The following is a 71,309-nucleotide window of genomic DNA, read 5'->3' as shown; positions in this document are numbered from 1 at the left end:
AGCTAAAGACAACTGGCTAAGTCATTTTTGTTGTTGTTGGTGGTAGTGTTTAGTGTATCATCCATGGTGATTGATTTTTGGTGGGGGTTAACATGGAATACAAAATCATTAAATATCCCTTCCTATTTTCAATACCTCTGTATTTATTCAATTCACTAATTTTCACTTCCATCTCTCACCTATGTCACTACAAAAATGACCTACTTTCTTTCTAGGTTTCTAGCCTTGCTCTACCACAATGTATTCCCTCGGAGCAGTGAAATTGTTTGTGCTGAAATAAAAGTCTCTTTATGGCATGCTCCATTTTGAACCATAAGAGTGACTTACCCTTAACCCCAAACTTCCATTGTAATTACTGTAAGGTTTGATCTGTTTATACAACTTACAACTCTTGAGTAATTACCCCAACTTTTGATTTAATGCCCTTTAATATTGGCCATTTTGATTCAATTTACGTATGATAGCATATTCCATTATATCAATGAACTACAGTGTGCCAAACAAGTCTGCAATTTATATCTTAGTAGGGGCTTTCCAAACTTATGCTATTACAAATAAAGCTGTTAACAACATTGTTGTTTTTATTTCCTGGGTATATGGCTTCCTATGGGCTTAGAATATCTTAGCATTAGAATGTATAATTCTTCCATTTTGTTATATATCATGTGTTCACTTATTTGTATTTATTCCCTTTGTTGATTATTAAATCACATCTATCTACTGATCAATCAACCAGAAAATATTCACTTATAGAAAATGGAGATTAATGGAGATGAACTAAGGTGTAGTCACCATATTATTCTCAACACAAAGTTGAGTACTCCAATCACTTGTCTTAGAATCCATTCCAAAATACTATTGATAAAAGTAGTAAACTTTACATATAGCTTATATTTCACTTGATAGTGTAAAACAATCAAATATTTAATGAATGATTACTATGTGCTAATACTGTAGCAGGCATTGATATGTAACAAGAAATATGTAACAAGAAATGAAAACATGACAGAGTATCAAAATAAGGAGCAGTTAACAAACACAATAAAAACAATAATGCATTGTTTATATGTTCCTCAGTGGTGCATATAATACTAATTTGGATTCATTGTTTTAAGTTCTTCATTCTTACCTTCTTTTAGATATCCTATAAAGACACATAAATAATATTTGTTTATATAAAAGTGCTTTCACAGTGCCTAAATATGATTAATTAATAAAAAATCTATTACATCCTCAGAGTAGTGTTACATTTAGTTAGTAATGGGGATTATTGCTGGAGAGTAAGAATATAAATGATAGAGAATAACTCTCTTAGGAGTGCACACTAAATCCCTGCTCAACAAGATGCCATCTGGAAGCAAGGAATGATTATTCTAGATACACTGGAAAAGTATGAGGTTGGGTGATGAAAATAACGTTAGGTAAATTCCCAGAGCTGCTGAGTTGCTCTGAGCATCAACTCCAAAACAAGAAGGAACAAGAACTGACTTTTTAGTTTACCCCTGTGATCAGTCTTTGTTTCTCCTCTAACACAGATAACTCTAGAGACTGCTCCATTCTGTGAATTATTATGAAACTTTTTAATAGTTGTATACATGATGAGAAAGCATGTTAATAGATCATACACTTCTAAACGCTGGTTCCCTGTAGATATGGAGAAAACAAGATTGCCACTATCAGTAACTCCATTGTGGTAATCATCATAATGAGATCTCTAGGGTCTTGTCTTTCCAACTTCTATAAAGAGCTGCTGAAGTTGCAAATTGCTCTCCTGCCTACTCTAGTTTGACAAATTCCCCATTGACCCTATCATCCAAAATCTCTTAAGGTTTTGCAGTTACCCAGAAAAAGTCACCTGATTAAATGTATCCTTATTTCAGTTTTCCTAGCAACCAGAGATAGTCTAAGAAAAGCTACTTTAATCAGTAAATCCAAACATGTCTTGTTCATTGTTTTTCACCTTACAATTTGATTTTTTCTTTCTCAATCCCTCAAAATATAGCTGTCAGGGTAAATAGGTCTAGCATTCAGTCATTAATAAACTGACTATCTTTTCTTTTCAGTTAGAAGACAGGAAGAGACAAATAACTCAAACCCCTGCACTTCCTTCTCAATTCTTAAGATTTATTACTTACAAAAAAGGCAAAACATTTAAAGGAAACAATACGTAGAAAATATTAACTGTGTTTAGGAAACTGCTATAATTGTTTTCCAAACTTATTCATACCTTTACTGTAATAAAATGGCAAGAAAAACTTGTCATTTATTAACACTTTAGTGGTTTGTGTAGTATTTTATTTATAGTGCTGTTTTATTCTTTCTTTTTTTTGGTCGGCTGTGGGGCTTGAACTCTGGGCCTAAGCACTGTCCCTCAGCTCTTCAGCTCAAACCGAGCGCTCTACCACTTGAGCTACAGCACCACTTCCGATTTTCTGGTGGTTTATTGGAGATAGGAGTCTCACAGTCTTTCCTGCCTGGGCTGGCTTTGAACTGCGATCCTCAGATCTCAGCCTCCTGAGTAGCTAGGATTACAGGCGTGAGCCACCAGCGCCCGGCTGCTGGTTTATTCTTGAACACAGAATCAAAGTGAAGCTTAATTTAGAGGAAACCTGCAAACATCTAATGGCAACTGTGTCAGAATTTATCAATAGAATTGCCATTGGGCTTCAGTTTTATGGATAGTTACCTTTGTCATTTTCAATAACATTTGTTTTCTTTGTCACTCTCAATCTTTGCCAAACTCCCAAATACTCTGAGAAAATAATGGGATAATTCATTTAATAATGTTGCTGCATTAATTGGGTCAAAAACTGGGTAACTAGAGAACAATAGATTAATATGATTTGTTTTGCAAGCTAAGCAGAATCATGGAGTCTATTAATCATGCATATATAATTTATTCTTTTGGAATAAAATAAAAGATAAAGACATTTTGTGAAATTAAGATGATTCAGTGCCAAAACTAAATATGAGATCCAAGGCACATTATTTGATTTACTTCAAACTTTAACTTCTAAATATGAAAATGACAGTTATTTATTAACTACAGATATAGTTATGTTATTATTTTTAATTTGAAAGGAATTAAAAATATAGATGTTTATATCCTTGTGTTAAATTCTTGATATATTTGCATATTTATAAATTATAGTATTTTAGAAATAAGACCATAGCATAACTAAAATTATGAAATACTGTTTGTCAAGGTTTAGCATACTTAATGTATAATACTTGGAAGAATTTTTTGTAAGTATAGTACCATTTAGCATAATTTCATTATAATCAGTCTTTATCAAATATACTTAATAAATATACTTTGAACACTGTAATAAACTTGAATCATATTTAATATTTTTGGAATTTGTTTCATATAAACATCACATTCTTTTTCACTTTATTATTCATGAGTGCAAATACACTTCTTTTTCCATTATTCAATCTGGATGTTTAGTCTGTTTTTTCAACTACAGTATAACTATGTATACATCTTTCTGTACTCATGCAAATATTCTTAATAATAAATTCTGAGTAAGTCAACAATTTGTGCACTTCCCAAATGTCCAAAAATCTGATTGAAACTATTCTTTAAAAAATTTAAGATTGATTTACATTTTCATACACACTGTGGACCTTACAGAGTGACTATTACCAGAGAGAAAAACTACTTGTAATATGATAAGCAAAATTAATTGCAAAATATGCTATTTTTTCTTGTTTTTATTAATACATATTAATTGTAGCAAACAATTTCATTGTGGAAGTGGCGCTGTGGCTCAAGTGGTAGAGCGCTAGCCTTGAGCCGAAGAGCTGAGGGACAGCGCCCAGGCCCAGAGCTCAAGCCCTATAACCAACCACAAAAAAAAAAAAGTTTTATTGTGATAGTTCTTGTTTTGTTGATAGTATTTATTTAAATATACATGAGGTTAAAAATTATGTTTGGAGACATTATGCATTACTGTTTTACTTAATTGTATCTCATAATCCTTTACATTTGATTTAGCCACATAACTGTAATCTTTATTTATTTGAAAAGGCTTATTTGCTGGAAAAACTCCTTGAACACTCAGTAGTTTACATAGGTTCCAAATGATTTGTAATATTTTTCACTGTTCCATAAAAAATATTAGGATGATTTATCTGGAATTTATTGAGACATTTAAATTTTTCTACTGACATAATACTTACTTTTTTACTTCATATTTTTCTAAAAGCTGCATTTTTAAACTCAGATCACACACATATGTATATGCATATTCAGTCTCTGAAATGAGCTTTTTGAGTCACTCATGAGTTTCAAAGACGATCAGTATTAAGGACATTTGCGAGTTTCGATGTCTCACACCTATGAGTGTGTTTAATGTTTATTCTTAGACTATGAACCTCCCCTTAAAGAAGCCTCTCTCACCCTTAGTTTTACTGATTTAGACAATGTTATCATTCTTCAAGTTTGGGGGACCAATATTACCTCTTCCAGAGGGAAATCAGTGTGGTTTTAGTGCTTTGTTTGACTATAATTTAAAGGATATTAATTAAATTCCAAGGAATATTCATTTCATATTTACTATAGTCAGATAATCTTATCAGGCCAAACCTAACATAAAACTTAGATTTCAACTGACAAGAAAAATACCAGAGTCCTTTAGTTATCCTTTTGAAAATTAAATTAGATATAGAGACATTAGAATTTAAAATACTTTCCTCAGAAAAACACTTTAAATTTCAATATTTCAATTCAAGGAAAAAGAGGTGTGCTAAAGATAATCATATGTCCCTGTGCTGCCAACAAACTTACACCACACCACAGCTCAGAAATATTTCAGCATAAGAATAAGTGGTACAAAGATATAGCAGTTTTGATTCCCAGTTGTTTGATGTTATTCCAGTATTTCCCCTCAGAAAATACTCTTCTATTCTCATCTGCAGCAGATAATTACCCAAAGGAGTGTACAATCTTTGTGATGTCAACAAGAAAACATGTATTGCCAACATCTTGACACCATCTTTAATTCCAGGAAATTAGTCTTCTGTTCTTTCCATCTGAGTTTATAAGAGTCCCATACTCCACACTATTTGGGGAGGTTGATAGGAAGTCTTTGCATTTGGGACTTGGGGCAGTCACTGCAGAAAACCTGTTAACTACCAGGCATTTAGTCCAAATGGCAGAAGATACCAGAGAAGGATGCTAATGCTGTGTTGCTTTTTTTCCTTAATTACTATTGTATCTTTTCTCTGGAGATACACTATACCATTATTCTTATTGAGGTACAATTTATTAAGAAAAACAAAACAAATGGCTTTTACCGTTTTATTGTCACAAAGAAGGGACCTGGAATATAATTATAAAATAGACTTTGGGGCCTGAGTGCCCGCCTGGTTTCTTATTTGTTTTGCTTTGTTCCCCCACCCCCACCCCGCCCATGCTCTCCTCTTGACAGGTAGAATTTTTATACCCACTTTTATGTAGTTTCTTTGGTTTCATAATCTTATTACTTTCTACTATATCAACTGCATCATCTTCCTCAAAATCAGATTACACAACAAACCACAGAGAAAAAAAGCCATATATATATATATATATATATATATATATATATATATATATATTCTTTTTGTATTACTCATGAAAGTTGAAAGAGCTAAGCCTAAATGACTGAACAAAACAATGTGTTTTTTTTCTCTTTTACTCTAGTATGGCTGTGGAAAATAAATTTACTCTAAGAACTTCAGGTCAAGAAGTTATCTCCATTGGGGGATAATAGTACCCACCTGAAATTATACCCTATGAAATGTAGAGAGAGAGGATTAGGAAGTCTACACTACATCTTAAGATTATGTCTCTAAAAATAAAGTTTTCATTGAAAAAAGTTTTTATTTGAAACTCAAAATATCTGATAAAAATTGTGAACCTGCCTTTATTTTTTTTCCAGTTGTCTAAGTGAGTATACTAGCATCAAAAACAGTCTGTGACTCTCTGGATTACATAGTAAACTAGATTTGCTATAATAGCCATTTGCTGCCTTTAGTCTTTTTATTCATGACTATTATGGAAGAATCAGCATAAAATATTTCACTTCTGGAAAGAATATACTCCTTGACTTGTGCAATTTAGGTTTCAGGATTCTGTTCTAAATAAATTAATGCCAATATAATTTCATCAGAATAAAGAACTGGGATACTGACCTCTCTAATAACCTCCTTATAAACCTCTTTCTCCTGTACAAGACTGTCTTGAGTGGTCCTCTGGGATGGCTGCCTACAGGAAGGCTACAGGTCACCTGGTACCCCAAACCTCAATTCCATGGTCTGGTCTCCCTTACTGCCTTGTCGCTGGCCACGGTGGGTTGTAGCATCTGTAGTGAGTTGCAACAATTTCCTGGCAAATCAATAAAACATGAGATTAGATTTTTTTAAAAAAAGAAAGTACCATTGATATTATTAAGTTAATGACTCTTTACCACATATGCATGATACAGTGTAACTTTAAAAAAAATTTTATTGTAAAAATACTGTACAGAGAGGTTACAATTACATGGGCAAGGTAAACAGTGTAACATATATGGCATACGATATGGCATACGAGCTGGGCGCCGGTGACCTGTAATCCTAGCTACTCAGGAGGCTGAGATCTGAGGATCGCGGTTCAAAGCCAGCCCAGGCAGGAAAGACCGTGAGACTCCCATCTCCAATAAACCACTAGAAAACCGGAAGTGGCACTGTGGCTCAAGTGGTAGAGCACTCGCCTTGAGCTGAAGAGCTGAGGGACAATGCCCAGACCCAGAGTTCAAGCCCCATGACCGACCAAAAACAAAAAAAAAAAGATATGGCATACGTTTCTATAGCTTGTGTTTTCCAAAACTTCAGGTACTGAATTCAGTTCTGGTTGTCACAGTTTTAGAAAGGTATTGTCAATACTTAGGCCATACGTAAGGCAAGTATTAGAGCGATTACACAGCTTCATATCTTGTTATACAAAGAAGAGTTGGAGAGAAGTAAATAGCTTGGCCTAAAGAACACGTACTTGAGTTGAGATGACTGCTAATAAATATGTTAGAATATGTTAAATATGTTAGAAAGAATACATGTGATGTATCCTTTGTAAAGTTAAAACACTTTGTCTTATGAATCCTAGAATATTTCTATTTCATAAAAATGTTAGTTGTAAGTCATCATTTTCCAACATGAAAATGATCTGTGTTTGACTAGCTGATGAACAACACATTATATCATTGAGCAGGAGATATTCTATTACTGAATGCAGTATTAGATTTGATGGCTATATGTCCCACCAGAGCTCTTAATCCATGTTTTATTTTGCAGAAAATGTCATCTGTTCTTCATTTTGTTCTTACCCAGGTATACAGACTTGATGATGTGAAAGGAAGGATATGGAAAAATCCATTGACAGCTCAGAGTATGGCTTTATCCTGGTGGGTTTCTCTGATCGCCCCAAACTTGAGATGGTGCTCTTCATAGTAAATTTTACTCTATATTCAGTGGCTGTTGGGAAATTCAACCATAATACTCGTATGCATTTTAGACCCTCGACTTCATATCCCTATGTACTTCTTTCTGGCAAATTTTTCTTTTCTAGATCTCTCCTTCAGTAGTTGTTGCATCCCACAGATGTTGGTAAACCTCAGGGGCCCAGAGAAGACTATCAGCTATGCTGGCTGTGTTGTCCAACTTTTCTCTTTCCTTTTTGTTGGGGGAATTGAGTGCATTCTTTAGGCTATTACAGCATATGATTGCTATGCATTAGTCTGCAAACCTTTACACTATATGGTCATTATGCATCCCCAGCTGTGTTTAAGACTCATGGCTGTCGCTTTGGGAAGTGGATTTGTCAATGCTATTGTCATGTCACCACTGACAATGACTCTGTCCAGATGTGGTTGTCATGTAGTTAACCATTTCCTTTGTGAAATGCTAGCACTGATCAAGATGGCTTGTGTGGATACTCAAGCCATGGAAATGTTGGCCTTTGCCTTTGCTGTTCTCATTATATTACTGCCCCTCACCCTCATTCTTGTTTCCTATGGTTACATTGCTGCAGCAGTGCTGAGGATCAAGTCTGCTGCTGGGAGATGGAAGGCCTTCAACACCTGTAGCTCCCACCTCACTGTGGTCTCTCTGTTTTATGGAAGCATCATCTACATGTACATGCAACCAGGAAACAGCTCTTCCCAAGCTCAAGGCAAAATTCTCTCTCTCTTCTACAACCTGGTGACTCCCATGCTGAATCCACTCATATACAGTTTAAGAAATAAGGAGATTAAGGGAGCACTGAAGAAAGTTTTGAGGCTACAAAAATGAGCAAGAGATGTGAGATATACTAAATTATAAAATCTTAGGTAAAATAAATTTTCCAAATATATATATATATATATATATACTGCTAATAAGTTCAATTAATTGGATATTTTAACTGTGGATACATACAGTTAATTTTTTCTAAAGTTAATATGAATCAATCATAAGTACACAATCTGGATAAATATTTTTAATATATATTTTTATTGTAAAGATACTGTACAAAGGGGCTACATTTACATGAGTCAGGTAATGAGTACATTTCCTCCCTACCTTTGTTACCCCATCCTTTGTTTTTCCCCTACCATCCCTTATCTCTCTACCTCCCCAACTTCTCCCCCCTCTCCCCAAGCTGTAAAGTTCATTTTCAACATAGTATCTTGTACATCTCATTGTTACAATAGATCAACCTGTATCCTTATTTCAGCATTTTAATTTTTCTTCCCCTCCCCAAATTAGAAAAATGTATATCAGGATGTGGGGCACCTGAATCAAATACAGTGAAAATAAGGGTTATACCATGGGGGAAGAACATACAAAAGAAACAAAAAATTACACAGTACATTATAAGTACATTAAAAATAACAGCAACAAAGATAAAACCTCTTGTGTCCATATCTTGGGATTCATTTTACTTAGAACATCATCGTATATGGCCAGATGTACCTTTCCTTCTGGTCTTAGACATATACTAGTTATTGCAAATAAGGGAAAGATCTGGGTAAATATTAAAGTGTCTGGTACAGATAAGAAATAAAAATATGGTATCCATTTTTTAAAACAATGTACTTAAACTTTACGGTAGTCAACGAAGGAATAAGACAGATGTAATAAAAATTGGCTCTAAAAATGAAAAAAATATATAAGAAGAAGAAAAATATTGAAATAACTGCAAATAGAGACAAAATTTGCTTCTTCTCTTGTAGGAGAGAGAAGGCAATTTAATTTCTTTTGGAGAGGAATGATTTGTAGTAATTGACAATTATTTTATAAGGCTATCAGTTATTAAAAATATATACAAAGTTGCAAAATACTTGCCTTAGAATCACAATCAGATAAGTGAGAGAGTGTCCTCTAGAGTTTAGACAATACACACAAGCTAAACCATGTTTGAACACTAATGAAAGGAAATGATTATTTTCACAGGTGATAGAATGTAGTTTAGGACATTTGTCCAAGGCCCTGTGTTCAGTCCCCAGTATAACAAAAAATCACTTTGGGATTCCAAAGTGCTGTGTATTATCCACAAATTTTAATTAATATTGTCTTTGCTAAAGTGTTTGGATCATACACAACTCACTCAATTATCAGCCCTAGTTTCATTTTCTTCACTTATTTGTACAATTCTTAAGTAGGCTGGATATGCTACAACCCATATGAGAGAATTCTCAAAAACTTAATATCTATTAATTTACTTTAACTGTTCATACTATAATATCACCCATTCCCATCACCCATTGTCTCTGGTGATCAGCCCAAATACAACATATTAGCAAAATTGTCTATGTGTATTATTTGATTTATAATTATTTTATTTCCTTTTAACTTATGCATGTAAATGCCACCTTTTCTACTTGATGCTTTATGTTTATGTATTTTACATGTTGCCAATTAGATTCCAAGTTGCTCAGTGGGAAGAACCATTCACTTCTTTAAACATTATGCTAGGTATTAAATTATTATTGAAGTGTCCTATAGCTACTAAGTGATCAGTAATAGCTGGTGTGGTTATCACTGTTAAATTACTAATTATACCCAGAAGTTATTGTTTCATGTTTAATTAGTGTCATAATCTTTAATCTTCAAAATTACAAGTTAATCTACCAAAATATCCTCTCAGTATAAGTCTGTGGCCAAACTATTTTTTATTGTTATTATAAAGGCGATGTCCAGAGGGGTTAAAGTTACATAAATCAGGTGAGCGCATTTCTTTTTTGGACAATGTCACCCTTTCCCTCATCTCCCCAGTTTTGCCCTCTTATTTGCACCCACAAGTTGTATAGTTCATTTTTAACATAGTGTCTAGTGAGTACCGCTGCTGCATTCTGCTGCAAAATTTTATACAGTTCTTTTTCATTTAATGTAAACTTTTTGAAAAATAAAGAAAAAAAATCATTGAGGAATCTTCATGGGTATGAAAAACCATCCCCAGATTTTTTTTAGAGTACTAATAAAATATTTTATTAACAAAATCTGAAATATGTGTACACCAAAATAAAAGTGATGACAAATGTCTAAAGATCTGCAAAGAATGTACACCACATGATTTTGTTTCTAACACTTTATATAAAAACTGTATTATAAATTCAAAAGTAAACCTATTTGAATACTAACACTAACACTATTCGTATAAAGAAACTCAACAGTAGTAAAATACAAAGACAGAAATGTTTAGTTTCATCCCCAGATTTTTGAAATCATTTTTCCCTAACTGTACATTACAAACTCAGTAGAAATGGCCATGAATTCTATCACAGATTATTGGAGGAGGTTGGAGGCTCTTTAGTTTGAGAAAAGGATATTTTGCTCTTCCCATTATATAGCTTGCTTGTAAGCAATGCCTTCCTAACCCTCATTTCAACATTTCTTGTTATACATTTTCCATGACCAACTGATTTCTGAAGCTGGTGTAAACAATTTCAAACAAAACTTATATGAGTGGTGTAATAGATGTATTAAATCATAAGTATGTTGGAAAATTAGAGGAAGGCTGTGATAAATGCCAGTTGGGATTATATTGATATAATACCAATTTATAGGCAAAATGGAAATTAGTTTAAATCAATGTATTGTGATATGCTGGTGGAAATGCTTTAAATAAGTATTACTTTTTTCTGATACACAACTACAAATATTTTTCAAGGCAACAGAGATTTAAGTTAGCTGGCATCTAATGTTACTCTTATAATTATGTATATCCTTCTCACATAAACCTGGTGCTGTCCAAACGGTTTCACTTCTTTTCTTTTATATTTTTAAAGCAAATATCAATTGTAATTTAATATCTTTAAAAAGGTATCATTCATTTTGCATATTCTTTATTGTACTGAATATTTATCTCAAAATAGTATACTGGAAGTATTTTTTGACTTAAAAATGTTCTATTAGTCTTAAAATCTGACTAAAACAATTAATAAAGATAAAACAGAAAAAGAATATGAAGGTCATATCTGCTCTAAAGTAAATTATTACTTTTGTATATATTTTTATTGTAAAGATACTGTACTCTAAATTATTATCCTGTAGCATATTCCTTTTTTATTGTCAGCTGTGGAGCTTGAACTCAGGGACTAGAAACTTGTTCTTGAGTTCTCTTGCTCAAGATTAGCACTCTACCACAAATCTACTTCCAGTTTTCTGGTGGTTAATTGGAGATAAGAGTCTCATGGACTTTCCTGCCCGGGGTGACTTTAAACCTCTATCCTCAGATCTCAGCCTCCTGACTAGATAGGATTATAGGCATGAGCCACCAGCACCAGACTTCATCTTCTTTAATCTTAGTATAGTACTCTCTATAAATAAGTGCAGGGCTTTTCATAATACAATATTGCATTCTACTGCAATACCAAAAAAATCATTTTATTGGACTTCATAATTTTTTAATATCTTAAATAATTTTTAAAAAAGGATAAACTAATTCAAACCTCCTACTGCAATGTTTTATAGTATTAAAGGATTCTTACTATAAAGTTGTCACTAAAATGAATGACCAATGTGAAAAATACCAGTCACAAGGCTTACTAAAATAAGTCAGAAAAAAGTGGATAGTTCACAAAACTCCACAAAGACATAGTTATTCACAGCCAGTCTGTATGAAATTAATTTATAGGAAAGTTTACATAAGAAGGATATTTACTTTTTGAGGACAAAAATTAACTTCTATTTTCTTGTTGGAAGTGACAATATTTACCATGTGCTAGTAGCTTACACTTGTAATTTTAGCTACTCAGGAAGCTGAGATTTGAGGGTCATGGTTCAAAGTCAGATTGGGCAGGAAAGTCTGTGAGACTCTTATCTCTAATTAACCACCAAAAACCTAGAAGCAGAGTTGTAGCTCAAGTGGGAAAGTGCCAGTCTTGAGCAAAAAGAAAAAAAAAGAGAAAAAGAAAAAAATGTCAACATTTCTTTTTAAATCTTCTGATGTATATAATTAGTAGTTTCTTTTATCAGTATGTTTTTATTGTAAAAGGGGTTAAAGTTACATGAGTAAGGTAATGAATACATTTCCTATCCATCATTATTGCTTCCTCTTTTGTTTTTCCCCTATCATCCCTTCCTTTCCACCTCCCCAACTACTCCCTCCCATTAATAGTTTCTGAAATTTAAAATTTTGATTTGGTCTCTGAAAAAAAAGGGCCTTTATCTCTTTACCTTAAACTTCCTTCCATAAATTCTAATGTCATCAAATAGTGTTATTGTCATATACAACTTTATATTAAAGGATTATAGCAGCCTTCGTTGAAAATGTTTTCTGAAGATCCTCTAAAAGGGTAATTATAGAACTGTAAAATAAAGAATTTATTCTGTGACATCAGACACAGGCTTACATAATAAAATTAAATGTTGAATTGTTGGGATTCTTCTGAATGAGAAGTCTTGCTACTTTCCTTATGGGATTTTTTTCTACTTTCAAATAAACTTCCTCTGTTTATCATTTAGAAATGTTTGATTAGAATGTTTTAGTAAAGTAATATAATTTTATTAAGAAATATACATGAGAACATTAAGAATATAAACTTCTAAAATGTGTACCTGTAGCAAATTTATTAACTGGGAAGTTAAGTATTTAAAGATATATGTTCTTGCTGGGTATCATGGTTCATACCTAGAATTATAGTTACTCAGGAGCCTGAGATAAGGATTGTGAAAGAAGGACATCTTATTGGTTTCTAACCAATAAGAAGCTGGGTGGAGTGATTTATGTATGTCATTGTAGCTATATACTAAGCATAAATAGGAGGATCATGACTCCAGCCAGACTGGGCATAAATGTAAGACCCTATTTGTAAACTAACAAAAGCAAAAGAACTAGAGAAATATCTCCAGTAGTAGAGACATTATTACTGGCTCAAGTAGTAGAGCTTCTTTCTGACAAAGGCTAGGCCCTGAGTTCAAATACCAGTACCACCCAAAAAAGATAGTACATTCTTTCCAAAATTATGTATTGATACTCAGTCAAAATGAAATAGGAATTTTTGTAGATGTTCACTACATGTTCTTAACATTTACATGAAAATGCAATAAGCCAGTAAATCAGAAATAATGGAGAGGGGGACTAAATGGGGTGGAGGGGGGAGGTGGGTCAGGCCTGTAACCCTAGCTATGCAGGAGACTGAGATCTGAGGATTGCCATTTGAAGCCAGCCCAGGCAGGAAAGTCTTTGAGACTGGAACTGGAGTTGTGGCTCAAAGTGGTAGGACTCTAACCTTGAGCATAAAAGCTCCAGGAGAGAACCCAGGCCCTGAGTTCAAGCCCCATGACCAACAACAACAACAACAAATTCTATTGGAAAGATAAATAAACTGGACAGAACAGAGAATCCAGAAATGGATGTTGTATTCATTTAATTTATTTTTAATGTCACTAAAGCAATTCAATGATTTTGTAGAGTTGGTTACTGAAACAATATCCTTGGCCTTATCTTGTACTATGAACATAAATTAAATTGAGATGAGTCAGAATTAAATGTGAATGCTAAACTTGGGAAGTTTCATTCTTGTTATTTATCAATGCATAACAACTCCACATTGTAGAGTGGTAAAAATAATTATTTCCTAAGTTATGAGTATGTGTGCTATGGATTTATGGATTTGGCACTGTGAAGATTTCTCATTTCTGTTCCATAACGTTTGGAACCTCAGCTCGGATGGCTTGATAAGGCTGAAAATGTCTGTGACCGCTTATCTGTGGCTACCCATCTGCATCTCCCCATAGCATTTAGGGACTAAAATATCTGAGATGATACTTTGCTCATGTCACGGATGCATGTCCTGACATAGTTAAAATGTGAGTACTAGTACCGTTAAGGTGGTCTCAGGGTACCTAAACTCAATGTCAATTTACAAATAATGGGAGCAGAGGTTTTGGATAAAAGAAAGCTAAAGATTAATTGATTTTGCCAGACAGAATTTGGATAACATGAGCGTTATGTCAAAGAAAAGTATAGTCTTACAGGGGGTAGTGGTGGTGGCGTTTAGGTTTTAAAGAAGAGCCCAGAAGCCTGGAGTTTCCATTTCTTGCACCACAGACCAAATGGCATGTTATCAATATAGGAAATAACACAACGTTTATGAGGACACTCTTCCTGCCCATGATCACTTGGATATTTATCATGCAAGGATATAATATCATTCAAGGGCCATACAAAATTATCAATACAGGCCTATGGCCATGGGCAGCACTAAAAGCAAAGAGCAGCATACGCGTCTTGTCTTGTCATGTACCAAATGATTTTGAGGGTTTTATATGGCCTATTAGAGGGCACTCCCCACCCCTGAATGGTCAAGGTCCTTTTTTGCTCTAAAATCACTGAAGAAAACATGTTAATATAGCTCTAAAACAAACTGTAAATGATGTGTGATGTTATTTACACCAAGTGAAGGCAAACTGCCTCTGTCATTATGAATGAGCATTGTTGATAAGAATGAATTCTTAGTAAGCATTAAGAACCAGCGTTTGAAATCTTTAGAGAGCCTAAAAAGTGAAACAAAACTTCCAGCATCTAAAAGAATCCCAATTTTTTTTTTGAATGATCGCCAGGTTGGCAAAGCCTCCTTGGCCTTCATGATGAGCCAAAAGATAGATGAATCTCACCCCAAGCAATCTTTCCCTTCCCCAACCTTCATCTAGTATACTCAAAGTCTAAAAGAAGCACAGATATTAGAAGTTTGCTTTATGTCCCACTGGTCTTCCGTTCTGGACAGAACTGCAAACTTGCCTAATTGCTTCAATGTTTCATGTATTCCCAAAGGCTTCCGTGAAGAGACGCTTCCATTCTGAGACGCTTAGTAAAAAAAAAAAAAAAAATTAAAGTATAAATTGTCTTTACTACTTCAGAATAGTTCTTTAGATGTCTGAGGATCTTCTCTCAGACTCTGGTGTGCCATACCTCAAGATGAATTCACTGGTGGAAAATGTGCCAGTTTAACAGAGATCCTGCTATACTGTGTTTCACCTCCATACAAGTTTGGGAAGAAAGTGACTTCCAGTCAACTTATAGATGAAATCATATATTTCTTTGGTGAGCAGTTCTTCTCTTACACTGGTCACTTTGTTTTTTTTTTTTTTTACACTGGTCACTTTGTAAGATTAAGTTATATAAATTCAGAAGTAACTTACCAAATGACATTACACTGACCAACTTTCTAGAATTAAAACTAGCAATCAGAAGAGAGAAATGGAAGAAAAAAATAGTAAGAAAAGAAGAACTAGGACAAAAGTAAATTCCAATATGTTCTTACAGATAGTTTAAGTGGAAGTAATATGCTAATTATTTGTTATTTTTAAAAAATATTATTCTTACTCTCATTTATCTCTTAAGCAAAATATTTGACTAGTAACAGCTAGTGTTAGAAAATGAGTTTGTTTTCCTGTAAAGTACCTAAGAAACATAGAGTACTAGAAATAATTATATATAAAAAAGGAATACTACAATGGAAACTATTTTCAATATAGTTGATAATAGAAACAAGCTAGAAAATTATTTGTTAAAACATGTAGACAAATGAAGGACAAAAACAAAATTTATGCTTATGAAATTTCAGGCCATCAGCTTTCAAGCTCCTGGATACTCATACAGAAGTTCTATCAAACTTAAAGAATTCCACATATGTACCAGCTATGAAATATGACATCAGAAACATAGTTATAATAAAATTCTTCAGCTTTCATTCTTTGTGATGTTCAGATATTTACAGAAGCCTTGTGTTTACATGTAAATTGTATGAATGAAATATAGTTTTAAATATTTCCTTTGGTTTAGAATACTGTAAAAATTATTTTGAAAAAGGAAAGCTTTCAGACATTTGAAACAGTCCATCAACAATAACTCAGATTCATCACACTGGATAAAATTCCTATCAAGTAAGAGTTTTGTTTTTGTTTTTTTTTGGGGGGGGTCCAGTCGTGGGGCCTGAACTCTGGGCCTGGGTGCTGTCCTTCAGCTCTTCAGCTCAAGGCTAGCGCTCTACCACTTGAGCCACAGCTCCACTTCCGGCTTTTTTTTTCTTTTTTGCTTAGGTGGTGCTGAGGAATCGAACCCAGGGCCTCAGGCATGCAAGGCAAGCGCTCTACCACTGAGCCAACTTCCCAGCCCCTCAAGTAAGAGTTTTACCAACTCAAGCCAAACTAAAATTACGTTCTTACATTGATATTGGGGAAATTCTCTGGTTTTATTTTATCATTTTTCTCTAAGCATGGATTGATATAACCATTTCTTCATAATAGTCTCCATTTGGAGAATATATTATCTACCTTCAACAGATTTAACTTTTAACAGAACTTTCTGTGTACTTCATTTTATCTGGTGACTCTATCTTAAAACATAAAATACTAAACCCGTTAGTAAGATAAATTGTTTCCTAAATATTTCTATCCATCTATAGATTGTACTGTTGTGATTCATGACTAATTGGATTTTTTAAAAAATTTCTTAAAGATTGAAAATTTTCCTGAAGATCAACCAATAACACGTGTGTGCATGCCCATACACACAGTGACAATTAATGATACAGATGTTCTTTTACCTAACTGATTTGTTCCTTATAAGGTCCTGCAGAAACAATATACTTACTTAGCCCCCAAATTAAGTTCATTATTACCCTTAAGTTAAATGTTTTCATTTTCTTTCCTTGTGCTCACGTTTGACAATGCCCCATAAACTTGAAGACCTTGTATCGTCACTCTCCTGCCTTTTGCCTAATAAATCTCCCAGGGCTGGGAATTCTCTTTCCAGCATGGCTTGCCAATAAGTACACCCTGTTTATGACAGTTATCAATCTATAGAAAATTGTTATCATTTCTTTTCTTTTCTTCTTTCTGTCTTTTTTGGCCAGTTCTGGGACTTGAACTCTGGACCTGGCTCTGTCTCTGAGCTTCTTTGTCTCTACCACTTGAGCCATAGAGCTGTTTCTGACTTTTTCTGAATTGTTTATTGGAGATAAGCGTCTCACAGACTTTTCCTGCTGGGCTATCTTCGAATCATGATCCTCAGATCTCAGCCTCCAGAGTAACTAGGATTACAGGTCTGAGCCACCAGCATCCAGCTCATTTCTTGATTAGATTACTGCTGTGGTTTTAGGTTTATCATTGTAACCAGAATAAGTTCTAAATTCCAAATCCAATAATGCAGCTACTCTACATCACTCAGTATGACTCATTACTTTGTATGGAAAGACCAAACTCCTTAACATGAGCTACAAGGCTGTGTATATACTAATCTTTACTACGTGGTCAGGTTGAGTGAATACCATTCCTTCATCACATTCCATAACACTAAGTTTTTTCAACTTTTCCCTGAACCATACCTTTTCTCAGCTGGGTTTCTCATTATAAAACATGTGTCTTTGCTGGGTGCTAGTGGCTCACACGTGTAACCTTAGCTTTTGAAGCCAGATCCAGCAAAAAAAAGTCTATGAGACTCTTATCTCCAATAAACCACTCAGAAAAAGTCAGAAATGATGCTGTGGCTCAAGTGGTAGAGCACTAGCCTTGAGCCAAAGAAGATTTCACTTCTTGTAAGAACACATCCCTTATCTCCTGTATGTCAAGTAAGTAACTCATATATCTCTATATTCCTCCCAATCATATGGTATATTTTCTACCATAGTTGTCTCCTACTCCTTCCTCCCCCCTTCCTCCTCCTCCTCCTCCTTCTCTTTTTCCTCCTCTTCCTTTTTCTGTTTGTGTTTGTTGGTCCTGGGGCTCGAAATTAGGTCCTGGGTACTGTCCCTAAACTTTATGCCCAAGGCTAGTACTCTACTACTTGAAGCACAGCTCCACTTCCAGTTTTTGAGGGGTTTGTTTTATTTTGTTAGTGCTTAATTGGAGTGGAATCTCATGGACTTTCCTGCCTGGCTGGCTTTGACCCACAGTCCTTAGATGTCAGTCTCTTGAGTAGCTAGGATTACAGACCTGAGACACTGCATCCTGTGTCTATTCTTCCTTTAATCATACACTATACTATATATAATCTCTGCAAAGGTAAGGATAATCTATACCTTGTTTGACATATAGTTCACACAGTGTCAACTATATACAATGAACACATGTTTTATTTTTCCCAAAATTTTCTCTGATTAATATTCCTACAACTGACTAAACTGTTAGACTAGAGTGGAAAAGTGAATTATTTTTTTAATTATTTCTAATTTAAAAATTAAGCAGGGTGCTTATGGTTCCCATCTATAATCCTAGTTACCCAGGAGGGTAAAATCTGAGGATCAGGGTTCTAAGCCAGCCCATTCAGGATTCTTACCTTTAATAAACCACCAAAAATCCAAAAGTGGAGCTGTAGTTCAGGTGGTAGTGTGCTAGCCTTAAGACAAAAAATCTCAGGGACAACACTCAGGGAACCTGAGTTCAAGCCTCACAACTGACACACAAAAGAAGAAAAAAAATAAAAAGAGGTTTCTGTGGAAAAAAATAATTTAAAAAACAGAAAGATAAGCAATGTTATTTGTTGCTGAGGGATGAGCTATAGCAGAGAGAAGAGAAATAAGATGATAAAAGTGCAAATATGGTCAGTACTGGAATCAGCACTAAGTGTCAATCAAACTTATTTGGGAAACTTATAGTCTTTTAAAGTTCAACATATGAAGACCTAGATGTTTGCCTCACAGCAAAATCCAATTCAAAAGCATAATTATCAACAGCTCTCAAAAAAACAAAAAATAAATAAAATACCTAACTGTGATATTTCATAATGTTTGAATTTTACAATGTGATGAGTATACATTTTTCAGAAGGTAAGATAATTTTTGACAAAAGATAAGGCAGAATATATTATTTTAGTAGACTTATATACTGTTATGGATTCAACTATTGAATAAAAATGGGAAGGTTGTACCTTTTAATCCAATTAAATAAGCTATAGTCTTGCTTTCATTATATATAAAAGTCACTTTGGGGATTTACGGATGGACTTTTCTATGGTCCATGATATGCTAGCTCAATAACAAACAAGCAAACAAATCTCTAAATGCAGAGAGAGCTTATAAGCATCAAAAATTAGTCGGGCATGACAGTGTATGACTGTAATCCTACCTACTCAGGAGGCAGAGTTAGAAGAATTGTGATGAAAAGCCAGCTTAGGCAAAATGTGAGAGCCTATTTTTTTTTAATATACTAAAAAAGCAAAAAAAATGCTCGTGTCAGGCTCTGAGTTCAGTTCCTAGTATCACCACAAGAAAAACAATTCCTCTACCCTCCCTACCAATAGCTTCAAATTTAACCAATATAAGAGCTAGCCCTTCAGGTCAATCAGTTGCCATAAATTTCACAGAAAAGAGTTCAGTTCAGCAGACATATCCATAACCTTTAAAATGTAAGAAATATCTTAATGACCAGGGCCAGAAACTATTTAAATATATGATGACACAGCTATCGTATTGTCAGACAGACATTAGTAGTTTTTGTTACAGAACTTTACAAATCAGACTATTAAATTTTAGACATACTATATGTTTAGGGTATGTTAAATTACATTTCCAGTAGTAGTTGTTTTTGTAGTGTATATGCTTTTTCTGTTCTTTGTATGCATCTGTGTTATTTTTAATGTTTTATATCTAGAAAAGAAGTAAGTCAATAACAAGAGATATTCTACTCAAAATATGTAGGCTGTGTCTTCACAGAATACTAAAATATGCACAAGTATTTAATATTCTCCTTGTCCCTGTGTTCATCCTTAGTCTACTTCATTAAGAACACAGGTTCCTTTGGCTTTCTAAAGTCATCTGCTGATTATCTGCTGTCATGATCAACCAGAGCTGCCAGGATCAGTTCATCTTATTGGGTTTTTCAGATAGACCCAGGCTGGAACAGATCCTCTTCATATTTGTCCTCATCTTCTACCTAGTGACCTTAGTTGGCAACATCATCATTATTCTGGTCTCCCTCCTGGATCCTTGTCTCCGCACACCCATGTACTTCTTCCTCACTAATTTGTCCTTCCTTGATCTCTGCTTTACCACCAGTTCCATCCCACAGCTGCTTTTCAACTTAGGCAGTCAGAACAAAACCATCAGTTACATAGGCTGTGCGATCCAACTCTTCATGTTCCTGGGGCTGGGTGGCACAGAATGTGTTCTCTTGGCAGTCATGGCTTATGACCGTTTCACTGCGATCTGCAAGCCCCTTCACTATTCAGTCATTATGCACTCTCAGCTCTGCTGGAAATTGGTGTCTGTGGCTTGGGGGGTCGGACTTCTCAACTCCCTGGTTATGTCTCCTGTGACTATGAAGCTGCCGCGATGTGGGAGATGCCGGGTGAAGCATTTCCTGTGTGAGATGCCAGTTCTGATCAAAATTGCTTGTGTGGACACAGTCGCCGTGGAGAGCACTGTTTTCATCTTGTCAGTGATAATTGTGCTGGTGCCACTGTCTCTCATTCTCATCTCTTACAGCTACATTGCCCTAGCAGTATTGAGAATCAAGTCAGCCTCAGGAAGAAGGAAGGCTTTTAACACCTGTGGGTCCCACCTCACTGTAGTCTCCTTGTTTTATGGGAATATTATCTACATGTATATGCAACCAGGAAATACTTCTTCTCAGGACCAAGGGAAATTCCTTACCCTCTTCTACAACTTGGTGACCCCCATGTTAAACCCTGTCATCTACACACTGAGAAACAAGGATGTAAAGGGTGCATTGAAGAGGCTTATGTCTAAAAAATAAGGTCAAGTGACATTTCCTAAGGTTGATTCTTTCACTTCTTCAATAACAGGAAATAATTCTTAAAGTGGTGATTTAACATTTATTTAACTATATCTACCATCAGGAATGGGTCTTTGGACTATGTATTATAAAGTCTCAAATATGAATGCTGATAATTAGTTATATTATAGTTAAAATTTCATTCATATGATTCTTGGGCCTTACATACTAAATCCATTCTTGTTCCTTTCCAGTTAACCATAACTAAAATCCAACAAAACCATGAACTAGTGTTTCAGTACTATGGGTAAACTAACAGGAATTAGGCCTTGCTGGTAGTTCATGCAGTTGTCATTTTTAATCATGAAATGTTCAAATGGAATGCAAAAACATTTTTGCTTTTGAAATCTATAAACTGATGTAAAAGATAAATTGTTTGTGGGCCTAGACATCATTTATAATATAATTTTTTAGTTGAACTCTGCTTCACTGATCTACTACATATAAATTATCTGAAGACATTTTTTTTCAAATTCAAAACCCAGAAGTTCTACGTTTTAGTAAGTTGGAAATATGTAGCTTACAAAGCTCCTCATGTAATTCTAATATGGACTTATATTTTTAAAAAAAAGAAAAAGATAAATGAATTATTTTAAAATTTTTCATTTGAGACTAGAAAACACCATAAAATGGACTATAAATTCTAGACAAGAATTTAACATGTGTGTCTAAATATTTTAGGATGAGAATAAATCCTCCCACTTTATAAATATCAGCTTTACTTAAAGGATTATTAAAAGTGATGATCAGGCCAGGCACTGGTAGCTCACACCTCTAATCCAAGCTACTCAGGACTCTGGAATCTGCAGATGGTAGTTCAAAGCCAACCCAGGAGCCGGGCGCTGGTGGCTCACGCCTGTAATCCTAGCTACTCAGGAGGCTGAGATCTGAGAATCGCGGTTCAAAGCCAGCCGGGGCAGGAGAGACCGTGAGACTCCTATCTCCAATTATCCACCAGAAAACCGGAAGTAGCACTGTAGCTCAAGTGGTAGAGCGCTCGCCTCGAGCTGAAGAGCTGAGGGACAGCGCCCAAGCCCAGAGTTCAAGCCCCACGACCGACAAAAAAAAAAAAAAAAAGCCAACCCAGGCAGGAAAAATCTGTGATATTCATCTCCAATTAGTCACCAAAAAACTGAAAGTGGAGTTGTGGTTCGAGTGATAGTATGCTAGCTTTGAGCACAAAAGTTCAAAGTTAGCACTCAGGCCCTGACTTCAAGCCCCAGAAATGTCACACACACACACCCCACCCACCCCCACACACATATACTTGCAGTGACAATCATAAAAGCAAATATAAAAGATGTATGTCTGTGAATAGTTCTTCTAAGACTAATGAATATGCTTACTTTTAAATTGATTTTATAATATAAGGAAAGTCTCTTTATGTGGCAGCACTAAGTACTTATTTATCAGATTTGCACATGAATATTGGTTCTGTAAAACAAGCAAAATTAATGAGCTAATTAGACAACTAACCCCAAAATACATAAACTGTAAGTTCTGATCTACAGTCTCCACTGGAACACAAATAGAAAGGGGTCAACAGCTGATTTGCTTACGTTGTCAGCTGACCAAATGCTTTTTACAGTCCCATTATGCTGAATTAAGCAAATTGTCCAAAAGAGAACCTTACTCTCTTAGTTTAGATTTCTCATTCCTTGAGAAAAGAATCCCATGTGTACCTACTAACTATAGAGGTACATTAATTTATTGTATGTAGAATATATAGCAACACATCATATGTTGACCAAGTAAGTAAAATTAAACAATTCAGAGAAGAGCTCTAGCTTTCAACAGTTGACAATTGTTTTTGCAGTCATGGGGCTTGAACTTGAGGCCTCAACTCTATCCCTGAGCTGTGGTGGAGTTTTTGTTTTGTGTTTTAGGTTGTGTGTGTGTGTGTGTGTGTGTGTGTGTGTGTTTTCCTTAAGGTTGGCTCTCTACCACTCTGAGCCACAGTTCCACTTCTGTGGGGTTTTTTGTTGTTTTTTGTTTTGTTGTTGTTGTTGTTTTGTTTTGTTTGGCAGTTGTGGGGCTTAAATTCAGGGGCTAGGCACTGTCCCTGAGCTCTTTTGCTCAGGGCTAGTGCTCTACCACTTTGAGCTACAAATCTATTTTCAGTTCTTGAGTAATTAGTTGGAAGTGAGAGTCTCACTGGGACTTTTCAACCAGGTGTTGGCTTTGTTGCTTAAAGCTAGCATTCTACCACTTGAGCCACAACTCCACTTCTGGCTTTTTGGGTGTTTAATTGAAGCTAAGAGACTTAAGGGCTTTTCTGCCTGGGCTTTGAACTACAATCCTCAGATCACAGCTGCTGAGTAGGTAGGATTGCAGGCAATAACTATTAGCTCTTAACACCCTTCTGTTTTAATTAAAGATAAAAGTCTCATGGACTTTCCTGGCTGGGCTGGCTTTAAACTACAATTTTCAGATCTCAGCCTTCTGAGTAGCTAGGATTATAGGTGTAGGCCACCGTTCCCAGCAACAACAGATAATTTAGGTGAAATAAATAGACTGAAAGTTTTATTTATGTAATACGTAAATGTAACTCTAGAAAGCACTTATCAATTACTTGGTTTTGAGAGATATACCAGAATGATATCATAAACAAGAATCAATCTCAAACTCTTTTTCACTAATTCATTGTGACATTTCTATTTATTTATGTATGTATTTGTCAGCTGTGGGTCTTGAACTCTGGACCTGAGTGCTGTCCCTGAGCTGCTTAGCTCAAGGCTAAGATTCTACTACTTGAGCTACATACTACTTCCAATTTTCTGGTGGTTAACTGGATATTCGAGTCTCCTGGGGACTTTCCTGCCCAGGCTGGCTTTGAACTGCAATCCTCAGATCTCAGCCTTCTCAGTGGCTAATATTACAGGCATAAGCCACTGGCACCCGGCTCATTTCTCTTTATTAATACTTCTTTTTTCCTTGAGGTGTCTTTTTAATGATACCTTGAGTTTACATGACTTACATTAATTATTGCTTAGTCACAAAAGTGACGACTTTACCAAGATAGAAAAAAGGTTGATGTCAGCTCTGCTTGGAAGAGGAGATGCTTATATATAATGTAGAAAAACACATTAACTGAACTATAAAGACTAAAAGGGAACTCACTAATAAGACCACTGAAAGCAAAAGGAGTATTACAGGGAAAAATTGAATTATAAAACTAAGGAAATCAAGACACCACCATAATTATGTCTTTCATCTAGGATAGTAGTGAGTCCCCAAAGAGATTTAAACAGGAAAGGAAATAGTTAGTTTTACATAGTAAAAAGATTCCTCAACCTAAAGGTCTACCAATGCATACTTGGATAAAGAAAATATACATGATATACAATGGAATAGTCTTTCACCATAAATAGGATGCAATCTTGTCATCTGGAACAACATGGATGGAATTGCAGAATAATTATGCTAAGAGGAATAAGCAAGGGTCAACAAGACAAACATTGCATGATCTCAGTTAAATGTGGAAGGTAAAAAATACTATTTTCATGGTAGTAGAAAATAAAGCAATGGTTACCAGAGACTAGGTAAAGGGAAAAGGAAATAAGGAAAAAATTAGTCAATGGCTGCAAAGTTAAAATTGGGAGGAATAAGTTTTTATGCTTGATTACACAGTAGGATGGCCATAGTTATTAAAATAGCTACAGGAATAAATTTCAAATGGTCTCACCATTTGAATGTTTGAGGTGAAGAATAAGTGAACTATCCTGTGTGATCATTGCATAATTTATATCTGCATAGAAGGACCACATTGTACCCCATATATCCATATGATTATTGTCAATTAAAAATAAAATTAGGGGTCTGGAAGGTGGCTCAGTGATAAAGTGCTTGTCTTTTAGGCATGAGGCCCTAGGTTCAATTCCTTAGCATCACATAAGCAGAAAAAGCTGGAAGTGGTGCTGTGGCTCTAGTGGTAGAGCGTTAGCCTTGAGCTGAAGAGCTGAGAGACAGCACCCAGACCCAGAGTTCAGGCCCCATGACCGACAAAATAATTAGAACAAACATTACTAACATTAGCTTTTATGGTTTTACCTCCTAAGTCAATATATACTTGTGCAGGATTCTAAAATTTTGGATATAGTGGCAAAATAAACATTAATTATGGTGAATTAAGAGAAAACAATTCAAAAGTACTTTATTTTATTCTCTCTATATACTGATATTTAAGTGTACTTCCTCTAAAACTGCACAGTAACTTTAGAGGTAAAATAATGAACACAGGGCCTTTCCCATGCTAAGCATATACTCTGTCAATTAGCTATGCCTTCAACCCCCTATTTATAGTTTTCTGAGATAAAGGCTAGAAACACTGAATAGTAATTGAATCAATAGTACCATTAAAAAACTTAATTTTAGTGGTATATAATTGCATAAAGATAAACCACTATAGGAACTAAAGCAGACATTCATGCCTAATAATAGCTGTCTGTCTTTAAGTAAAAGAAATGATATTTCTAAAAGTAAAGATAAAGAATTTAAAGATTGGCCTAAAAATGAAATCAACACTAATAGGTGTATGAAGTAGAGACAATAGGCTCAAGCCACATCAATTGGACAGGAAAAGATCGATTATCTGTTGATACCACTCTCCAGAGCCTTCCTCTTGGGTTGCTCTCCAGAGGCAGTCAAACTCAGTATACCTCAACTGAGGCTAATGAGTTACTCGGCACAGGACACTCTTGGGGCTACTAAAAGTAAACACTTCTTCCAACACCTCAGTCCCTAAAGCATGTTCCTTGATTTTTGTAGTTTATAAAAATACTCAACCAATACAGCAATAGCCCTTTCATTTATGGGAAGATTCCATGGAATTTAGATTCCAACTTTTTTTTAGTTACAGGCTCAGTTGTCTATCCTAATTTATACCCCTTTTTATCTACTGGAACACTATAAAAATGAGTGGGAAATCTTCCTGGAAAACTTTATGCTAATTAGTTCTAAAGGCACTGGCTTGACTTGAACAATTCCATTTCCCTTGTCTTCAGTGATTATTCATTTTGAATATTATTTTAAGGGTGGCAATATTTAAGCATACTTTCATTATACAGGATTTGTATTTATCCTAAGGATTCTATCCTATCTACCTCATTCTATAACCAACCCAAAGTGCAGTTCTTCAACCAAATATAGGAACTTGGGACCATAATTGGGGAACAGTATTTAAATGAGGTTTATTTGCTTGATAGTAACTGTCCTTTCAGGATACAATCCTCTAGTATCATTGACCCAGAAAACTTTTTCAAAGACCATCTTGCTTCTTCAAGAAGGTAGATGAATGCCAATAATTTTTGTTACTCTTATATGGAAAATGTTATGTTGTTGGTCCAATTCAATTGTTCCCTAGGCCAGGTAACATTGTTCTTTCAACCTCTGATTCCTTTATTCAGAAAAAGATGGTACTTTCAGGAGAACTGATGTCTGCACATGAGTTTGCTACTAGGGTAAGTCTTCAAATAGAAGAGGAACCTAAACCCACATTAGACAAATCCTCTTGCATTACAGTAGTGAATATATATATATATATATATATATACATACATATATATATGTCAAATTTAGGTAATAGATCTTTTAAGTGTGCAATCTGTATTTGTGATTTAGATCTTTACTATGGAACAAAGATGCATGCATAAGAAAATTCTTATGTGAATATTCCTGCCAAGTTTGAATCCCTATTACTACAAGACTTCCACTATCCATCCACATTTTTAGACTGTGCATGCATATTTAGAAATCAAAAGGCAGCTTTACCAGTAATAATATTAACAATTATACATGAGAAGAATTCATTCTAGTTATGAACTTAGAATAGGATGGAACTAACACTGTCATCTTAGGCTATTCAACAGGAATTTATTACAATGGATCACTACAACTTGGCAAGTATGATTACAGTATTTTTATAGGTTGAATCCCACTCAAAGTAGATAGGTTGAAATACTAAGCAACAGTACTTGTCAATGTCACTTTACTTGGAAATAGGGACTTTTCATAGATAATCAAGATAAGGTTAAAAAATCAGTTTGGATAGTCCTTAATCTAATGTGAATGTTATCCTTTTAAGTAGAAGAGCTGACACACAAAGGAAGAGAGCCACTGAACTGTGGACATAGGGATTAAAATGTTGCAGGTGCGAGCAAGCCAGGCAATGCCAGAAAACTACCCAAACACTAGAAGATGGAGGCAAGGACTCTCCTCTACAGGTGTCAGAGGCAACATGGGCCTGCTCTTACTTTAATTTGGGATATTGAGCTTCTAAAACTGTGAGACAATAATTTCTTCTAAATCCTTTTAATTCCTCTAATTGTTGTGGGAAGTGTTAGGGAGCTAACATAACCATATAGACATTTATGTTAAACTCTTATGCTAGGTTAATTCTACTTTTGTAAATATAATGAATTAAGCATATCTTACCAGAGTTTTTGCTTTTCTTGGTGCAGATTACATTCTGTATATCACTGAGAACAAAATCATGTCCTTAGACTAAGTTAATAAGATATTTAAATGATCTCAAGGAAATAAGAGACTCTGCACTTAAACATTGTAAGAAACTTCAACTGGGCACCATGATGAAGTATATTTTTAGTAAGTCCTAAGGCACAAACATAGAGAAAATCATCAAAGGTAAGTATGAACAACATTTGATTTTTTAAAAAGTGCTAGCTGTTAAGGGTCTTTTTCTAACACTGGATATCTCAGAACAAGGCCTGATAATCTGAAACAGAAATTTTAAGCTGTATTTTTGCTGAAGAATGTGCTCAAACTGAAGAGTACTTATTCAGGATAGGACATTAGATGTTAGAACATAAACCTATCCACTTTTTAGAAAGAGTTGAAGAGCTTTGTCTGATTTTATTAACTTTTATTTTGAAGGAAAAATAGGAACTAGGAGTAAGATGCAGACATTAGAATCTCAAAGCTTACTAATAGGAAACTTAGAAAACTTAGAAAATAAAGCATTTTAACTCCAATTAATTGCATTTTAGGAGTTATTTCAAGTTTGGCCTGGCAATTTGTGCCATCAAAACAACCACTGAAAAGACAGGAGCAGAAGAGATTACAAGTACCAAGAATCCAACTGGAAAGACACAACAGACTGAAAGGAAAGTATCTTCTTGATTGGTCATGAATTTTGCTTCTAGAAAATAATGTTTAGAAAAGGCTAAGAGACTCTATAAGAGTCCATACAATACAACTTCAAAAAACAAATTAATGTTTGAATGTGTATGACTGCTTATTATTTGAATGTATGAGCAACTTGAATATCTTGACTGCATATGAGCAAATTCAAATTAAAGTACACTTTTCCAAGTCTTTTCCAAGACTGTCTTTCAGGCAGTCAAAATTTCCCTTATATAAGAAATAATGCAAGTATTTAGTAACTGTTGCTCAATATTTTCTTTAGCATTTGGGGAAATGGCTCATGTGATAACATGACTACCTAGCAAGGTCTAGGCCCTAAGTTTAAACCTCAGTACAGTTAAAAAAATATTTAAGATTTTTATTTGTTCTCTGGATATCTATAAATTTCTAAACTTCTTAAATTTGTTATACAATACCTATGACAGTGTTTTCATTTATCCAGCAAATGTTTTTTGTGTCTATGCCACACTCCTTTCTAGACTATGATGGTAAGAGCAAATCTTGTGGTTGCAGATGTAGCTCAGTGGTAGAGCATATGTATAGTATGCATAGGAATGGGGTTTGATGCCCAACTCCTCCAAAAAAGTAAAAATAGTATGACTTTTCCTCTGGGATTACTTATTATTAAACTTGTATATAAAGATGATGAGTGGCTGGGAATGTGGCTGAGTGGTAGAGTGCTTTCCTAGCATGCATGAAGCCCTGGGTTCCACTCCTCAATACCACATAAACAGAAAAAGCCAGAAGTGGCACTGTGGCTCACGTGGGAGAGGGCTAGCCTTGAGCAAAAGAAGCTCAGGGACAGTGCCCATGCCCTGAGTTCAAGCACAGGACTAGGAAAAGAGAGACAGACAGACAGACAGACAGACAGAGACAGACAGAGACAGAGAGAAAGGAAGATTCCAGTCCCAATAACTTTGATAGGAAAAAATGATTGTTTTTCTGAGGTTGAATTTTAAGAAATACAGAGTAAAAAGTCAAGAACATAGATTATTTCATGTACATTGAAGAAATTTAAAATAATTATAAAGTGAAAGAAAATGAAAGATTAAATCTTGTTCTCTGAAAATACTGTTTGCTGAAAATGTTAGCAATGATGATCATTTAGGACTGGACCTCTTTAAATGTGAAGTTTGAATATAGAGAATTCTAAAATCATTTTCAGTAGCTTTCCAATCAATCAGATGGCTCCAGGCTCCAGTACCCAAAGATTTATTGGTTTATGCATTAAAATGTATTATTCTCTGTCAAGTAAACTTGACAAATGGTGAATTTTTTATTCTAGGCATCTTTAGAATTCTTTTTTCTCTGCAAAAAACAGGAGTAGGAAAGGCAGTCTGAAATACTTTATTGATGGAAAATCAAAATAGAGAGATTGGGGATGTAGCAAATGTGTAAACTTATCCAGGGAATTCACACTTAACTTCTGGAGAAATCTTTAGAATGCATGCAATCATAAAAAGTCAATGTCCTTAACATTGATGAATTAATTGTGTTTTAAGTGGAGTCCATATAAATCCTGTCTCTGCCATTTATTAGGCAAGTCACCATAGGAAAATAAATGACCATCCCTCTTGGTGCCCTATATAGTCAACAAAAGTAATGGGAATGTAAATTTTGTGGGGAAAAGTCAAAAGTGCTTATGACATCAAAGATATGCCATACATAATTGTTTATCATCCACATCCCTTGACACCAAAAAAAGTGGCCATACGCTGTGGCTCAAGTGATAGGGTGCTACCTTAAGCTGAGGAGCTGAGGGACAGCACCCAGGCCCCGAGTTCATCCCCATGACTGACCAAAGAAAATCTTGCATGCAAATGTCCATAGCAGCATTATTCATAATAGACAGAAGTAGATGCTTAATGTCCCTCAACTGATGAATGAGTGGTAAAGAAAATGTTCTAAAATTGACTGTGGTAATGATCACACAACTCTGAATATACTCATACAGAGCAATAAAGAATATTCTCAACAAAAAAAGTGGCCATAAAAAACCCCTCAATTGTCCAGTCAAGCTTCTTTTACCTAGGCTAGAGGAAAAAAGCTGGCCCAAGCTTGCAAGATAAAAGTTAAGAAGTCTCTTGATTCCCACAGGTAGAATGCCATGGAAAGAACTAATGACAGCACCTTCTCAGGATTTATTCTCCTGGGCTTCTCCAACAGGCCTCAGCTAGAAACAGCACTCTTTCTTGTCATCCTGATCATCTACTTTTTTAGCTTTCTAGGCAATGGTACCATTATATTTTTGTCAATTGTGGATTCTCGCCTCCATACCCCTATGTATTTCTTCCTCTCCAATCTCTCTTTTATGGATCTTTGTTTAACTACTTGTACTGTCCCTCAGACACTGGTCAACTTCAAAGGAAAGGACAAGACCATCACTTATGGTGGTTGTGTAACCCAACTGTTCATTGCCTTGGGACTTGGGGGAGTGGAATGTGTCCTCTTGTCTGTAATGGCTTATGACCGCTATGCAGCTGTCTGCCGCCCACTCCATTACATGGTGATCATACATCCCCAGCTTTGCTTGCAGCTGGTTATAACTGCTTGGCTTACAGGGTTTGGTAATTCTGTGGTACAGACAGCATTGACCATGACTCTTCCCCTCTGTGGTAAAAACCAACTGGACCATTTCTTCTGTGAAGTTCCAGTGATGCTGAAACTAGCCTGCACCGACACTTCCATCAATGAAGCTGAACTCTTTGCTGTCAGTGTTTTCTTCTTGGTAGTGCCCCTCTCACTCATCTTAGTGTCCTATGGGCATATTACTCATGCGGTCTTAAAGATAAAGTCAGCCCAGGGAAGACGAAAGGCTTTTGGAACCTGTGGTTCTCATCTGTTGGTAGTGATCATTTTCTTTGGCACCCTCATCTCCATGTACCTCCAGCCTCCCTCCAGTTATTCACAGGACCTGAACAAAAGTATTGCACTCTTCTATACTCTAGTGACACCTCTGCTGAACCCCTTGATTTACACACTGAGGAACAAGGAAGTCAAGGGTGCACTAAGGAGAATAGTGGGGAGGACCACAGATTCAAGAGAGAGTTAATACACAGACTCAAAGCAATGTGCAGTAGAAGACATCTGGGCAGCTAAAAGCTAATTTTAACTTCATTAAGTCTTCTTAAAGCTTCTATTATGTGCTAGGCACTTTTCTAGGTACTTGATTATATAGGTGGATAGACGATAGATACAGAGATAGATAGACAGATAATCAGAGATTAAAACAAAAATTCTTGTCCTCATGAAGCTAAGTCTTCATATGAAGGGAATATAAGTAAACTAAACAAAGAATAATTTTGACATATCATATTAGAATGTTATGCGGGAATAAATGAATTATAAGTACCCATAACACCAGGGATTATTCTCAAAAGTGTAATTCACTGGCCAGTTCTTGAGGCAAAATAGATTGGTAATTTTCAAATGAAAGTTTTACTGAATATTTCAAATTCCATGAATTAACTACAATTGACTGTTAAAGATGTTTAGGATGTATATTTCTATATATAAGAATATATTCAACAAAGGTCTAAAAGTTAATAAAAACCTGAAAATATTTTCATTAGCCAGTGATTTCAAGGTATTTAAATATTTGATGATATAGATATAGTAACAGGTATTGAATCAGATTTATAAAATAAGATTAAAAAGAATTATCTGGTAAACTCCATGAGTTTATTAAAATATTTTCTTGAACATTTCTTATTTGGGCAATGGCAAGTTTGAGAATTTGTTGATATTCTTATGTTAAGAAATGCTAGAATAATAGACTTTTGTGCACTAATTGTTGAACTTCCTGATGATCTTCTCTGTTCATATTGAATAATTTTGAGTGACTTCTGATTGTTTTGAAGATATGAGTCTCTTATTGGCAATTTATTGGCCTCTTATTTATTTCTATATCAACCAGTTTCATTGGTAACGATATCAGTCTTGGAACACAGAAGTTTCAAAAAAAATAGTTCCCATGGAAAGTACTTTACAAAATACCCCGTGGATACATGAAACCTCAGCTAGTACCAAACCCTATGTATAAGCATGACATGATAAGGTTTTATTTGGAATTAAAAATACAGCCTCAGCTGGGCACTGACAGCTCACACCTGTAATCCTAATAGGCTAAGATCTGAGGATAGTGGTTCGAAGCCAGCCCAGACAGGAAAGTCCAATAAACTACTCAGAAATGGCATGAAATGGTGCTGTGGCTCAAGTGGTAGAGAGCTAGCCTTGACCAAAAGGAGGTCAGGGACAGCTCCCAGGCCAGAATTCAAGCCCAAAGACCATAATACACACACATACACACACTCACACACACACACACACACACAGAGGCAGAGACAGAGACAGAGGCAGAGAGAGAGAGAACGTCAAGAATTTTATTTTCATAGCAAATAGATTCAAGATGACAAGGGGCATTGTCTGTTATTAATAGGACTTTAACTTCCAACCCTTTCTCTTCCTTTTCTTTAACCTCTCAGCTGTAGTATTGGTAGAAACATTCTATCAGCAAGATCTTGCTTATGTAGCAGATCCAACTAGGTAATTTTTAATCATTTTTTTTTGAAATTTTAGCAGAGGTTTATTTTAGGGTAACAGAATCAAGTATGGAAAAGTGTGGGAGGGAATGTCCTACTCTCCTCTTTTAGTCCAAATTTATCCTTGAATCTACACAACCATCCCTCACTTGCAATAAAGAAATGGCTTGGTGTCACACATTTTAGGGGATTCCCCACCAAAATCCTGTCTTGTAGCTTTCAGGAACTTCACATTGTTATAAATAGAATTGCCTTTTCTGTTTGTATCTTGTATTCATAACGTATTTTCCTTCTTTAAGCTCTTATCATGCACTGTATCTGTAACTCTGGTGATTAAAGATAAAATAGTCAAATCAGCACCAATCTCACTGTCTTCTCCCCAGTTTCACAGATAGAATATTCATCTTTATTGTATATTTCAGTATATTTATTAAGTCTTGAACTACTTTTTTCTACCATAAATGCTTCATGCTTTGGGTCCATTGGTAAGTAAACGTAGTTATTTGAACACAAGCACTGCAATATGGTGACAACTGATGCAATCACTAATGTGGCTGCTCAGTGACTAATGGATGGAAGCATATACTGTATGCATATGTTGGACAAAGTGATTTGTGTGTGAGGCAGGAAAACACAGGACAGTGAGCAATGTCATTGTTACTCAGAGGAACATCAGATTTAAAACTTGCAGATTGTTTATTCCAGGAATTTCCCAATATTTTCAGACAATGGTAATGAAAACTGCAGAAAGTGAAACTGTAAATACCCACCTAGGCACTTTTTCCTTTTCAGAAAAATAAGCTTTCTTGGGCTGGCAAGGTGGCTCAGTGGTAGAATGCTTGACTTGCTTGCATGAGGCCCTTGGTTCAATTCCTCGGCACCACATAAAGCAGAAAAAGCCAGAAGTGGCACTGTGACTCTAGTGGTAGAGCACTAGCCTGGAGCTGAAAGAACTGAGGGACAGCGCACAGGCCCAGAGTTCAGGCTCCAAAGGAAGGAAGGAAGGAGAAAGAAAGAAAGAAAGAGAGAAAGAGAAAGAGAAAGGAAGGAAGGAAGGAAAAGAAAAGAAAAATAAGCTTTTCTTGCATCTTATGGACTTGGTTTATTATCTCATTCAAAGTAGTCTTATGTGGCTTCTACTTATAAGGAAGATGTGCCAGATTATAGCAAACCAATATTCCCACTATAAGGACTTGAAAACCTGAGATAAATCCTATTTTTAAAAGACATAGCCAGGTACCGATGGCTCACACCTGTAATCCTAGCTACTCAGGAGGCTGAGATCTGAGAGTCCTCATACAAAGCTGACTTGGGCAGGAAAGGCCATGAGATTCTTATCTCCAATAAACCACCAGAAAATCAGAAGTGGCTTTGGCTCAGGTGGTAGATCTCTTGCCTTGAACTAAAGAGCTCAAGGACAGCACCCAGGCTCAGAGTTCAAGCCCCATGACTGACAAAAAAAAAAAAAGACATAAAGCCACGTATATGAGAAGTGCTATGCAGATGAAAATAAGAAATAGGAGGGGACAAAAAGAAATAGGAGAGAATGCTTATGAACTGATCGTAAGTGCAGGTTTTCTCCCTTAAGGAGAATATGTCACACTTGAGTGAGCTTGGCTCAGAGACACGTGGCTTGGCACTATAGCCTTTGGCGCTTACGTTGGAAGCAATGCCTTCAAATAAGACTGTATAACTTTACAAGATGAGTCATCCCCTCAATGCCATGACTGACAGCTTTATACATGCCAGAAAATCACTTAAAAATAAAGACAATTATTTAAAAAGAGATCTCACTCATTTATGTCATACCCCTTTATTCATTCTTTCCTGAATTCATGTTTTTGCTACTGTTTGATACAATTGTTTTAATAAAAAAAACTCTGTACCATTACTAAATGGAAATGTCCCAACAACATCCCATCTACAAATATAGACTCTGCTTATGATCCAGGACCTGAAATAAGGCGCTACATTTCTGATCTCTGTATACCTATTGTGACAATAAAAAGGGTAATTTTGTCTCCTGGAATATTTTAATGGTGCAGGATTCTATTAATTTCAGCTACTTCTACCATCCTGGAAAAGCTGGGATTTTTTTAAAGCAGCTTACTTGAATAAAGTGTGATACAACATTTATGTGTGCATAGTCTGTATTTAATTCGGAAAACATTGGAATTATATAACTTATAAGCTGGTAATTTCCCATTACTGATATTCTTCTTCAGCAAAGAGTTAAAAGATTGAGCTAGACAAAATTATCCACATACTTTATGTTCTGTGTGTGTACATATATAAAAGTTTCAAAATAGGGTGTGTGTGGCTCATGCCTATAATCCTAGCTATTCAGTAGGCTGAGATCTGAGGATCATGGATCAAAGCCAACTCAGGCAGAAGACTGCAAGATTCTTATCTCCAATTAACCACCAGAAGTGGAGCTGTGGTATAGCACTGGACTTGAGCAAAAATATGCCCAGGGACAGTGCCTAGGTCCTTAGTTCAAGCCCCAGGACTGGCACACACACACAAAAGGAAAAAAAATTTAAACCATATTGGAATTTTCCAGAACAAATATAACCCAAAATAGACCATAGAAGTATTTGAAGAAGAGTATTATCTATTCCATGTAAGAATGTTATCTTAACCTCAGTGTTTCCACTGAAGATAACATATAAGATCAGCAAGTCTTGGCCATAAGTCTATGATCTCACCTCCTTTCCCATAAAATGGATACTTTGATCTCAGACAACACTAACAGGTCAGGTCAGTTCAATAATGGTATTATTAAGAGTGCTTCAGGAAGGGAACTGCCATTTGCAGAATTGGTCATTCCTACTTAGAATGATTTCTTTCTTAGAAATCTTTTCCTAATTCAAATTGGAAACAGTTGTTACTGGTGTCACAGGTATATATGTTTTATATTTGGGATCTTCTTGGGGAGCAGAGAGTGAGAAAAGCCTATGAACAATCTTCAGATCTTTTAGTTCCTTAACTGTCCCTAGAGAAGTGTCTGTATCCCTATAGTAGGCTAATGCAGATGGGAAATCCACCAGGAGAATAAGGCAATTATTGTGAGAGTTCAGGGAGCTTGTCAAGATCGGGGTCCCTGGGGGTTCCACAAAGCTACAAAGAAGCTATACATTTTAATGCTTTGGTCACTCTTTATTCTCACTGCATAGGGTTATATAACCTGCTTCAGAATCAACCCTTTCCTCAATCTTAAATATTCTGGGGAAAGGGAAAATTTATCCCAAGGTTTATATTTCCCATTACTTCTGACTTGGAAGATTTAGAAGCTAAATTTTCTGCCAAGGAAGTCCTGCTATGAGCCCCTGGTAAGTACAATGGGAAAAGAACTTGTCTTTTCCTTAGAAAAGACAAGTTCAGGCTTCACCCAAGGTCAACAATCATTGCTTAATATATATAGTAGGTGCCTCAGAGCCAACAGTGGAATTTGTTATTTGAACAGTGAATGCCAACTATCTCAAGGGATGAATTCCATGATACAGCATCTGCTTAGTGAAAAGTGTGCTAGATTCCAAATCAAATAATCTTATATCCGTCGATAGGAGTGGGACTCAATGATATTGCCTAGCCTGCACGAGCCACTGGTTCAGTCTCCAGCATCACAATAAAAAGAAAAACAGAAATCTTATTTCAGACCAGGATTATGCCAAAACTCAGTGTCTACATAACAAGAAAAACGTATGGTACACATTATGAAAATGTTGTAAAGATTAAGAAAGTGGAAAAATATTTATGTAGTCTGGCATAGAGTACTTGAAAGTAGCAACTTTTCCTTTTATATTTTTCCTCGCTTGGTGAAAAAATTATGATTTTGTAACATAGTTATAGAGTTTACTAGCTTGGGTTCATGTGCTTCTCTTTGTTTTACTACATTTCCAACAGTAAAAATATTTTGACCCAGTGTGGGGGTAGGTGGGGGAAGGAAGGGATAGTAGGAGAAAAACACAGGCAGGGGTAACAATGCTGGACAAGAAATGTACTCATTACCTTACTCATGTAACTGTAACCCCTCTGTACAGCATCTTTACAATAAACTAATATTAAAAATTTTTGACCCAAAAAAATGAGGTAAAGTATCTTCAATCTACTTTATCACCAATATCATCAGTTAAGTATAAATTAAAAGGTCAATAAGCATTCATAATTCTGAATAAATCTATTTCCAGGAGTCTATATTATAGCTTCTTTATTGGTCCTAAAAAGTATTAAAAATATTTTTTCTCCTTCTATAATTTTTTCCTACAATAATCCCTTTATTCATTACTATAAATTGTTTCAGTAATCATATAAAATCTTTAACAGAATCATTCAAAAGTGTAGAGTGGTTAGTAATAAGTATAGTTGAAAATAAAAGGAAATATATCAGAAAAAAATCATGCTAGTGGGCATGAACTTGCCCCAAATCTATGTTGTAAATTTTTTTTTTTAAGATAGGCAGGAGGCAGTGGCACATACCTATAATCCTAGCTACTCAAGAGATTGAGATCTAAGGATTGGAAGCCAGCCCAGGCAGGAAAGTCCATGAGATTATCTCCAATTAACAATCAAAATATTCAGAAGTGGAGCTGTGGCTCAAGTGTTAGAGCACTAATAAAGCTCAGGGAGAGTACCAAGGCCCTCAGTTCAAGTCCCAGGACTGGCACCAAAAAAAAAAAAGTACAGATCCTATAAAAATCTAAGGTAAGTAGAGTTTCCAGTAAAGGACAGATGTACAGACAACTGATGAGGTAGAAGGATATACGTAAGTATTAGCAGAGAGTACCACAGAGAAGATAAGGGGGCCAAGAAAGACTAGTTGGTAAATAGAATTAAGACCAGGGTGAACATACAAAACTAGTAAGGGATTTTTTAACCAAGCAAAAATTTAATTTCACTCTCTGGGTCTTCACGCAGATGCAAGCAATGGAAAAGGAAAACCAGACAAATGTCTCTGAATTTCTCCTCCTGGGCTTCTCAAATTGGCCAGGGCATCGGGCACTCCTCTTTGCAGTTTTCTTGTGTCTCTATTTAACAGGACTCTTTGGAAACTTGCTCATCTTGCTGGCCATTGGCTCAACTCCTCACCTTCACACACCCATGTATTTTTTCCTTGCCAATCTGTCCTTGGTAGACCTCTGTCTTCCTTCAGCTACAGTCCCCAAAATGCTTCTGAACATTCAAACCCAGACTCAATCGATCTCCTATTCTGGATGCCTTACTCAGATGTATTTCTGTATGATGTTTGCCAACATGGACAACTTTCTTCTCACAGTGATGGCCTATGACCGTTATGTGGCCATCTGTCATCCTTTGCATTACTTCACCATTATGACACAGCGTCTCTGTGCCTGTCTGGTGGCTGTACCTTGGGTCGTTGCCACTTTGAACCCTCTCTTACATACTCTCATGATGGCCTCTCTGCACTTCTGTTCTGACAATATCATCCACCACTTCTTTTGTGATGTCAATTCTCTCCTCCTTCTCTCCTGTTCAGATACCAGCCTTAATCAGCTGATGGTTCTAGCTGTGGTGGGGCTGATTTTTGTAGTTCCTTCAGTGTGTATCCTGGTATCTTACAGTCGAATTGTCTCTGCTGTGATGAAAATACCTTCTGCCCAAGGAAAACTCAAAGCCTTCTCCACCTGTGGATCTCACCTCACCTTGGTTGTTCTTTTCTATGGAGCAATCACAGGAGTCTATATGAGTCCTTCATCCAACCATTCAACTGAAAGAGACTCAGCTGCATCAGTAATTTTCATGATTGTAGCCCCTGTGCTGAATCCCTTCATTTATAGCCTAAGGAACAACGAGCTGAAGGGAGCCTTAAGAAAAACTCTGGGCCAGAGAAAAATCTTTTCCCAATGACTTACCTGGACTGAAAGGAGTTCAACAAAAGAGAAAACCTAGTGAGATCATTATTTGAATTGTCAATAGCAAAGTGATATAATCACAGCTTATCCATTCTGGCATTTTTCTGATATAAATAGATACTCTTTGAGTCCCTGAAAAGCCACAATGAAATATAAGATCATCCATAAAGCATATCATGAAGACAACTCCCACAGTCCAGATTTACATTCATGTATACCACCAAGAGCACAAAATAGAATGTTTTCCATTACTCTCCTCCTCTTAGAGTCAGTAAGTATAGGTAATTATAGTGTTGTACATGAGAAACACTAAGGAATAATGTCATTATTTTGTGAACAGTTCAAATAAATGGTAAGATCAAAAAGAAGATACTGGTGAACATGTCAGTGGTCAAATTGAGCTGTAAGAAAATGACAACACATAACATGGTTATGTCTTGAACATGGTTGAAACTTTACATGGCACCAATGAGAACACTCAAAATCTTAGAAGAAGACATGTAGGAAAGAAGGAGCATGGTATCTATATTGAAATTTGAATAAATTAATCTACACGTAGTAAAGAATCCATATTAGACATTGGTAAGATAAGGGGTAGATTGTCATTTTTATTATTAATAAGTTTTTTATTGTGAAAATACCATACAGAGGGGTTACAATTACATGAGCAAGGTAATGAGTACATTTCTTATCAAGCATTGTTGTCTCCTCTTTTGTTTTTCCCTTACCATCCCTGCCCTCCCATCTCCATGACTACACCACACACCCCCCTTCAGCCAAAGTTGTAAAATTCATTTTTGGACATAGCATCTTGTACATTTCATTGTTGCAATGGGTCCACCTGTATCCCTGTTTAAACAATTTGTTTTTCCCTTCCCCTCCCCAAATTATACCAACATCAAATACAGTGAAAATTGGGGTTATTCTGTGGGGGAGAGACATACATAGTCATTTTCATCCTAATGTTTTATACTTACTTATACTATATGCATTTACTATTGCCTATCTTCATTCTCTTGTGGAAAAGAACAGGATTTATATTGAAGTCTGTATCTATATAGATCTTTGTGCTCACCTACAAAGAATGCCTAGACTGTTATCCATCATTTAAAAACCTATATAGTTATTGAGTCAGAATAGAATTACCTATAAAAGATTATATCTGCATTGGAAGCCTGTGTCCTTATGACTTGATTTGGAACTTGTGTTTTATTAACTGGGTATATACTGTCCCTACAGTTCTGAAAATGTGCCTTTTCTAGATATATCATCTATGTCATATTTGCTTATTTGACATAAAATGCTACAAACTGCAAACAAACTCCACTGTCGACTTTTGCGTTTGTTCTCCCTTTTCCTGAAACATTTTTATTCCTAATGGCCCATTCCTTTAGGTCCTTCAACATTTGCTCAAATGCTAAGGAGAAAATAAAGGAAATAGGGAGTTTGGGGTGAGATTGAAATGATGCAACATGAATAGATTGCTCATGGAGGACCTCACAAATGAATTGTGGACACAGTCAGGACAATATTTTTCATTCATCATATTAATAACTATAAAAATATAGCACTGTGTTGACAATATAGGTAGACAAGAGCATAGCCAATGGCTTTCAAGATTGACGATTTGATACTAACAGAAGTCAAATGTACTCACTTTACAATCGAGTAATTCTAATATGGACTAATATATCCTTACACATGTGATGTAGGTTGACTGATTTTTGCAATGGTAGCAACATTACTGGGGGTAGTTCTTAAATTGTGGCACATATAGACAACTGAATATTATGCAGTTGTTCTATTTTAGCAAGATCCAGGACATCCTTTATGTACAAGATCAGTCGGTAGGAGGGAAAAGAGGCAAAGTGATGAAACGCAGCAGTTTGTGTCGCAGGAACAAAACGAAGATAATACATATTTGTGCAAAAAATCTATGGAAGGATCTGTTAAGATAAACAGTTGAATTTGTCAAAACTGGACACGTGGGGTCGTTTCTTTTTAATAAGCTTATGCAAATGCATTACTTGGTTAAATTACTTGTTTTATAGTAACAAAAAAAAAAATCTCGAGACGGGTGGAAGATTTTGTTAAAGGGCCAGTAATTTGGTCCTCCAAGGGGGAGCGCGGCAAAAAGCCGTGGGGCTGCCATCGAGGCTCGGGTTCCTAGAGCGGCCCGGAAGTGCCAGCGAGGCCACGCTGGGCGCCAATTGGTCTCCTTGAGTCGAGGCTTTTGTTCAGGGCTGCTGTGGGGACGCTGGCCGTGTCACCTGTGCCTCTCGACGTGCGAGGTGAGTGTTTCTCGGACCCCCTTCCCCCAGGTCCCAAATGGAGCAAAGGAGGGAACAAAGCACAACTGTGGTCAGCAGCTGCACTGTCCGCACACCCTCCTGTCGTGGGCTGTGTAGGCTCCAGTGCTGACCCCCAGGGCGACAGATCTACAAAAGAGAAGGATTTGGGCCGACCTTCCTGAAAAGCCTGGGCGGAAGGAGACCTGTGCATCTCGGCACGGGGAATGCTGAAGAGCCTTTTAACAACGTCAATAGTAGTTTGTTCAGTACAGTACTTACTTTGGGCAGCTGACAAGCCAGGTACCCTGTGTAAGGTCCGCTCCTGGATGGCCAGCTGACTCCACCCTCCTCGCAGCAAAGTCTCCACCCAGTACCTGCGTTACCTAGGCAACTGGGACACCTGGAAGAGGTCACATCTGCATCCGCTGAGGTCACTTCTGAATTTGATGTGGCCACACCTTTCCCCACCCATATCCTACATAAGGCCAAGCCCAGGCCCAGACGCTCTCTTGCTGCTCTTTTCTTGCTCTCTCTGTTCTATTCTAGCTCTCTCTCTGTTCTTTTCTTGCTCTCTCTATTTCCCAGCCACGTGGAGTGCCAACCTTGCCTGGTCCCATCAGGTCTACTGAATACACCTACCTCTTACCTGAATACCACGTAAGTGCTGCTGTTCTTACCCCTCTTTCTGCTCTTTTCTAGCTCTTTCCTCTCTTTCCCAGCTCTCTCATTCCCAGGCCTTTCCCAGCCACGTGGAGTGCCACCCTTACCTGGTCCCAGCAGGTCTACTGAATAAACCTACCCCTTACCTGAATACCACGTGCATGCTGGAGCAGTTCTTACTCGGCTACCTCTTTTTAAAAACCTAACACCCTGCAGACCTTTTGTCATTTAATCTGTACCTCCACCCAGTGAGATACTTGAGGATCTGCATTCTAGTCTAGAAAAGTAACTTCTACATGCTACAGCCTGTCCCACTGTTCTTTTTTACAGCATCGCATGAGACTAGTTTTCTGAGACTCCGTTCTAGTGGCTTGACTTTATTAGTGTGTTTCTTATCATTGCAACAGACTTTATCCTTTCTGTATGTAACAACTTTTTATGCCGTAGGAGTGTCTTTAAGGCCAAGATCCCAGAGGGAGGATTCATCTGAAAAACCCAGAATGGCTGTAGCTGTGGAACCTGAAGGACAAAAAGGACTTTTGAAAGTGAATGTAGAGAACTGTCACTGGGGACAGGACTCCGTGTCACAGAAGTACAGTCCTTATCGGAGGGAACTCTTCCGGCAGCACTTCAGGAAGCTCTGCTATCAAGATGCATCTGGACCCCGGGAAGTTCTTACTCAGCTCAGGGAGCTTTGCAGCCAGTGGCTGAGGCCAGAATGCCACACCAAGGAGCAGATTTTAGACCTGCTGGTGCTGGAACAATTCCTGAGCATTCTGCCTAGGGACCTGCAAGCAAGGGTGCAGGTCCACCATCCAGAGTCTGGAGAGGAAGCAGTGACCGTGCTGGAGGATCTGGAAAGAGAGCTTGAGCCGGGAAAGCAGGTGTGATGGGGTGATTGTTGGCTGGGAATGATTAGGGTGTGTGGACCAAAACAAAACAAAAGGCTTGTAAAAGAAATAACTGAAGGTATTCAATATGTATAACCTTGAGAAAAACAAGGTTTAGGGAGAAATATGACTGTCCATACCAAATAACTAAAATGTGGCTTTATGAAGACAAGATACACTAGGGAACAGACTGATTCTAGGCAGAGTAGGATCAGTAGGAAGTTTTAGGAAAGCAAATAGATACCTGGGGAAAATGAAAACTTTCCTAATGTGACTATAAATAAATTGGATTACTGCATTACTAATCCAAATAAATTAGATTAGGCATTAAGTATCTGCCTTCCATAAATGTATTCATGAGGATTCAAGTAGATGTCCAAGACATTATACACAGCACCATCCAAAAATTTAAATATATATATATGAAGATATATGTAGTGCATGTGTGTGCTATATTTGTAATTTTCTAGTCGTCCAGGATTATTTCTAATCATTTTATTTAAATGAAATAAATTTTATTTAATCTAAAATATGTAATTATGTAATCAGTACTTAACATGATATATTTTTAACGTTTTCAAAATTTCTTATGTATTTTACACTTAGCATACTCCAGTTCATACTAGCTACATTTTAAGTAATAATATTTTTCTATAGCTACCATATTGGATAAAATCTCCCTTTGCTAGGTCAGATTTCTCAAGTACTGTCCAAATCCCAAGTCGATGATCCTATACCCCTATAAGATCATTGGGAAAAGGGACCAAAGTCCTGAACTATATAGATTAAGCTTTCTTCTAATCATTGCAATATAAAATTGATTCAAAAATCTGTCACCTTTTCTATGCAGGGGCTTCTATGAACCTTTTATCTAAAGTTTTTTCAGTTCCCACAAAATCTGACATACTCAATTATACCACCTGTTTCTCAGATTGCAGACGATTCAGAAAGCAAGGACACGTTCATGGACAAATTGGTTGCCTTGGAAAAACCATATGAGTCACTAAATAGCCAGCCTCAATCAAAGAAGACTCCACTGAAACACGAATCTGACAGTGGTAAGGAACTAGAGTTTTGTGACCATGTGTTGCTAATAATACAGTACCACAGGCTGCATATGTTAAGTTTATTTTGGCTCCTAGTTCTGCAGTAGCCAAAGGTCTAGGGGTTGCATCTATTGATGGCATTCATTCTAGAAGAACAAATCCTTATTACACAAATTTTATTTTTCCTTCAAAAATTTTCTCAATAATCTATCCTACTGCTCTGTTATCCTCACTTATGATGGTACCAAATTATGATATGCATGTTATAACTTCTCATTATTTTGTAATACTTCTTTTTGATGGTTGTGGGGCTTGAACTCAGGGCCTGGGCACTGTTCCTGAGCTATTTTGCTCAAGACTTGCACTCTACCACTTTGAGCCACAGCAGTGGCTGGCAATTAAAGTGGAGATAAGAATTTCAGGGACTTTATTGCCTGGGCTGGCTTCCAACCACTATTCTCAGATCTTGGCCTCCTGACTAGGATTACAGGTATGAGTCACCAGCACCCAGCTTGCTTTATAATACATTTATACTATTTATATGTTCTTTCTTTTGCTTCACAAATATAGAATGACTTATTTATGTACTGTTTCTTACAGGTAGTAAAACTAGGATTAAGGAAGAAGTATCATCACATGAAGATATGCCCAAAGATATGGAATTCCTTGAGGAGATAAACAACAGACTTACCAAAGATATTCCTTATTATCCTGAATCCAAAGATTTAATGAAAAATGAGGGGAGATTAGAATGGCAACAGAAGCAAAGAAAACGATATAACTGTGATGAATGTGGAAAAAGTTTCAGTAATAGCTCAGACCTTAGTAAACACAGGAGAACTCACACTGGTGAAAAGCCCTATAAATGTGATGAATGTGGAAAAGCTTTCATTCAACTTTCACATCTCATTGGACACCATAGAGTACACACTGGTGTGAAACCCTATAAGTGTAAAGAATGTGGGAAAGAGTTCAGTGGGCGCACAGGTCTTATTGAGCATCAAAGAATCCACACAGGTGAAAAACCCTATGAGTGTGATGAATGTGGGAGGCCCTTCCGTGTAAGTTCATCTCTTATTAGACATCAGAGAATTCATTTAGCAAATAAATTCTACTGAAAAGGTGCAAGTAGAGACCTTATAAATCTGAACAAAGCTTCAGCCATCATTAAAAAACTTTGGCAGCAGAATCTACATGTGTATAACCATATCTAAGATACTTAGAGATAGGGTCTTAAGCAATTCACATCACAGGTATGAGTAATTAGAGTCTAGGATGATGGGTATGATAGTGAAGACGAACAATTTCAAAGAATGCTGCTGATTCTGCTGGTCTCTTTTATTCCAATATTTCATCAAGCATTTCAGCAATTTGGAAATTATAACATTCTATGTTGTTTATATAACAGGCAGCACTTCCTTTTAAAGTGAGTGAGCAAGAGACCACAGACAAGCTGGGGACCTCTACAATTTCCAAAAATGAAAAACACTTCTCTGGGGAAAGAACTTCACTATAGTTTATTCCTAAGTATTGCTGTCCATCTTTATTTTTCCCTTTTCTTGTTCTATTGCAAAGGTCCAGAGTCCAGTCATCTTACTTTTGCTTTAACATTTTTTGGTGCCCCTCAAAACTTCACTGGTGACATACTAGAACTCTACTCTGAATTTTTCAGAAGGGAAGAGAAAGTGGGCCAGTGCTTGGAGCTTGCTAGGCAGGTACTCTACTGATTCAGCCAAGTTTCAAACCCTTTTTGCCCCCTAGTTTTAAAATATGGGTTTTTTGTTTGTTTTGTTTTGTTTTGCCTTAGTTGGCCTGAACCATCATTATATTTATGCATCTTGAAGTAGTTGAGATAACTGCTGCATCAATACACTGAGCCTTTCCCACTGAGATGGGTCTTATGAACTTTTCTATCTGAGCTGGCCTGGAATTGTGAACCTCCCAATCTCAAGATTCCCAAGTAGTTAGGAATACATCTATGAGCCACTGCACTGGCTTCAATCTCTTTGGTTTGTTGTTTGTTTGGTTTTTTTCCTTTCCCATATTGTCACTAGTTACCAACCCATTTTAACCCAAGTAGAAGGTAAGAGATATGAAAGAAAAAGAAAAACTAAAGTGCACTAAAAATTAATTTGAAATAAGTGTTTTGGTCACAAGGTCCAGAAACATTGAACTAACTTCCTGGGTTGTACTATTTGCTTGTTTTGCTGTGATGATTAGATGGCAAGCCCTTTAAAACATATTAAGACTAATATCTGATCGAGATGGGTGGACAAAAATGAGGGAGGGATCAGAAATTAGGGAGAGCTAAAAACACTGGAGGTTACTGCCTGCAAGAGCTGATAAAGTAAGGTAACGTTTTGAGGGACACCAACATTTTTTTTTAAGTGATTGGGAAAGGTACAGAGAAATAAAATCATAGGACCAAAACAACAATGACACTTCCTACAACTACTCTGACTCCTGCCATTCCTATATACTCTGAAAAGTAAAAAAATCTTTATACAAGTATATAAAGAATGAACATAAACTTGTTTCCTGGATTTTATGGTCTTAACATTAGGATTAGAAGCTTATAAATGTATTTTTGTTTTTAAATAAGCGGTAATGGGCACTGGTAATCCTAACTACTCTAGAGGCTGAGATCTGAGTATCCCAATTTGAAGCCATCTGGAGCAGGAAAGTGTGAAATGTTTATCTTCAATTAACCACTGAAAAGCTGGAAGTGGAGCTGTTCAAGTGGAAGACTGCCAGGCTAGCCTTGAGCAAAAAAAAAAACTAAGGGACCGTTCCCAGGACCGGCAAAAATAAAAGTGGGAAAGAAAGTTTTCTACGATTGAAATACGTAAAGCCTGTGAAATATGTAGACACAAAGAATGTATGTTCAATTACTTTTTCAACAATGTATAGTGTAAGGTGTACAGTTCCTAAGTGCATTCACAGACCTATAAAATACGATTAGCAGGGATTTCTTAAATTTTCAGTCAATAATGGAGACCTGGATACACTGTACCAGTTCCACCTTGGGCCTCTGCACACTTGCAGATTTATCCTGGAAGAAGAGGGCGTTACCCTTGCCTGCCTACGCCAGTCTAACACTAGTCAGGGACGCGAAGATTTTATTCCTTCGATGTTCAAGGCCCGGGACAGCCACACTGCCTGGCACCCAGTTGTGCCCGAAAGGAGTTTGGTGCCAGCGTCCCTTTCTTCGGCCAACCATAGAGCTCTCAGACCTCCTGGATTCCTAGAGAGCTTCCGGAAGTGCCTTTGGGGCAAAATGCGTGCTGGCCGGTGCTGTACCTCTGTGGGTTTGGAACTTAGTGGCTGGGGGGCCCCTGGTCCAAGGGCCGTCTTGCGCGCGGTCCTCCCAGCCCCGCGCTCCCGCGGGATCTGTTCACCCTCAGCAGAAGGCCTTTCCCATCCCCTGCGGCCCCTGGGACTCGCGGTGAGTATGACCGGACTCCGGGCTGCAGGAAGAGGGTCGCTTTGTGGCCGGATCAGGCCGCAGCTGCGGACAGGCCTGTGGCGGGGTCCGCTTCCCCGAGGTCCGCGATCGCGCCGTGGGTCCGCCCTAGCTGCCGTCGCAGGCGGAGTCTGTGTCCCCAAACTTTTTACGAGAGGATCCTTTATGGGATTCGCTTCCTCCGTAGCCAATCGTTTTCTGCTGTTGTTTTGCAGTCGATCTTATTTGTGGTGTCAGGGAACTGCCCTCACGATATCTTTTGTCCAGCTCTTTCCATGGTCTGAATGTGTGTGTGTGTGTGTGTGTGTGTTGCATTTCGAGCTCAGTATAATCCCTATTTGTTTTTAAAGATAGGTTTTGCTTCCGAACTACAGTTATCCATTAAATCCCCCCCGCCACCCCTCTTTTTTTAAAATTGTTGTTGTTGAAGTTATTCTGCTCTTTTTAGTCTATTTGGAAAATGGCAGTGTTGAATAGATACTTGCACGAAAGAAACATTTTCAAAGTTTCAGGATAAAGGGGAATTTAATTTCAGGGTATTAACAATCGATTTCAGGGCACTTAGGGAATACTTTGCACCGGAAGAAAACAACTTAGAACTATTTGGGAGAGACATTCATTGAGTAATTTGGCATCCCCATCTCTCAAAACATATTTGCAGTCTGATTAGTTCGCCCAGAGTATTTGTATGTAAACATCATTATTACCAAATGCCCATATTCTAAATTGCTATTGAAAATGTAAAATGTGATGGATGATGGATTCAGCTAGTGCATCTGGAGATAACTACAAAACATAATATTTGCTTCATCTACCATTCCTTTATTTTTAAGACCTAGAATTTTTTCCCCAAACATTTCTCAGACTTAGACTGAGAATTCCTTCCTTTTACATCTGTTGAAAAAAATTCTGCTGTTCAGTTATTTTGAGATCCAGAAGAAGCACTAAAATGATCTCTTTTAAGTTTATAAATCAATAAACATGACTTACTCTTGAAGGAGAATGTGTAACAAGTAGTCTTTATACACAGATGCTTACCAAGTTAATACAAATATGTACACACAAAGTTATTAAAGAGAAAGATACATAGTGAACTAACTTTGTACTTGGTTATAGACTTTTTGTCTCAAAAATGTGGTGATGGGAGAAGGAAGGATTAAAGAATGGACTAAAAGAAGGACTAAAAAATGTAGTATTAGCCACTGAAAAGAAGGAAAGGGTCAGGGATGGTGGTGCAGAATACTCATAGAACTTAGGAGGTTGAGGCAAGAGGATCGCCAGTTTGAGGCCATCCTGTCCCACATATATACATGGCTATGTAGAAAAATAAATTCAAGCTGAGGAAAACACAACAACTGTTAGATGATTTGGTATGAAATGGGAACAAAAAAGACAATTAAGTGATTTTCATCAGTATCACTATTGAGAGACTTTTAATACCACATTAACAATATAATGTTCTTGAGGAGGTATACATTTCATTTTGAAATATTTGACAGCTACTGTTGACAATGATTGATTGTAAGATGGCCAGCTTTTCAGTAGTTAGAAATGAACCTTAACTTTAGAAAAATGTATAAGAAAACATAGTAAAACTGTAACTATATAGAAGCACATTCTCAAGTACCCCCCACCTCAGAATCTTGGCATCTTGCTCAAATTCACCCCCAAATCTCATTATTTTGTCAAACTGCATGAATTAGGCCTCCGATTTAAATAGCCATATTTAACTTTATCTCCTGTTCCTTGGTTCTTCCAACTTGTAGCTTGCCCTTTTTGCTCTACATACTATCAGCCTTGAAGAAAATGTTCAAATACCCTCACTTTTCTCTGCATCTTCTCTAAATAGGGATTTTTTAAAAACTTCCTAACATTTTTGAGCAAGTGTCAAATGTGTAAACTCTTTACAATTGAATGTAAAACTTTTTGTATCTTTGGGCATTTTTCTGAGAAGAATCGGTTTTCATTAGGTTAAAAGTTTATAAACCAACCCTCTTCCAAAAAAGTAATACCCAAAAGATAAAGGGTATTTCTTTAAAGACACATGTCAGGAACTGTACATTATTACCTTTTTTTTTTCTGTGAAAGAGGGACTTAGGTAAAAGTATCTGATTTGTGTTGCCACTGTTGAATGAAAGGAAAGAAATATTTGTAAATCATACATCTCATGGAGAACTTGTACTAAGAATATATAAGGAAGTCTCAAAACTTAAAGGGGAAAACTGAAATAAACCCAGGGCATAGTGGCACACACACCTATAATCCCAGCATTTGGGAGGCTGAGGCAGGGTTGCCAGCTTGAGGCTAGCCTGGAGCCTGTAGTAAAACAGTGTCTCAAATAACTAAATGACAAAACAACAAACAGAAAATACCACACTTAAAAGCTATTTAACATAGTAAGGAAACATAAATTAAACCTATGAGATACTACTAATATACACTTGTAAAGTCAAAAAAGTGTCAAGTACTGATGAGGAGAGGGAAGCAACTCACATTTCTCTCTGCTGAATGCAAAATATTACAGCCACTTGGAAAGACAGTTTGAAAGTTTCTTTTAAAGTTAAATAGTTATAAAAGTGCACGTGCACTTTATAAACTAATAATTTGGCTTCTATATTTTACCCAAATGGAAACAATTGTTTACACAAAAACTCATATACACATGTTTGTTTATGTAATTTCTAAAACAAGTCAAAGTATCTCAACTGGTGGGGAATGGATAAACATACATTTGTGTAAGGAGCAAATTACTTATACATACAGCATTGATTAATATCAGATGTAATGTGCTAACTGAAAGATGCTAGTGTCCAAAGACTACTATATCTATAGAACATTCTGGAAGAGTTGTTTACATTGTAAATGTTTATATGGAATCCGGGTTCTTTGGAGATCCATTGCTCCAATCCAGAGTAGAACTTAGACTTGAAATAGGAGGAAAGATGGAGAGCACGAAAAGGATATTAAATGTTAAGGTAGAGAAGAGGAAAGTAATAGGAAATTTCTTACTGATACTTGGAGCCAAATTATATAGAATTTAGTCTCTGTTGAAAAGGAGGTAGATTTAAAGTTGAGGCATGTAGAAACAGTGGTATAACAGGTGCTATAAGGAATTAAATAAGCAGAACTGAAGTTAAGCACAGAATTTCAGCTAACCCTAGCCTCCATGAGTTGCTAACTCCTCTCTATCCCTAGTCAGAAAGCAGGCAGGGGTTACTTGTGGGGTTACTTGGCACTGTTGGAATGACAGAAGATTAAAGGGGTGACCACCTATTTCTGGACAGTGAAGAGGATCGTTTAAATAGCTCAGATGAACTCCATGTCATGGTGGGGAAGGGGTGCTTGTTAAGGTGTCTTAGTAAGTTACTCTGACTTTTTTCTTGCTTTAACATTGTCATTTTTTCTTCTGGAAAATACCTTTGAAGCCTCCAGAACGTTCTTACAAAGGTAGTGGAAAGGAGCTCTTTTCCCCCTAAATGGCTACAGAATCAAGAAAGCCTGCAGCCCCATCTCCACCAGACCAAGCTCCTGAGGAGGATCTTGTCATCGTCAAGGTGGAGGAAGATCATGGTTGGGACCAGGAATCTGGCCTGCATGAAAGTAATCCTCCTGGCCAAGAACTATTTCGCCAACGCTTCAGACAGTTGTGTTACCAGGAGACACTAGGACCCCGAGAAGCTCTTATTCAACTCCGGGCACTTTGCCATCAGTGGCTTAGGCCAGACTTGAATACCAAGGAGCAGATCCTGGAGCTACTGGTACTCGAGCAATTCCTGACCATTCTACCTGAGGAGCTTCAGGCTCTGGTTAAAGAACATCAATTAGAGAATGGAGAGGAAGTGGTGACCCTATTGGAGGATTTGGAAAGGCAGATTGATATACTGGGACGGCCTGTAAGTAGGACTATGTATGCTGGGACGGTGGGACTCTGGGTAGCAGGATGGTGGCCTCACTTCAGGAGAGTAAACACTAAGCATTGGTTTCTTTTGGGTGAGTGTAAAAATAGTTATCATGTGGTTTATCCAATATTTGTAGAATTCTTTTTTTTTTTAAGGATATAGTTCATTTTTGTCCTCATAGCCTCTCCACAACTGTATTACTGTTCATAGGAACCTGATACATATAGAACTCTTAATTATTTTGCGGGAACACCTAAATAATTAAAGGTGAATATGAATCAGAGCTCAGGCTTCCTACTTTCCTGATCTAAAATTTTTTTTGCTACTGTATGGAACTACTTATAAGTTTCTGTTTGTTATTCTTTCTCTTCTCCTGGCTTAGGAACACAAAATATGGATTCCATGTAGCAGGGTGGGCATAGATGGAAAACTTTTCTTCCAGCACTACCCAGAAACAGTGCTTTTCTGGGCCACTTGACTTGTTTATATTCCTTCTGCCCCTTAAGAAATAAAGGAGATTTTTCTGCTTACTTCCCTAAGATGAATGCCTGTAGATAATCTGTTGGCCATTAGGTTTGTTCACTTCATTTCTCAGAGGGATGCCGTATAATCCAGCTGTTCCATTTTTTTTTTCTAGGTCCCAGCTCGTGCACATGGCCATAGGGTACTTTGGGAAGAGATAGTGCCTTCAGAATCTTCACCACGTACTCACCTCCAACCTATGGCAACCCAGCGTAAATCTCCGGTGCCCCCAAAGCCTCAAGAAAGTGGTGAGAAGCCAGATTTCATTGTTAAGGATGGGCAACGTCAAAAGGAAAGACATAAATCTGCCACCTGATCAATGTTTAGGCTTCAAACATAGGCTGTTAATCCTAGTGGCAAACTGAAAAACAAACTAAACAATTATGTAGTCACACATATATGTTACCCCTACATATTTACAACATAGACATTTTTGAGATTTTGCTGGTTTCATACCATTTATTTATGAATATTTCAATGTGTCTTTCCTCAAACAAGGGTCTGTATCTTAAATAGCCACAATAACATGAACACAATTAACTGAAATATGGATCTAATACTAATCTAGTCTTCCACCATATTTTGCCAATTATCCCAGTAGTATTCTTTTGTCCAGAGTCTAGCCTAAGATCACAGTGTGCAATTAGTTATCTCCTTAGTTACCTTAATCAGTGTAGTTCCTCAGTCTTTTCCCTTGAAAATCTGGACATTTTTGAAGAATTACAAATAATTATTTAGGATGGCTGCAATTAGGCTTGCTTGATATTGCCTCATTTAGATTCATATTGTGTATGTATATATGTCAGGAAAACACTAGAAATATGTCCTGTTAAGATACCATTTTTGATGTGTAGTTAAGGCTATTATTGCTCAGCTGATCATTGTAAAGTTACTGTTTGCCTCTTTGTAACTAATAAGTAACCTGAAGAAATATCTAGAGTTGGCAGTTACCCTAGCCCTCATCAAACTTTTGTTGCTAAAACACTAGTTTCAATGTAACTAGTTAATTACTGTGATTTTCTAACTCTGTAGTTTCTTCTACAATGATTTGTTGTTTATTTTAAGATATAGCATTCCTCTCCCCCTATTGTTATTTAATATGTGTGTGCATGCGAACACGTGTATGTGCAAATACTAGGGCTTGAACTCAGGGCCTCATTCTCGGCTTTCTTGCTTATGGCAGGCACTCTACCACTTGAGCCATGCTTCCAGTTTGATTTTTTTGTGGTCATGGGGCTTGAATTCTGGGCCTGCCACCGTCCCTGTGAGCTCTTCAGCTCAAGGCTAGTGCTCTACCGCTTGAGCCACAGCGTCACTTCCAGTTTTCTGGTGGTTAATTGGAGATAAGAGTCTCACAGACATTCCTGCCCGGGCTGGCTTTGAACCTCGATCTTCAGATCTTAGCCTCCTGAGTAGCTAGGCTTATAGGTATGACCACTGGCGTCCAGCTCTCGTCATTTTTTGAGAATTACTTTACTTTCTTACAAAATATAATGTCCAATTCTCATCTTCCTCTCCATTTTGTATTACTTGTGTATTTTAGTTTGTTTTATGTAAGTAAATTTTTAATTTTTTTTTTATTTTTGATTTTTGGGTCCGGTCGTGGGGCCTGAACTCTGGGCCTGGGCACTGTCCCTCAGCTCTTCAGCTCAAGTCTAGCACACTACCACTTGAGCCATAGCACCACTTCCAGCTTTTTTTTTCTGCTTATGTGGTGCTGAGGAATCGAACCCAGGGCCTCATGCATGCAAGGCAAGCACTCTACCACTGAGCCACCTTCCCAGCCCCAATTTTTAATATTTCTAAAAAAGAAGCTTAGAAGCACTTTCAATTAACAATTCCTCGTCTGAAATTTTAAACCTTATTGCACAAAGACACATGATAGATGGGTATAATATTGTTTTTAGTAATAAGTTGCGACACATGATAGATGGGTATAATATTGTTTTTAGTAATAAGTTGCCTGATACCCATTAGGAGCAGATACTGGCAGCCATGATGGACATTTTAGAACGTAATTTAAATTAGCAGAAAAAAGTTGATTCTCTCCTATTTCTCCTGAGGCTTTTTGCTAGGACATCAGGACCTAAGAAATATACAAACGCACAACAATAGTAGTTTGGGAAGTAGAAAAACAATTGGAAAGCAGTTCCTGTTAGGAAAGCTAACTAACTTTTACTGTAACTTCAGACTAAGGTCAAGGACGCCAAAGTGATGATTATCTGTGGACAGCCATAGTTAAGGACTCAGAGTCAAGATGTCAGCATTCTATATGTACAACCTTGGGATACATATGTTAGAGTACAAATAATTTGGAATGGGAGAGTGCTGGCTCCTACTACTACAAGACAAGGCTGGTCTCATTCATAGCTTCTTTCTGCTCTCAGCCATGTCTACTTCTCAGAGTCCTACCCCTTCCCAGAAAGGAACTTCTGGAAAGCAGGAGATGACAGCTACACTCCTCACAACAGGGTTCCAGGTGAGTTATGCTCCTTCGCACTAAAACTTTATAACTCTTATTGGAAGTATTTGGGGCATCTGCCCACATCCAGAACTGTCTGTAGCAGTACCTATTCAAGAACACACCCAAAGGCTTTTTCATAGTGACAGATCAACCCCAATAAATGCTTTTCTTTCCAGCTATTTAGATCCTTTTACATGTTCCATTCCCACACCTTAATCCTCTCCCAATACTAGTAGGTTTTTTCTGACACTCTGGATTTGAACTGTGAAACAATTGTAGGCCCCAAATGAGGGTCTTGTTTTGTTTCAGACTTTGGAGAAGATCGAAGACATGGCTGTGTCTCTTATTCAAGAGGAGTGGCTTCTTGATCCAAATAGAGATAACAGGCCAGAGAATTACAGGAATATGTTCTCCCTGGGTAAGGAGAGCTGTGTTTATTACAATATAAGAACTTTTGTTTGTTATGTAAATGGTAGCTATGAACTTTATGGAAGATATAGTTAAGTTTAAATTCAGAGTCCAACAGAGAGACACAGAGTTGAGATTTCTTGAGGTCTAAACCAATTACTTTGTTTTCCAATCTAGGAATTCCTTACACTTTATATGTGAGTGTTAATTCTGTTTGCCAGTTGGAAATTGATATCTCTCTAGTTCCCATAGGATCCTTACATAGATTTTTTTTTTTAACTAAGCCTGTCATGCTTCTTCCTTTTTTCAGGGCATTACCCATTTCTGTCTTAAATTTACTACAAGTTCTAAGTTTTCGTAGTTTCATATTCCTTCCCATTCTCCAGCTTCTACCTCAAAGAGGAGCCCTTCCCACGTTAGTCTTCCTTCAGTAGGCCCCTTATCATGACCCTTTTTCCCCACGTAGCCTCTATTATGTCTCCCTCTGTTACGAAGCCATTTTGAAGATAGAAATTTTTTGTGTATTTCGGCTGTTATATGTGTATTTTCCTTTTCCCCTATCTTCATTTATTTTCTACTAGTATAGACACTAGAAAGTGACATTGGCTTGATGTGTGGTTTTCTTTTGTTTTTTGTTTGTTTGTTGTTTGTTTTTTAATGGTCATAGAGCTTGAACTCAAGGCCTAGGTGCTGTCCCTGAGCTTTTTTCTCAAGACTGTCACTTTACCACTTTGAGCCACAGCTCCATTTCCAGTGTGGTGGTTAATCAGAGATGAGAGTCTCACAGACTTTTCTGTTTGGTCTGGCTAAGAACCGTGATCCTCAGATCTCAGCCTCCAAAGTGGCTAGGAATACAGGTGTGAGTCACCAGTGCCTGGCATGTGTATTGTTTTTATTTCAGGCGGTGAGACCAGGAATGAGAACAAGGAATTAGCTTCAAAACAGGTAATATCTCCTGGAACCCAACCACATGGAGAGACAGCTGCCAAATGCAACGGGGATGTTATCGGGGGTCTTAAGCAAGGAGAAGCCCGAGACCCTTTGGGCAGATTAGAGAGGCAGCGGGGAAATCCCACACAAGAAAGACGACATAAATGTGATGAATGTGGAAAAAGCTTTGCTCAGAGTTCAGGCCTTGTTCGCCACTGGAGAATACACACTGGGGAGAAACCCTATCAGTGTAATGTGTGTGGGAAAGCCTTCAGTTATAGGTCAGCCCTTCTTTCCCATCAAGATATCCACAACAAAGTAAAACGCTATCACTGTAAGGAATGTGGTAAAGCCTTCAGTCAAAACACAGGCCTGATTCTGCACCAGAGAATCCACACTGGGGAGAAGCCGTATCAGTGCAATCAGTGTGGAAAGGCTTTCAGTCAGAGTGCGGGCCTTATTCTGCACCAGAGAATCCACAGTGGGGAACGACCCTATGAATGTAATGAATGTGGGAAAGCTTTCAGTCATAGCTCACACCTCATTGGACATCAAAGAATCCACACTGGGGAGAAACCCTATGAGTGTGATGAGTGTGGGAAAACCTTCAGGCGGAGTTCACATCTTATTGGTCATCAGAGGAGCCACACTGGGGAAAAGCCTTACAAATGCAATGAGTGTGGGAGGGCCTTCAGTCAGAAGTCAGGCCTTATTGAACACCAGAGAATCCACACTGGAGAAAGACCCTATAAGTGTAAAGAATGTGGGAAAGCTTTCAATGGGAACACTGGCCTTATTCAACATTTGAGAATCCACACAGGGGAAAAGCCCTATCAATGCAATGAGTGTGGGAAAGCGTTTATTCAGAGGTCTAGTCTTATTCGACATCAGAGAATCCACAGTGGAGACAAATCTGAAACTATAGGAGTTTAGGAAAAGCTTTGGTCATAGTCTCAAGATTATTCAACTTAAGAGAAACCATATACTGTTGGAAAAATCTTTCAATGTAGTACAAAAAAATGGCAGAAAGCTTATTGTCTAATGACAAATCTTTAGTGGTGTCAAAGATAAGAATAGATCTTCAGTAGTTTGGGCTCAGTACATTGATTAGCTTAATTACTATTTTTGGAAGTATCTGATGGAGCACTACTTCTGACAGCATAATGAATCCTTTAGAAATTGAAAATAGCATTATAGCAAGTTGCTTGTCGTGGCTTGAGGCACTAAACTTTTGGGTGAGTAGCTATAGATTTGAGAGAGGCTGCTGCTCCTGGCCTCTCTGCTCTCATCTCCTGTGATCCCCTCCTCTCACTTGTAATTCGTTGTCTGATCTAAGAAGCTGTTCTAAAGTCCAAAGCAGCTTCTCGATGATACTTATATTTGTATTTAGCTTTTGAAGATCCTAGTTCTAGCGAGATTTTTACAGACACTTAAACATATTTGTGCTTAAGTGTTTCATTTTTTTATCCTAATATTCCTTCTAGTTGTGAAAAATGCATATTCCCATGCAGATTCAGAATGCTATATTTTTAACAGCACTCCAGCATTTTTCTTCATTCATCATTTTTACTGGCCACTGAGTCATTGAGCATCTGTCCTTATTTTTCACCACCCCAGTCCCAGTACCTGTGTCAGCAAAGGAAGTGGACGTATTAGTGATGATTTTGAGAGTGATGCAGAGAAAGAGGTGAGTGGAGACTCAGCCTGGCTGTTCTTGAGCTTGGATAGTTGTACATGGTGGTTACCTCTGATTCTCCTCCACCTTCTTGTGTATACTGCCCAAAAGATGTTTGCACTGCCCTACTTATGGTGTCACATAGGAAAAAGAGGAGATGGGGGTAGGGTTCTTGAAGAAGACATAAAACTCTTACAAAGAATTACGTCATCCCTTTTAGGCCACTGCAGTACTGCTCTCTCAGGTTATTATCAGTCTGCACAGATATCTTAACTAGATGGTTTTTCTTGTCATTACCCCAGGTCTACCTTCTTACATGGCCACTGATCATTTTCCATCTGTTTTTTGCCATTCATTTGTACAACATTAATGTCTACAATCTGTTTGGAATTCTAGTGTGCTCCATGAGAACTGGTGTCTATAATCTCAGAACAAAGACACACTATTAAACTTGTCATCACTAGGCATAGTTCATCCTTTAGGTTTTCAGTATGCCAAGGGTTACAGTATAGAGTGAGAGTAGTTTCCAGTAACATGTCAGATCTTATACATTGCAAATGAGGTATCCTTTAAATTGAGTAGTTCTATTTTAAACTACTATTATTTTTGATAGTATTGCTATTCTTCCAAATATTTGGAAATTCCTATTTTATCAACCCTGCAAGAAAACACTATTCCTATGTCACATTTTGGTTTTGATCATTGGTTAGCCATGTATTTAGAATAACTTTGCTTTCCAGAATTAACCCTCACACATGAAATTATTCCATAAGCCTATTAGGAAAAAAAACTATGTGAGTTTTCATGAAAACTCCAAGAGAAATAACATGATTTCACACTGTGATTATCCCAGAAAAGGATAATAGTTATGATTGATATGTTTTACAAAATCAGTCATAGATTCTTACCTCATAGAGTCCACCTTTTGGCTCATAAATTCTTGATGACATTTCTCTACCTCCTGTGGCTCACCTTTGATCACAAACATTCTTCACTGAGCCATTGTACTTATTCATCACTTGTCCTAGTTTCTTCGATTAACTTTCGCAGGAGTCTTTTTCATTCCCTCTTTTAATCTCTTCCTCTACTCCCTCTCCCCCACATATAGATTAGCAGTTCTCACTCCCTGTACTTGACTTTCCAAGAAACCAGAAACAAGTATATCTAGGACTGCCTGAATCCTTGTTCCCTGCCTGGGTTGTGCCTTACCCCCTGTAAGATAATAATTCTGTCTGAGGCCACTGTTACCTTATATCCAAGTATTTCATAGGATGGCTAATTTGTCAGAGGGAAAATAAATATGTGTGCCCATCTGTGTGTATACATCTACTTTTCTCATGTTTTCAAGGAACACTTGCCTTCGATTCCAATAAACACCTATTTTAGCAGCGCATCATAATGAAATGTCTGTAAATGTAGTGCCTCTTTAGGCATTAGTACCCACCATAATGTGTAGCCAGATTATTAAAGTCTCAAAATTACTAAGCCTCTGGCGGTAAGCTAGTATATGTATTATCCTGGGATAAATGTGAGAAAAGATTGTCACTTAAAGGCTTTCAAAGCTCATTCAGCATATATATCAAAATAGCAACATGGTATCAAAGATGATCATTTTTTTTAAGAGGCTGCATAGAATTTTAGCACTAGAATATTGCTGATCAGACTATATGACATTATTTTGAGCTCATACCTATGAAGGGATACATTATATTCCTTATGTTTTTATGCTCTCAATGAACTATTCACCAAAACTTTCTTCTATCTTCAGTTAGAGGCTGACATAATAAAATGGTTCTTCCGCAACTCTTATTGCTATCAAATATAGCCCTAGGAGAGGCATCTTAGATTTCAGAGAATTTTCTCTGAGGCTCAGCAACCATGCTAGAATTTGATGGTTGATTCCCAAATGGAAGAGTTTAGCTTTACTCTTGGTTCTAGTCTCCAGATAATATGGGGCACTAACTCTACCAGACTTACATTAAGCATTTCTGCTACTTATGATAGATTTGATTCAATTTATAGATGGCAAAACATAGTTTTGAGAACTGATGAATGTCACACAGACAGTAAATGGTACAACAAACATTCAAACTTACACAAACCTGGGCACTTGACCTTGATGCTATACCATGTATAATGAACATATCATAACTCTGGACAGCCATTATGTATCCCTGAGTAAGATAATGTACAAGATAGTACAGATCTATTTCAATTACTTGAAAATAGCACTTTGGGTTTTATCATTTTCAACTATTGGTGCTTTTGATGCTTTTCAGTATGAGATAGCTAAAGCATATAAAAAGTAATGTGAGGATAAAACAACTTACAAATTGAAATACATTTACTTTCTAAACTGACTAGAAAAAAGTAAATTGTGAAAAGACATGAAATATCTCTGCTCCTCTCTGGGCAAATGGACAGTTAAGAGAATAATAGTAAGTTAATTTATAGCCTAAAATATAAAGACTCTTTAGCCTCTCCACCCATTTCCAATAACAGTCCCATTTCTTCTCTATTATGCTTGGTCTTTCAAATGCATCATCTAATTTACCACATTGTCTCCATTCTTAAAACTTCTTACTAATTTTTTCCTGTATTGTGAATAGGGCTTGAACTCAGGCCATTGTGCTCCCACTCCGCTTTCTTGCTCACAAATGGCACTCTACCATTTGAGCCACACCTCCAGTCCAGTATTTGGCTAGTTCATGGATATGGAGTGTCTCAGACTTTTCTGCCCGAGCTGACTTGACTTCAATTCTCCAGGTCTCAGCCTCCTGAGCATCAAGGATTACAGGTGTGAGCACTAAGCTCCTTACTAGTTTTCATACTCAGCATTGAAATGTCCTTAGAATGCCAGTAAGTAATATTAAGACTTGGAGGGGAGAGAAGGCAGATTGGTTTTTTGAGATAGAGTCTATGTAGTCCAGGCTGATCTGGAACTCACTGTGTAGCCCACGGCCTCAAATTCACAATCTTCCTGTCTTAGCCTCCCAACTACTGGGATTACAGGCAAGATCCACCTTGCTTAGTTTCATTCCTGTCCTCTGCAATTTCATTTATAGTTCATATTGTTGAATTCCTTCTGCACCTCAGGATTTCTTTTTTCCTTTAGCTTATGAAATACTGTTAGGCCATTTTTCTCTATCTGGCTTTTCTAGTCTTTTTTTCCTCTTATATACCAATAATAATCTCTGTGTCTTATTTTTACGCACTACTTTTTCTGTATTCCTACCTATTCATTTGTCTACTTTTTATATTTGAGTGACTTCGTATTTCCTACCATGTGTGTCATATCTGAACTTGTGGAATTTTCCACAGGTTCTTATACAACCTGGTATTTAAAGCAAAGCTTGTCGCTCTTTTTCCCCAATCTCCAGTTAACTTTCAAATAAAGTAGCAGGAGCGCTCAATACCTTTTACATTTTTCATTCCAGTCTTGAAGTTACCTTTTCATCTTTTTCTGCTCTCCACTCTTCATGTCCAAAATTTTGCTGATCTAATTCTTAGTCTTCCTCTTGAGTCTTGATGTGTTACATTGTTACCATCCCCTACAGTCTTCCATGCAAATCTATATCTTTTAACGCCTAGATGGTTGTATTTTTTTTTTCTTTCCAGTTTTCTTGCTCTCAAAAACCCTGTGTTGGATAAATCTTCCAAAATGACAAGTCAGACTATTTCATGGTATCTCATTTTTCCTCAACACCTGGCAGGTAATTCTTATCAAAGCAGAGGTGTTTCAAGTTCTCCCGTACCTTGCCTTCCATGCTTAATCTGCCTCAACCTTCATTACTGTCCAACATCAGCATGCTCACCTTTACTCATTGCATTCATGTATCCTACAGCCTTTCTACAGGCCCCACCTCTGTGCCTTTCTCATGCTGTTCTATTTTGCTTGGATCATTCTTTGGCCCTAACTCATGTTCATCACTCCCTGTAAAACCTAGATTTCTTTGTTATCTCCTGAGTGAGCTGTCCCTGATTGACAACTTCACTCACAGCCCTCCCTTATTCTGTGCTCTCTCAACACTTAATCTTTTGAGTTTGTACTGTGATCCATGCACTTACCAAAATGTTACTCTGTGGTTATTTTCTAGCAGTCTCTTGTAGTTTCACATTTGTATTTATTTCAAAACTTAAATTGTAAGCTCCTTGAGAGCAGAAATAACTTTGACATTTGTATCACTGCACCCTCTAGTGCCTAGTACAGTGCTGAGCACATTGTAGGCGTTTAATAAAATGCTTGTTGAATTATTGTGTGGATTATTTGTGGCATTATCTATAGAAATTTTAAGCAGTTTTCTGCCTTCGATCACTTTATATGCTCAAAAGTACAACCTACCCAGGCACCAATGGCTCACGCCTGGAATTCTAGCTTCTCAGGAGGCTGAGATCTGAGGATCATAGTTCAAAGCCAGCCCAGGCAGAGAAGTCCCTCCAGTTAACCACCAAAAAACTGAAGTGGGGCCTGGGAAGGTGGGTCAGTGGTAGAGTGCTTGCTTCCCATGCATGAGGCCTTGGGTTCAATTCCTTAGCACCACATAAACAGAAAAGGCTAGAAGTGGTGCTGTGGCTCAAGTGGTAGAGCACTAGCCTTGAGCTGAAAAGCTGAGGTACAGCACCCAGGCCCAGAATTCAAGCCCCACGACTGCCCAAAAACAAAAAACAAATGAAGTAGAGCTGTGGCTCACAGTAGTAGAGTGCTAGCCTTGAGCAAAAAAGTTCAGAGAGAGCACCCAGGCCTGAGTTCAAGCCCCACAACTAACAAAAAATAAAAGTACAGACCTATTTCCATCAAGATTTGTTTATACTTAAGAATAGATCAAAAAGAAAAACAAAACAGGTCTAAAGGGGTATGTTTCCAAATTTGAACTTGGAAGCTCTTTGTTTGCTTGGCCAGATTTATTTATGAATTTTTTTTAAAAAAATAACATTAGAAACTACTGTTTTTAATTGTTAAAGTTACACAATGTTTATGAATAGAATTTGTGGACCTAGAGGTATGACTCAATTGGTAAAGTACCAGCTATGAATAAAAAAGCCACTCACGGCTCTTAAATTCAAGCCCAAGTACTTTTATCAAACAAAGAATAGAATTTTGTATCTGAGTTACGCTTGGAAGAAATGTCTGGTGACATTTTTGAGTGGTCAGTAAAGTACAAGGATGCTGCTAACCATCCTGCATGCACAGGACAGCCCCCACAGCAATTACCCAGCCCCAAAGTGTTGAAGGTGGAGAGTGTGTGGTCTAAATATATTCAAAATAGGAGAAAGAAGAGATGAAATACTAGCATTACAATTGGAGACATTAACCATACCAGCCTTTAACAGAATCCTAAGTATATGTGCTTAGTGTTAAGATTATTAAAGAGAGTATAGAGGCATGGCTGAGTTGATAAAGTGCTAGCCAGTGAGAGAAAGTATCATCTACCAAGTTCAAATCCCACTCAGATTTAAAAAAAAAAAAAAGATTATTTAAAAAAACTCATAATGAGCCAGGCGCTGGTGGCTCACGCCTGTAATCCTAGCTACTCAGGAAGCTGAGATCTGAGGATCGCGGTTCAAAGCCAGCCCGGGCAGGAGAGACCGTGAGACTCCTATCTCCAATAAACCACCAGAAAACCGGAAGTGGCGCTGTAGCTCAAGTGGTAGAGTGCTTGCCTTGAGCTGAAGAGCTGAGGGACAGCGCCCAGGCCCAGAGTTCAAGTCCCACGACCGAAAAAAAAAAAAAACAATGTTTAGAGTTCACTGTAACATGTATATTAGCATATTGGATTTTTTTAATGCTCTAGTGCTTTTTTTAGGTACATAATTATACATTTCAGTAAGGTTAAGGTTGCTTTCAACCATTGATCTGCCACCATCCTATATGGCAAGTGTTGCTGAAAAACAAATCTAGTTTTAGCCTTTTATATCTTGGCTCATCTTCATGGAATTAGAGGTAAAACTCTAGGAGCTATAGCAAGGGTTGAGGAGTTGTATCAAAGATGTAGCTTTGGGGACAAAAGCTAAATCTCAACTGCCATTTGTGCAGTTAGTACAAAAGAATAATTACTAATTCTCTCATTTTAAACCAATTTGCAATATAAACCATTCCCATAAAGTTTTCACTCTTAGTAAAGGTTACTTAGAAGGCACATGTGTCAGAGGAAATGTGATTCCCTAAATATTAAGTAAGCCATTAAAAATAATGTAATCTTAGCTGGACTATTAGATCAGAGGCAGAAAGAAGCATAGGGAGTTAAAGACCAGCCTGGGCTACATAGCAGAATTCTGTCTCAAAAAAAATTTTTTTTTCAAATCAGTCATACTTTTTCAATTTTAAAGGGATCAATCCCAGAGTTAGAAATTGTGGCTTTGGTATGTAATGCCCCCAAAGAACACCATTGCCCGCTGTGTTCAAATGGTCATAGTTTAAAAATAATACCTTTGGGTGTCATTTAACGTTTCTAAAAATGGAAGCCTGGGGAGGCATATGATTTAACTGTTGCTAGTGGTTCAAGTGGAAATAGAATATAGGTTTCCTGAAGTTTTTCTCCTTGTATATTTGGTCACGTGCCAAGGTCTGACCTTCATTCTGCAGTTTTTAATTCATGTTCTGCCATACGATGAGTTCAAACTACATAAGTCCACCTGAATATTTCATATTAGGATTATTCCTTTCTAATATTTCATATTAGGATTATTCCCTTTGTATACCCAAAGCAGCTATAATGTCTTGAGTTAAAGTTTTTTACATAAATTAGTAGCCTGTGAGCTTCTGCAGTAACTACACCTGTTCTAAAAATCCTGAACTCCTGTATGGGCCATAGTGTTTGAAAAACACACAGGGTACATACCAAGGTTGCTTTTTGAAGACCTGAGACCCTGTGGCTCTGGAGGAACTTGTAGAATCCCAAACAGATGTTTTCCACCTGTAATGCCTTTACATTTTATGACTCAGGGCAGTCCTACCCTGAGTAAAAACTCAGAAAGCAAAAACCAGTTTCAACAGGAAAACAGGGCCTTGCTAAAGTCTCATAGGCATGTTGGGTAGAAGAACAGCAGCCCTAAATGAAAGCAGGTCCTGTCCGGGAAGTTCTGAGAGACTTCTGCCCCCTCTACTAAAGCCTCAAGGATGGAATGTGGGCAGGGTTCTCAGGGTCAAATCGTGGTAGGGTGGGGATTATGCCCAAATGCAACTTTCCAAAAGCTTTTTTTTTTTCCCAAAAGCTTTTGTTGTTGTTTCTTTCTTTCTCTTTTTATGCCAGTCCTGAGCCTTGAACTCAGGGCCTGGGCACTGTCCCTGAGCTTTTTTGCTCAAGATTAGTGCACTACCATTAGAACCACAGCTCCACTTCTGGCTTTTTGGTGGCTAATTGGAGAGAAGAGTCTCATAGACTTTCTCTCAGGGCTGACTTCAAAGAGTGATCCTCAGATCTTAGCCCCCTAAATAGAATTTCAGGTGTGAGCCACCAGGGCCCTGCCCAGGGTGGGGAAAAGTTTTCTCACAATGTATTGTTGCAAGAAATTGAGACTGCTTTCCCCCTCAGGACTGTAACCTTGGCTTTTCCTGCTGTCTACCTCTAGTCATAACTACAGATGCATTCCTGGTAATTTTGGCATCACTGGCTGCCCATCAAACCTTCACCTCACTTTTCCAAATGAAAGGGAAGAAACTGAAAATAACCGGGCAGAAGAATTTGGACTCTATGGAAGTGGCGCTGTGGCTCAAGTGGTAGAGTGCTTGCCTTGAGCTGAAGAGTGCAGGGACAGCGCCCAAGCCCAGAGTTCAAGCCCCACAACCGACCAAAAAAAAAAGGAATTTAGACTCTAGATCCTTCCACGTCCATTTCTTGTGCCTATGGCATTTTGTTTTGAACTGTAGAATAATTTTTTTCAACTTGTCAATAAGCTGTCAACTTTCCATTTATCAGTCATTTTCATGCATACTAAGGCCAGGCCTTCAGCAACTTTGGTATAGTTCCTTAGTGATTCCCCTCCAGAATGTGTTTATTCAGAGGCAATGGTAGGGAAATTCCCTCAGCAGACCAGCATGTTATCTCAAACTAGCCCCACCTGTGTGTGTGTGTGTGTGTGTGTGTGTGTGTGTGTGTGTGTGTGTGTGTGTGTGTGTGTGTGATCTCAAACTAGCCCCATCTGGTGTGTGTGTGTGTGTGTGTGTGTGTGTGTGTGTGTGTTCCCTCCCCCTCCCCCCATTAGTCATTGTACTATACTGTCTGTCACTAAGTAAAAGAATGTTTCTTTTACTGAAGAATTCCTAAAGAAGAGCTCTTCAAGAGAATCAGTGAATTGCAGGCACGGATTATAGAAAAGCTGAGCGGAAAGTTGAGCGTCTGCGTTTTTTAGAGAAGTCAGTTTTGACGGTCTCCAGCCTGGCCTGCTGGGAGCAGCTGGAGCCAGCGCTGATCCCTTGCCAGTACTGGGAGTGGGAACGGCACCGCTGGAGGGGAGGGAGGGCAGGTTGCCAGGCGGAGAGGCTACACTCAGACTTGGCATTCTATAGTCTTCTGAAGGCTCCATGAGTAACATCATAGAGGCTGTTATCAGTGGTCTGACCTCAGAGGTTTCCCTTGCTTCTCAGTGTTCTATATGGAGGGGGACGGGTTAGTGTCGCCCCTACAGGATTAGAGGAAAGAAACGGCGTAAAACGTCTTCTAGGGAATAACGAGAACCCCTTGCTTCACACCCTCCATTCACGTGAGCTCACGAACCACTGAGAGGGAAGCCTCCGGGGTCCTAGAGTAGATCGCCGAGCGCTCGGGGATTCCGTCGGCCTCTCTAGGCCGGCAGCGGCACTCCATTTCTTAGTCCTTGGGGGTAATCACAGTTTTCCAGGTGAGTTACCTCTTAACTTTGCCATAGGGTTTTGCTTGGCGTTAGGGGGAGAAGCCATGGTACCGCTCCAGGTTGCCCCAGGCCTGTCCTTTCTCTTCCCTCGCCCCCCTTCTCTCTCTCCTGTCCCCTTCCATCCCCTTGCTGGCGTTACTGCCCTTTTTTTCTTATCCTCCCTTTGCATCTCTCTTTTTTCTCCTCCCTAGCCTCCATTACATTTTCCTTCCCTTCCGTTCTTCTGATTCCCTCCCCACGACTTCCCCCTCTGAGACCCTGGGAGAAGGAGAAACTGGGCCAGTCATTTGCGTCTAATCTCAGATTCTCCCAGGCTGGCAAGACTCTGAGTCTCAGAAACGACCTTGACTCCTTTTTCTATTCAGATACTCGTTTCTATTGGTCTTGTGTCCTCTGCTCTCGCTCTGGCACTGTTTTGTTTGTTTGTTTGGAGCAGAAGTTACAGGATTGGGGATAGGAAGACCACAGAAGTGAAATGCTGTTTTCATCACAATAAAAGTGTATACTGTCAACATTTCTAAAACTATTTGTAGCATGAAAAGGGCAGAGATAATTATTGGAGATATGGATGGATGGATGGATGGATAACATTTGAAGTCAAAATTAAGTTTATGCACAGGTGGTAAAAGAGTGTCATTAGTGTACCAAGTTCTCCATTGATCTGCTCCATAATGACAATATGGGCTGGTGGGACTCAGTGAAAGGTTTACTCTGTTACAGTTACAGAGAAGACAAGGCTTCCCTCTTGCTGAGATACTGTTGGTAATAGCAACAACAGCAGCTGCAATTGTGGCACTGTAAAGAGCATTTCTCTTATTGTCTGCACGTCTTTTCAGTTCAAGTAATGGGAAACATATCTGCCAGTGTTATCGTCATTTTTTTCACATTTATTTGTTAAATTTCTGTTTCTTTTGCCAATTGTATTCCCATGCTCCTTCATCTACCAAAATGGCAAATCTCTTCCATTTCTGTTGGTTTAAACATATTTTTAATATTAAAAAGTCTTCAAAGTAGGAGGTATACATTTTTGTTTAAGACTATGGCTCAAATCTAGGACCTGATGTATGGCAGCCAAGCAGTCTACCATTGAGTTATATCACAGCCTCTGTGTGTGTATAAAATTGTATATATATACATATAGATTAATGTTTATTTCTCATATTCAGATTCTCTCTTATGTACTTTACTAGACAACATGGAAAGAGTCTTTGGGGCCAGATGTTTATTGTTATGTAATTTTACTCTGTCTTGGTCCAGGGTGTATGAAAACATATGAATCCCATATGATTTGTACGTCCTAGGATTATTTAGCATGATTTTTTTAGAAGTCTGTATCACATTATAATCCCTTGCCAGCAGAGGATAAAGTATATTTCTAAAATCTTTATTTCAGGAATCAAGACCAGAGTTGTGAACCAAGTATTGACTTTGAAGGAAAGATTCTTGTAAGAATGGACCCATACATCTCTAGCATACATGAGGATTCTTTACAGATTCCTGAGTATGGAAAAGTCCCTCAATATGAGAAACAGTTAGAAAATCAGGAGAGTAGGCCCATAGAAGAAAAAAAGTATAAGTGCAATGAGTGTGGAAAAAAGTTTGCCCAGAGTTCAGGCTTAGTTCGACATCAGAGAATCCACACTGGAGAGAAACCTTATGCATGTGATCACTGTGGAAAAGCATTCAGTGTGCGCTCAACCCTCACTGTGCATGAAAGAATCCACACTGGGGAGAAGCCTTATGCTTGTAATGAGTGTAAGAAAGCCTTCAGTGTCAGGGCACACCTGATTATACATCAGAGAATCCACAATGGAGAGAAGCCCTATGACTGCAATGAGTGTGGCAAAGCATTTAGCGTGAGCTCAGACCTTATCAAACATCAGAGGATCCATACTGGTGAGAAACCATATGAGTGTGATGAGTGTGGGAAAGCTTTCAGCGTGAGCTCAGCCCTCATCAAACATCAGAGAATCCACACAGGAGAGAAACCATATGAATGTAAAGAGTGTGGAAAAGCCTTCTATGTGAACTCAGCTCTGATTAATCATCAGAGGATTCACTCTGGAGAAAAGCCCTATGAGTGTGGAGAGTGTGGAAAAGCATTCAGTCAGATCTCAACCCTTATCCATCACCAGAGAATCCATACTGGAGAAAAACCATATGAGTGTGATGAGTGTGGGAAAGCTTTCCGAGGAAGCTCTAATCTTATCAAACACCAGAAAGTACATGCCAAAGGAAAGTGTCACCAGTGATGAATGGAGTGAAGACATTCTAGAGAGCTTTTGGTGCCTCAAAAGAAGAGTATGAATGACTTTTTTAAAGTGCCTTGATTGACTCTTCCTGGGGATACTGGAGAAGTAAGAAGTCACAGAAATCAGATCCATCAGCATAGTGTAAGGCTCTGAAATCATGTCTGCTTAGGTGCAAGTTTATAACTAGTAAGGTAAACTTTAAAAATCATAATTCCATAATGAAGTTTATATTGGTTTAGTAAGAATGGAGTTTAATTAAATATTTTGTTTCTCTAATTATAAAGGACCTATTACTAGAAAGGTTGACTTTCTCTTTTTTTTTCAAATTTTTTATTGTGATTAAGTGGTTACATAATTTCCCAAATTTCACAGTACTGTGGGATAGTGATGCTTAGTTAAAGTCACAAATGGAGTTTAATTAAATATTTTGTTTAATTATAAGAGACCGATTACTAGAAAGGTAGACTATCTCTTTAGGTAGATATTTCGTGTGTGTGTGTGTGTGTGTGTGTGTGTGTGTGTGTGTGTATGTTACTGAGTATTGAACCAGGAGCCTTGTGCCTTTTAGGCAAGCACTCTGCCACTGAACTACATCCCAGCCCATAGGTAGATAATTCTTGATTGTTCTTGCTTTAAAAAGCCCTAAGTAGTTAATCACCTATAGCTCATGCCTGTAATCCTAACACTCAGATCTGAGGCTGAGATCTGGAAGAACATGATTCAAGGCCATCCTAGGCAGAAAAGTTTGCTAGACTATATCTCCACAATAACTAGCAAGATGTGAATCAACTGGTAGAATGTCAGGCCCTAAGTTCAAACCCCGATACCACCTCTAAGGAAAGGAGCAGAGGGGAGGAGAAGTGAGGAGAAAGGAAGAGAAGGGAGAGGAAGGGAGGAGAAAGGGAAAGGAAGGTAGGGGAAGGGAAAGGAAGGGAAGGGAGAAAGAATGAAAGAAAGAGACAGAAAAGAGAGAGGGAGGAAGAGAGAGGGAGGGAGGGAAGGAAGAAGAAAGAGGGAGAAAGGAAGGAGAAAAAGGAGAGGCAAGAAGGAGAAAGGAAGAGAAAAGAAAAAGCCTTCAGTCTTTGCTGATCAAAGTAAGCCCCTAAACTTGACTGAGATTCCTGAACCAAAACTAAACAAAGGAAAAACAATCTCCCAAGGAGTTTCTTGGCAGGGGCTTCTAACTTCTCATCCTTGGTCTTCAGTGTTTCTCTTAACTGCAGTGTGGCATATTCAAAGGCTTATAGCTATGAGAATGGGACAAGCTTGGAGAGTGGTTTTTGAATTGGGGTTTGCCTTGGGTTTTAAGGCAACTTTCAAGGAAATTATGTGAAGAATCACACCTAACATCAACTCAGAGAGCTATTGTCTGAGAGATGATAAAAAGTTAATGAAGTTAAGTTAGAAAATGTTTTTGTTGTTTGCTGAGAATCCCAGTAGAGCTGCCTAAAGGTCCATACCCTAATTTCTTGTCCCTGATCCTCTCTACGTATATGTAGGAGAGAAGTCTTGACTTTAAAATTACTTGGTTCATGTTTTCCTGTTTTAACTAATTTCTTACTTCTAGTTAACTCACTTAAGATGAGTACTCATTGGTAGAAATTATTGCAGATTGATGGATAAGTTGGAAAGAACACTCTGAGAAGGGGAAATGATGTTCAGTTTTGGAGGAGGGCTCCATGTTACAGAGATGCACAATTTATTCTGAATTCTGTCACCACTTCAGGCTTGCCAGCTGTAAGGCACACTTGCTCTATAAAGTTTCTGGCATTGGTAGAATGCTGGCCATCGCATCTAAGGAACTTTAAGCCTAGATATAAAGACAGAAGAGGTCAAAGTCCTAAAACTCCCAAGTTTTTTGTTTATCTCTCTTGGAGTGCTGGAAATTAAACCTAGGACCTCGTATATGTTAAGCAAGTGCTCTATCACTTAGCTACATTTCCAGCTGAGCTCACGTTGAAGAGATAGAACCTCACTCACGACACTAATCATGTTAGAGGGGCTGGGAAGATGGCTCAGTGGTAGAGTGCTTGCCTTTCATGCCTGAGGCCCTGGGTTCGATTCCTTAGTACCACATAAGCAAAAAGAAAAAAGCCAGAGGTGGTGCTGTGGCTCAAGTGGTAGAGCGCTAGCCTTGAGCTGAAGAACTGAGGGACAGCGCCCAGGCCCAGAGTTCAGGCCCCACGACCGGACCCCCCCCCAAAAAAACTAAACATGTTAGAGAACATAATGCACACACACTTATGTGCAGAAAGTGAAGGTCTTCAGCAAAACACCAACAAATTGTCTCTGCTGTGCTAGGGTGAAATTGTGATTTCCTCTGCTCTGCTTCCTGCCTTTGGTAATTAATTGAAGGAGACTATGACTCTTTGAGGCTATGTGGCTATGCCATCGCTCCATTTCTTTGGTGCTGTTATCAGGGCTTCTAGTGTTTACCTTTCTTACCCCTGATATCTTGGTTTGTTTCTAGGATAGAAGTTTGCAGAGTGCTTTGGATAAAAATAGCCTTCAAGGATCATCATTGAAATAATGTCATATCCTACCCTAAATCAACAGAATTGTAAATACAAAACAGTGAGTGGTAAGTATTCTGAAGACTTTGAAAGAGCAAAAAAACATTTTACTGAAAAGGTTAGTGTGAATGTAAGACTGAGCCTTATACCAGTTACTAGTAATACAAAAATAAATGAAATAACACTTTAACTCTAGGGGAACTTACAGTCTATTTGGGGACAAGAGAATAGAATTGACTAGAGAATAGAATAGAAGCATAGAGTAGAAAGAATAGAAAGAAAAAAGGAGAGAAGAGAAAGAGTAGACTTGATTTATATGAACATAATTCCTGGTGGCTCAACTCTTGGCAGCTCAGCTCAGCTCTTGGCACTACCTTCTCTCCTATTTCAAAAGTATCTTGGCTTTTCTTGGCCCTGTACATTTTCCTATAAATTTTAGAATCAACCTTCAAAAATATAATATATGAGGATCATGGATCAAATCCAGCCCAAACAGGAGGTTTCATGAAGGTCTTATCTTCAATTAATCACAAAAAAAAAACAGAAATAGTGCTGAGCTTAAGTGGTAGGGGGTAAGCCTTGAGCAAAAGGAGCCCAGGGACAGTGACCATGCCCAGAGTTCAAGCCCCAG

The 71,309-nt window shown here is 37.6% G+C and overlaps 6 protein-coding genes and 1 pseudogene across 13 annotated transcripts; all 7 read left to right on the top strand.

Moving 5' to 3' along the window:
* Positions 1 to 7,385: 7,385 nt before the first annotated feature.
* On the top strand, positions 7,386 to 8,313 carry LOC105996927 (annotated as a pseudogene).
* Positions 8,314 to 20,280: 11,967 nt separating this feature from the next.
* On the top strand, positions 20,281 to 21,201 carry LOC105996987 (olfactory receptor 2W3-like). The gene has a single exon (XM_013031252.1). The coding sequence runs from the start codon at positions 20,281 to 20,283 to the stop codon at positions 21,199 to 21,201; it is 921 nt and encodes a 306-aa protein (XP_012886706.1).
* A 9,307-nt stretch (positions 21,202 to 30,508) lies between these two features.
* Positions 30,509 to 31,453, top strand: LOC105996982 (putative olfactory receptor 2B8). The gene has a single exon (XM_013031247.1). It carries the CDS (start codon positions 30,509 to 30,511, stop codon positions 31,451 to 31,453), a length of 945 nt encoding a protein of 314 aa, XP_012886701.1.
* Positions 31,454 to 37,859: 6,406 nt separating this feature from the next.
* On the top strand, positions 37,860 to 38,810 carry LOC105996981 (olfactory receptor 1F12-like). Its single transcript, XM_013031246.1, has one exon. It carries the CDS (start codon positions 37,860 to 37,862, stop codon positions 38,808 to 38,810), a length of 951 nt encoding a protein of 316 aa, XP_012886700.1.
* Positions 38,811 to 41,025: 2,215 nt separating this feature from the next.
* Positions 41,026 to 44,827, top strand: Zscan16 (zinc finger and SCAN domain containing 16). The gene is made up of 4 exons (XM_013031245.1): positions 41,026 to 41,106; positions 42,214 to 42,650; positions 43,588 to 43,714; positions 44,303 to 44,827. The coding sequence occupies exons 2-4, from the start codon at positions 42,267 to 42,269 to the stop codon at positions 44,818 to 44,820; spliced, it is 1,029 nt and encodes a 342-aa protein (XP_012886699.1). The 5' UTR covers positions 41,026 to 41,106; positions 42,214 to 42,266; the 3' UTR covers positions 44,821 to 44,827.
* Positions 44,828 to 47,057: 2,230 nt separating this feature from the next.
* On the top strand, positions 47,058 to 70,719 carry Zkscan8 (zinc finger with KRAB and SCAN domains 8). Of its 7 annotated transcripts, none has more exons than XR_001175629.1 (7): positions 47,058 to 47,147; positions 50,591 to 51,058; positions 51,702 to 51,834; positions 53,974 to 54,065; positions 55,360 to 55,403; positions 67,307 to 67,358; positions 70,636 to 70,719. XR_001175629.1 is itself a non-coding variant. In XM_013031236.1 (7 exons), the coding sequence occupies exons 2-7, from the start codon at positions 50,642 to 50,644 to the stop codon at positions 67,325 to 67,327; spliced, it is 816 nt and encodes a 271-aa protein (XP_012886690.1). In that variant the 5' UTR covers positions 47,058 to 47,147; positions 50,591 to 50,641; the 3' UTR covers positions 67,328 to 67,370. The 7 variants fall into 7 exon arrangements, 6 of the variants coding, with proteins under 6 accessions (XP_012886690.1, XP_012886689.1, XP_012886692.1 ...); XM_013031236.1 differs by lacking the exon at positions 70,636 to 70,719 and adding an exon at positions 54,360 to 54,468 and having other exon boundaries at positions 67,307 to 67,370; XM_013031235.1 differs by lacking the exons at positions 67,307 to 67,358; positions 70,636 to 70,719 and adding exons at positions 54,360 to 54,468; positions 57,006 to 60,006.
* Positions 67,346 to 70,720, top strand: LOC105996988 (zinc finger protein 286A-like). 2 transcript variants are annotated; one of them, XM_013031253.1, is made up of 2 exons: positions 67,346 to 68,356; positions 70,636 to 70,720. In XM_013031253.1, the coding sequence occupies exon 1, from the start codon at positions 67,365 to 67,367 to the stop codon at positions 68,163 to 68,165; it is 801 nt and encodes a 266-aa protein (XP_012886707.1). In that variant the 5' UTR covers positions 67,346 to 67,364; the 3' UTR covers positions 68,166 to 68,356; positions 70,636 to 70,720. The 2 variants fall into 2 exon arrangements, with proteins under 2 accessions (XP_012886707.1, XP_012886708.1); XM_013031254.1 differs by having other exon boundaries at positions 67,346 to 68,306; positions 70,636 to 70,711.
* The last annotated feature ends 589 nt before the right edge of the window (positions 70,721 to 71,309 follow it).

Source organism: Dipodomys ordii, unplaced genomic scaffold, assembly GCF_000151885.1.
Source record: "Dipodomys ordii isolate 6190 unplaced genomic scaffold, Dord_2.0 Scaffold138, whole genome shotgun sequence".
Lineage (NCBI taxonomy): Eukaryota > Metazoa > Chordata > Mammalia > Rodentia > Heteromyidae > Dipodomys > Dipodomys ordii.
Note: the sequence above shows the minus strand (reverse complement) of the source record. Positions and strands in the feature narration are given on the sequence as shown.

Excerpts from the sequence above, each read along its gene's own strand:
- LOC105996987 (XM_013031252.1), top strand. The coding sequence starts at position 20,281 with ATGATCAACCAGAGCTGCCAGGATCAGTTCATCTTATTGGGTTTTTCA.
- LOC105996982 (XM_013031247.1), top strand. The coding sequence starts at position 30,509 with ATGGAAAGAACTAATGACAGCACCTTCTCAGGATTTATTCTCCTGGGC.
- LOC105996981 (XM_013031246.1), top strand. The coding sequence starts at position 37,860 with ATGCAAGCAATGGAAAAGGAAAACCAGACAAATGTCTCTGAATTTCTC.
- Zscan16 (XM_013031245.1), top strand. The coding sequence starts at position 42,267 with ATGGCTGTAGCTGTGGAACCTGAAGGACAAAAAGGACTTTTGAAAGTG. Across the intron at positions 42,651-43,587 it reads AGCTTGAGCCGGGAAAGCAG|ATTGCAGACGATTCAGAAAG; the intron begins GTGTGATGGGGT and ends CCTGTTTCTCAG. Across the intron at positions 43,715-44,302 it reads GAAACACGAATCTGACAGTG|GTAGTAAAACTAGGATTAAG; the intron begins GTAAGGAACTAG and ends TGTTTCTTACAG.
- Zkscan8 (XM_013031234.1), top strand. The coding sequence starts at position 50,642 with ATGGCTACAGAATCAAGAAAGCCTGCAGCCCCATCTCCACCAGACCAA. Across the intron at positions 54,066-54,359 it reads TCCTCACAACAGGGTTCCAG|ACTTTGGAGAAGATCGAAGA; the intron begins GTGAGTTATGCT and ends GTTTTGTTTCAG. Across the intron at positions 54,469-55,359 it reads CAGGAATATGTTCTCCCTGG|GCGGTGAGACCAGGAATGAG; the intron begins GTAAGGAGAGCT and ends TTTTTATTTCAG.
- LOC105996988 (XM_013031253.1), top strand. The coding sequence starts at position 67,365 with ATGGACCCATACATCTCTAGCATACATGAGGATTCTTTACAGATTCCT.